The 71,723-nt window shown below is 43.5% G+C and overlaps 3 protein-coding genes and 1 pseudogene across 6 annotated transcripts; all 4 read right to left on the bottom strand.

Annotated features, from left to right (window-relative positions):
- Positions 1 to 27,624: 27,624 nt before the first annotated feature.
- Positions 27,625 to 33,256, bottom strand: LOC103642249 (ankyrin-2). Its single transcript, XM_008665563.3, has 11 exons — positions 33,172 to 33,256; positions 32,837 to 33,022; positions 32,197 to 32,331; positions 30,987 to 31,126; positions 30,659 to 30,745; positions 30,400 to 30,525; positions 29,750 to 29,899; positions 29,202 to 29,303; positions 28,557 to 28,730; positions 28,386 to 28,465; positions 27,625 to 28,082 (listed from the first exon to the last, which is right to left on the bottom strand). Exons 1-11 carry the CDS (start codon positions 33,254 to 33,256, stop codon positions 27,992 to 27,994), a joined length of 1,356 nt encoding a protein of 451 aa, XP_008663785.1. The 3' UTR covers positions 27,625 to 27,991.
- A 1,966-nt stretch (positions 33,257 to 35,222) lies between these two features.
- On the bottom strand, positions 35,223 to 36,698 carry LOC103640693 (protein LURP-one-related 5). 3 transcript variants are annotated; one of them, XM_008664174.2, is made up of 2 exons: positions 36,272 to 36,698; positions 35,223 to 35,919 (listed from the first exon to the last, which is right to left on the bottom strand). In XM_008664174.2, exons 1-2 carry the CDS (start codon positions 36,558 to 36,560, stop codon positions 35,441 to 35,443), a joined length of 768 nt encoding a protein of 255 aa, XP_008662396.1. In that variant the 5' UTR covers positions 36,561 to 36,698; the 3' UTR covers positions 35,223 to 35,440. The 3 variants fall into 3 exon arrangements, with proteins under 3 accessions (XP_008662396.1, XP_008662397.1, XP_008662395.1); XM_008664175.2 differs by having other exon boundaries at positions 36,308 to 36,697; XM_008664173.2 differs by having other exon boundaries at positions 35,223 to 35,956; positions 36,279 to 36,695.
- A 24,588-nt stretch (positions 36,699 to 61,286) lies between these two features.
- LOC103640692 (disease resistance protein RGA5) lies at positions 61,287 to 70,998 on the bottom strand. Of its 2 annotated transcripts, XR_004853092.1 has the most exons (7): positions 70,676 to 70,998; positions 69,512 to 70,552; positions 67,721 to 69,337; positions 67,333 to 67,601; positions 66,961 to 67,227; positions 66,807 to 66,855; positions 61,287 to 61,572 (listed from the first exon to the last, which is right to left on the bottom strand). XR_004853092.1 is itself a non-coding variant. In XM_008664171.4 (6 exons), the coding sequence occupies exons 2-5, from the start codon at positions 70,360 to 70,362 to the stop codon at positions 66,844 to 66,846; spliced, it is 3,135 nt and encodes a 1,044-aa protein (XP_008662393.1). In that variant the 5' UTR covers positions 70,363 to 70,552; positions 70,676 to 70,996; the 3' UTR covers positions 61,296 to 61,572; positions 66,807 to 66,843. The 2 variants fall into 2 exon arrangements, 1 of the variants encoding a protein (XP_008662393.1); XM_008664171.4 differs by having other exon boundaries at positions 61,296 to 61,572; positions 67,333 to 69,337; positions 70,676 to 70,996.
- On the bottom strand, positions 64,897 to 66,800 carry LOC103640691 (uncharacterized; annotated as a pseudogene).
- Positions 70,999 to 71,723: the final 725 nt, after the last annotated feature.

Genomic DNA, 71,723 nt, shown 5'->3' with positions numbered 1-71,723 from the left:
ATTAGATTTGAGCGGGTGAGATCTAAAGGGGGGATAGCTCGTTGTGCGGATTAAGGCATGTCCGTTGGATTGCGAATGTAGAGTGTAGATTAGATCCTAGGTTTTTAAATCCTGGCCATCGGTTTTTAATCCTGCGGCTCCTGGTGCATACCGTTTCGATCTTGGGCGGATCTGATCTCGGCCCTTGACTTGCGATCGGACGGCCAGGGTCGTCTGATACCCCTTCGCGGGTACTTTTGTTAAAGAGTCCCCGAGGAAAGCAGGATTTAACCCGCCGTCCGCCTCTGCAGTGTTATGAGTCTCGGTTACATTTACGCCTGGGCCCCCGACTTCTCTGGAAATCGAGGCCCTATCCAGAATTGTTTTAAATCAATTAAATGAATTAGAAATTGGATTTTTAATATGAAAATAAACCCTAGAACTTGTATAAATCATAGAAAATCCATTTTTAGTCCAAATTGAGCCATTCCAGTTTCTAAAATTTTGTAATAATATTCTCTATCATTTAGTATCTCTGGTTTGACATGAACACAGTAAGAAAATTAATTTATCATTTAATCCTATTTCAAGCACATTAAATCTTAGGAAATCCATAACTTGAATTCTATAACTCCAAATTTAATGATTTCAGTTCCTATGATTTCATTTTAATGTGTAGATTTTTACTGTATATTTTATTTACATGTTTGATGTGATGTTAATTTATGCTATGCTATGTATGTATTGTGTTGATGCGAGTAGACGAGCAAGCCGCTGTGGATTTTGAGGTTCAGCAAGTAGAGATAGCTGAGCAGGAGCTCATTGAAGGCAAGTTGTGCCCTTGATCACTTACTTTTTCCCAGCCATGTTCTTATTAATTATAATGATCTGCATAGGATAATTTTGATGGGACCCAATAGGTTACCCTAGTTTTGGCTATCTTTATACCTTGTTTACCACTGAAATATTTCTTTGGGTAGTACCTGCTATTGCTTTATGTGGATTTGGGTATGAAGATACTTTATTCATAATTACTCTTTTATTCTCTTTTATTATTATTGTTCATGTTAAGATCATTATGTTAATGGGAACATGGAGCGACCACCCGGGAAAACAGTGCTACCACAAGGGTATAATGGGACGCCCTTGGCTGATTAACTAGGAAAGCTAGTGGAGGTCTTCCTTACCCGAAAGGGGCAAGGGCAGTAGGGGAGTGGTCAGTGTAGGGAGGTCCTTGGTTGATTTTGCTGCGATGGCAGTCAGGCAAGAACCCTGCATTGGAGCTTCCTATAAACTGTAGCGGGATTTCTGAAGCTAGTGGAACTTTGTAAAGGCCTCGTAGTGTTACCCTGCCTCGCCTCCTCGATAGAGGTGTATGGGATTGGCCATCTCTTGGCAGATGGGTAACATGACTTGTGGGTAAAGATGCGCAACCTCTGCAGAGTGTAAAACTAGTATACTAGCCGTGCTCACGGTCATGAGCGGCTCGGACCCTCACATGATTAATTTATGGAACTTAAATTTAATTTGACATTTGCATCGCATTTGGGATTATTTTACTATTACTTTATTTATTATTATTAAGGTTTGGTATTTACTTACACTTAGTAATTGCTAATAAAATTTTGACCAACTTATAAAAGCAATGCTCAGCTTCAGCCTTTATTCCATTGATCAGCCTTACACTTCATGAACTCCCACCTTTGGTGAGTTCATGCCACATTATTCCCCACAACTTGTTGAGCGATGAACGTATGTGAGCTCACTCTTGCTGTTTCACACCCCCCACAGGAGAAGAACATGTGGTTCAGGAGGAGCCACAAGGCGAGGAGTATGATCTGATCTAGGTGGCGTTTCTCAGTCGACATTGGCGCCGACGATCCTTAGTTCGTTTTACATTTATTCCTTTATTTTGTAATAAGTCTTCCGCTATGTAATAATTACTCTGATGTTTTATGACATTTATCTCTATATACTCTGTTATTGTATATGTTGTCTTCTTGGCGCATGTATGAGATGCACCCGGCTTTGTTCCTTAAAACCGGGTGTGACAGAAGTGGTATCAGAGGAAATGTTGACTGTAGGACGAAACCTAGATAGAAATGGACAAAACCCTTACCTACTTATCTTATTCTGATTCATTCTATACTTACCTTACTCTGATTCTTTCTACACTCATCTTGAACCTGTCTCACCTTCCACTGTTCTACTCTGATCATTCTTATCTTTTCTATTCTAAGACAAGATGGATTTCAAACCTTGGAATCCCTACCTCTATGACATTTTAAGAGAATGGAAGCCTAAGACAAAATTAAAAAAACTATTTTCCCTATTAAAAATGTTGGATGATTGTTCTGATGATCAATGCCTGATTTGCTTCTTTGATTGATTGAAACATTATAGTGGGGCATCTTAGCATGTACCACCGTAAGGTAATGTATTAGCTTTAGTGGACAACACACTAATCTACTTAGCTAATAAATCCCCCGCAGTAACATTCCTCGTAATTACTCGACTTGTCTACAATTCTTCCTTTCTTACCCTATATTTCTAACCCAGATGGACTACCCCTATAGTGTTAGAAGAGAGCACTATAGACGTGACCCTTGGTATGTCATGGTTAAGAAAGGCAAAAGCAGTATATACATTGTGCTAAGGGAACCGTAGAACTCACCAGTTCCAAAGGACAAAGATTTGAAGTTGAAGTTGCAGTAACTACCACCATCAGATTAGTGGCATTCTAGTAGATGAGAAGTTTATTGGTGACAACATCCGTGCGGATTGGAGATTTTCCGGATGTCTTTACAGAGGAGTTACCAGGGATGTCACCAGATAGGGAAGTTGAGTTGGTCATTGATCTCTTACCTGGGACTGCTCCTATTTCTAAACGGCCATACATGATGTCCGTAGAAGTGCTGAAGGAACTTAAGAAGCAATTAACGGAATTACAAGAGGATGGATACATTCGTCCGAATTCTTCACCTTGTGGAGCACCGGTTCTATTTATATAGAAGAAAGATGGATCGCAAGGGATGTGCGTGGATTATAGGTCCCTTAATGGTGTCACTATGAAGAACAAGTATCCATTACCCCGTATTGAGGATTTGTTTGATCAGATGAGAGGAGCCAGGGTATTCTCGAAGATTGATCTCCGATCGGGATACCATCAGATGAAGATTAGACCATCAGATATTCTTAAGACGGCTTTCTCAACCCGATATGGATTATATGAGTTTACTGTTATGTCATTTGGATTAACCAATGCACCGGCTTATTTCATGAATTTGATGAACAAAGTGTTTATGGAATATTTGGACAGATTCGTCGTGGTGTTTATCGACGATATTCTGATCTACTCTAGGAATGAAAGTGATCATGAACAACATCTAAGGTTGGTGCTACAAAAGCTGCGAGATAATCAACTCTATGCTAAGTTTAGCAAGTGCGAGTTTTGGATTGACAAGGTGCCATTCCTTGGACATATTATTTCTAATGGAGGAATAGCACTGGATCCTGCTAAAGTGAAGGATATTATGGAGTGGAGAGTGCCCACTACAGTTACGGAGATTCGGAGCTTTTTGGGACTTGCAGGATACTATCAGAGATTTATTGAAGGATTTTCTAAGATCGCTAAGCCTATGACCTCACTTCTGGAGAAGGAAAGAGAGTTTAAGTGGGACGAGAAGAGCCAAGATAGCTTTGATCAATTAAAGAAGAGATTGATGTCACCACCAGTGTTGGTTATGCCAGATCTACAGAAAGGATTTGACATTTATTGTGCTGCATGTGGCCAAGGCTTAAGATGTGTGCTCATGCAAGAAGGACATGTGATCGCCTACGCGTCTTGTCAGTTACGGAAACATGAGTTGAACTACCCCACTCATGACTTAGAACTGGCATCCGTTGTGCACGCGCTTAAGATATGGAGACATTATATCATGGAACCAAGTGTCAAGTATACACGGATCATAAGAGTTTGAAGTATATATTCACTCAAAAGGATCTCAACCTTAGGCAACGTCGTTGGTTGGAGCTTATTAAGGATTATGATTTGGAGATTCACTATCACCCGGGCAAGGCAAATTTGGTTGCAGATGCCTTGAGTCGAAAGGAGCATGTTCATTCAGCTGTTGTTGTCCAGCTACCCGATGAGATTGTTGAGGATTTCAGGAGACTTAACCTGGGGATAGTTACTCACATTGAAAGAGTTACTATTGATGTGGAACCTACCTTGGAGCAAGAAATTCGCAAAGGTCAACTTGACGATGCTAAAATAAAAGAGATTAAGGATCTGATTACTGAAGGTCGAGTTCCGGAATTTACGGAAGATGAGCAAGGCACTGTATGGTTCAAGGACAGGATGTGTGTTCCTGATATTAAAAGCCTTCGAGAGACTATTTTAAAGGAGGACCATGATTCGGATTATTCTATTCATCCTGGTAGTACTAAGATGTATCAGGATTTGAAACGGAAGTATTGGTGGTATGGATTGAAAAGAGATGTGGCTGCACATGTGGCTATGTGCGATGTATGTCAAAGAGTTAAGGCTGAACATCAGAGGCCAGCTGGACTATTGCATCCACTGAAGATACCCGAGTGGAAGTGGGAAGAGATTGGTATGGATTTCATTACTGGATTGCCTCGCACCCAGAAAGGATATGATGCTATATGGGTGATTGTGGATAGATTGACTGAAGTGGCTCACTTTATTCCTGTGAAGACTACTTATAAAGGTTCTCAGCTAGCAGAGTTGTATATGGCTCGGATTGTGTGTTTACATGGAGTACCAAAGAAGATCGTGTCTGATCGAGGTTCGCAGTTTACCTCAAGATTTTGGAGAAGCTTTCATGAGAATATGGGTACGAAGTTGAATTTTAGTACAGCTTATCACCCTCAGACTGATGGACAGACTGAAAGAACTAATCAAGTATTGGAAGATATGTTGAGAGCATGTGCCCTTCAACATGGAGGAAGTTGGGATAAAAGTCTACCTTATGCTGAATTCTCATACAATAATAGCTATCAGGCCAGTCTGAAGATGTCACCTTTTGAAGCTTTATATGGGAGAAAGTGCAGAACTCCTCTATATTGGGATCAGACTGGAGAAAGACAATTCTTTGGGCCTGAATTGATTCAAGAAGCAGAAGAACAAGTTCGTATAATTCGAGAGAATTTGAGGGTAGCTCAAACCAGGCAGAAAAGTTATGCTGATACCCGGAGGAGACTGCTTGAGTTTAAGGAGGGTGATTATGTCTATTTGAAGGTGTCACCACTCCGGGGTATGAGAAGATTCAAAGTCAAAGGAAAGTTGTCCCCTTGCTTTATTGGACCCTTCTTAATCTTAAAGCGAGTGGGAGAGGTTGCATATCAATTGGAGTTACCGGATCATCTCGTGGATGTTCATGATGTCTTTCATGTATCTCAGCTGAAGAAATGTCTCAGGGTGCCTGAAGAACAATTACCAATGGAAGACCTTAATGTTCAAGATGACCTGACTTATGCTGAGTACCCCATCAAGATTTTGGATACTTTGACTCGAGTTACGAGGAATAAGGTTATAAAGATGTGCAAAGTGCAATGGAGCCACCACGGTGAAGATGAAGCAACTTGGGAAAGAGAAGAAGAGCTTCGTATAGATTTTCCCCACCTTTTCCCTAGATCTTCTTAAATCTCGAGGACGAGATTATTTTTAAGGGGGGTAGGATTTGTAATACTCAAAATTGTATAAAAGCATTATATGGAGATTTCCTTATTTTATGAGCCTCATTTTGCATCATAAAAAGAGCATACATGTTGAGAGTGATCAATTAAAACCAAAGACACTAAAATAAAAGAAAATGCATCATATTGGAGTTTTGTGTGTGCATTTAATAAAATAATAACATTGTTAAAAAAATATAAACAAAAAAAATGAGTTGGGGATTGGATTAAAACATAAATTTGAGTTGGGATTTAAAAGGGTAAGGGAGAAAGAAATATTATAACCTACAAAATAAATTCATAAATAAGTAAATCTTGTCTTGGTATGTTCAAATTGAATATGTGATCTTTGAATAAACTTGTCAACCAGTCAGGAAATTTAAACTTGGGAAGAATTTGAAATTTGAATAGAAAGAAAACAGAAAAATAAAAAGAAAAAGAATAAAGGGGGTTACTTGGGCCGGAAGAAACCAATTCGGCCCACCTTCAGGTGTACACCGCGCGGCCCAGCTTTTAACACACGCGCGCGCGGCTGATTTACAGGCGGGGCCCAACTGTCAACCGCCCGCGTTTCCCTTTGCTCACTGGTATTGCGGGCCCGCTCGTCAGCTGTCGTCTTCAACGCTCGTGTCTCACTGCAGTGTGGGCCCGGCACGTCGGATGCGTCCTCTTCCGTCGCCGCGCGACCCGGGCGTGCTCGGTTATGGCGCAGATCGCGGGAATCCGTTGGGGACGCCTCAAATCGACCTTCCTAGCGACCATAAAGCGCGGCACCAGACCCTATCTCTCCTCCTCTTCCCTCGTCGCACACAAACCTCTAGCCACCAGAACAAACCGAAGCGAGCAGGGCGCCGCCGCAGCTAATACTCGTCCTTGACACCGTTGAGGACTTGGAAAAGGGCCGTGGCGCTTCACCGTGCCTCCTGGAGATCGTCCTTGGTGGTGCCTGACGGGATTGTTCCTCGGGGCGACCGTAATTCTTCGCCGTACTTCATCACCGCCGCGGATCCGCTATTGGTTGTGGCCGTGGCGAACTGCTACACGAATCTCGGTAAGAAACTCCCCAGTCGACTCGCCTTCATACGTAGATTGTTTGGAACCCTTTGGAAAGGGGCTTGGGGCTCTGGCGCGCCGGTTGCAAATGCTCCGGCGAGGTCCGCCGCCGCGCAGAGGGCTCTGCTCGCCGTAGCTCATCGGCGGGTAGGAGACAGACTTATGGCCGTTTGATTAGATTTGAGCGGGTGAGATCTAAAGGGGGGATGGCTCGTTGTGCGGATTAAGGCATGTCCGTTGGATTGCGAATGTAGAGTGTAGATTAGATCCTAGGTTTTTAAATCCTGGCCATCGGTTTTTAATCCTGCGGCTCCTGGTGCATACCGTTTCGATCTTGGGCGGATCTGATCTCGGCCCTTGACTTGCGATCGGACGGCCAGGGTCGTCTAATACCCCTTCGCGGGTACTTTTGTTAAAGAGTCCCCGAGGAAAGCAGGATTTAACCCGCCGTCCGCCTCTGCAGTGTTATGAGTCTCGGTTACATTTACGCCTGGGCCCCCGACTTCTCTGGAAATCGAGGCCCGATCCAGAATTGTTTTAAATCAATTAAATGAATTAGAAATTGGATTTTTAATATGAAAATAAACCCTAGAACTTGTATAAATCATAGATAATCCATTTTTAGTCCAAATTGAGCCATTCCAGTTTTTAAAATTTTGTAATAATATTCTCTATCATTTAGTATCTCTGTTTTGACATGAACACAGTAAGAAAATTAATTTATCATTTAATCCTATTTCAAGCACATTAAATCTTAGGAAATCCATAACTTGAATTCTATAACTCCAAATTTAATGATTCCAGTTCCTATGATTTCATTTTAATGTGTAGATATTTACTGTATATTTTATTTACATGTTTGATGTGATGTTAATTTATACTATGCTATGTATGTATTGTGTTGATGCGAGTAGACGAGCAAGCCACTGTGGATTTTGAGGTTCATCAAGTAGAGATAGCTGAGCAGGAGCTCATTGAAGGCAAGTTGTGCCCTTGATCACTTACTTTTTCCCAGCCATGTTCTTATTAATTATAATGATCTGCATAGGATAATTTTGATGGGACCCAATAGGTTACCCTAGTTTTGGCTATCTTTATACCTTGTTTACCACTGAAATATTTCTTTGGGTAGTACCTGCTATTGCTTTATGTGGATTTGGGTATGAAGATACTTTATTCATAATTACTCTTTTATTCTCTTTTATTATTACTGTTCATGTTAAGATCATTATGTTAATGGGAACATGGAGCGACCACCCGGGAAAACAGTGCTACCACAAGGGTATAATGGGACGCCCTTGGCTGATTAACTAGGAAAGCTAGTGGAGGTCTTCCTTACCCGAAAGGGGCAAGGGCAGTAGGGGAGTGGTCAGTGTAGGGAGGTCCTTGGTTGATTTTGCTGCGATGGCGGTCAGGCAAGAACCCTGCATTGGAGCTTCCTATAAACTGTAGCGGGATTTCTGAAGCTAGTGGAACTTTGCAAAGGCCTCGTAGTGTTACCCTGCCTCGCCTCCTCAGTAGAGGTGTATGGGATTGGCCATCTCTTGGCAGATGGGTAACATGACTTGTGGGTAAAGATGCGCAACCTCTGCAGAGTGTAAAACTAGTATACTAGCCGTGCTCACGGTCATGAGCGGCTCGGACCCTCACATGATTAATTTATGGAACTTAAATTTAATTTGACATTTGCATCGCATTTGGGATTATTTTACTATTACTTTATTTATTATTATTAAGGTTTGGTATTTACTTACACTTAGTAATTGCTAATAAAATTTTGACCAACTTATAAAAGCAATGCTCAGCTTCAGCCTTTATTCCATTGATCAGCCTTACACTTCATGAACTCCCACCTTTGGTGAGTTCATGCCACATTATTCCCCACAACTTGTTGAGCGATGAACGTATGTGAGCTCACTCTTGCTGTTTCACACCCCCCCCACAGGAGAAGAACAGGTGGTTCAGGAGGAGCCACAAGGCGAGGAGTATGATCTGATCTAGGTGGCGTTTCTCAGTCGACATTGGCGCCGACGATCCTTAGTTCGTTTTACATTTATTCCTTTATTTTGTAATAAGTCTTCCGCTATGTAATAATTACTCTGATGTTTTATGACATTTATCTCTATATACTCTGTTATTGTATATGTTGTCTTCTTGGCGCATGTATGAGATGCACCCGGCTTTGTTCCTTAAAACCGGGTGTGACAGAAGTGGTATCAGAGGAAATGTTGACTGTAGGACGAAACCTAGATAGAAATGGACAAAACCCTTACCTACTTATCTTATTCTGATTCATTCTATACTTACCTTACTCTGATTCTTTCTACACTCATCTTGAACCTGTCTCACCTTCCACTGTTCTACTCTGATCATTCTTATCTTTTCTATTCTAAGACAAGATGGATTTCAAACCTTGGAATCCCTACCTCTATGACATTTTAAGAGAATGGAAGCCTAAGACAAAATTAAAAAAACTATTTTCCCTATTAAAAATGTTGGATGATTGTTCTGATGATCAATGCCTGATTTGCTTCTTTGATTGATTGAAACATTATAGTGGGGCATCTTAGCATGTACCACCGTAAGGTAATGTATTAGCTTTAGTGGACAACACACTAATCTACTTAGCTAATAAATCCCCCGCAGTAACATTCCTCGTAATTACTCGACTTGTCTACAATTCTTCCTTTCTTACCCTATATTTCTAACCCAGATGCACCCGGCTTTGTTCCTTAAAACCGGGTGTGACAAGCACCAACGTCCCTGCACGGGGCCCCCCATTCGTGCCTCATAGGGGAGATGAAGAATCAAATGCTGCATTGGATTGAAGAAGCCGGGTGGAAATATCTTCTCAAGCTTACACAGTAACACGGGGGCCAATCTTTCCAAGTCTGCAACCACGGTCCGAGATAACTCTTTTGCACAAAGCTGGCGGAAGAAATAGCTCAACTCTGAAAGCGCTAGCCAGACATGCTTAGGGACATAGCCTCGAACCATCGCAGGAAGAATCCATTCAATCCATATGTGGAAGTCATGACTCTTCATCCCTAAGACTCGCATAGTAGATAAGTTCACCCCCTACTCAGGTTAGTTGCATACCCATCAGGGAACATCAACATCTTGATCCACTGAAGTACTTCCTTCCTCTTGGCCCTGCTTAGGACGAAATCGGCCTTAGGCCTTCTCCACGTCTTTCCGCCACTTGGCGGCTTCATCTCTAGTTTTGGTCTATCACATAACGCTGCCAGATCCACTCTTGCCTTCACATTATCCTTTGACTTATCAGGAATGTCCATAATTGTTACCCACAGTGCCTCGGTAACATTCTTTTCAGTGTGCAGCACGTCAATGTTGTGTGGAAGGAGCAGGTCGTCATAATAGGGGAGCCGAGTCAAGCCAGACTTATGTGTCCACATATGCTGCTCACCATATCCCACAAAACCACCTTCTGTATTGTCCACGAGCCCATCTATCTGTTGACGAATTTCGGCACCAGTCATCGTTGCAAGTGGGCGGTGTGTCACTACGACATCTTTCGTAAAGTTCTTAATGTCTAGGCAGAATGGATGGTCAGCAGGAAGAAATTGTCGATGTTTATCGAAGGACGAATATTTGCCACCCTTTTTCAACCAAATGAACCTGAGAGCTTCCTTGCAAACTGGGCATGGGAACTTACCGTGAACACACCAGGCACAGAATAGCCCATACGCTGGTAAGTCATGCATGGAGTACTGGTTCCAAACATGCATTCTGAAGTTTGTCTTCGTAGCTCGGTCATACGTCCATACCCCTTCCTCCCAGGCACGTACCAATTCATCGATCAAAGGCTCCATGTACACGCCCATTTTGTTCCCCGGGTGTCCGGGAATTATCAACGACACGAATATATTCTGCCTTTGAAAGCACACACCAGGGGGGAGATTGATTGGGATAACAAACACGGGCCAACATGTGTACGGGGCAGCGCTCATTCCATAGGGATTGAACCCATCTGTGGCCAACGCAACACGTACATTACGAGCCTCTTCGGCTTTCTCACGGTGAATGTCATCAAAGTGTTTCCATGCTTCACCATCGGATGCGTGCACCATCTTGTCAGGATTGTATCGTTTTCCATTTTTGTGTCATGTCGTCTGTTTCGCGGATTCCTCTGTCATGTAAAGACGCTGGATCCTCGGTATGAATGGAAGGTGCCGTAGGATTGTCAAGGGGATGTTGAGCTGCCTCTTCTGTCCATCACCAGAGTCTACCTCCATAAACCTAGACGAATTACACTTGGGATAGTACTTTGCCTCCACGTATTCTTTCCTAAATAGCACGCAGCCCTTCGGACAAGCATGAATCTGCTCATGCGTCATCTTGAGTGCACGAAGGAGTTTCTGTGCCTCGTACATGCTCTTTGGCAGAACGTGATCATCCGGAAGCAGACTCCCAATAACCGTCAACAAGCCATCGAATGCGTCTCTACTCATGCTGTACTGCGACTTGAACGCCATTACACGCCCAATGGCGTCCAGTTGAGAAACCTTTGTCTGGCCGTGAAGGGGCTTCTGTGCCGCGTCGAACATGTCGTAGAACGCCTTTGCAGTCGGCTCTGGCTCGTCATCCATACATCCTCTCGTGTACTGTGCCTCCTGATAGTCATTCAACATATCCGCTACCCCCGTATCCGCGTCATAATCCTCGACACGTTGTCTCAACACCTCCTCTCTCGTACGATGCGCTTCACCATGAAATATCCACCGAGTATAGCCCGGCGTAAATCCATTCTTCCAAATATGTTCTACCATGGCCTTCTTTGGTTTTCTTTTCCGGTTGTCACATTTGTTGCACGGGCATGGGACTAGACTCGCTCCTTTAGCAGCTTCGTCATATGCCCGTTCCACGAAATCATCGGTCTTTCTAATCCATTCAGTGGTGACATCGTTCCTTTCTCTATGGCCCGTGTACATCCACTCACGGTCCTCCATCCTCTAACAGAAGCCTAGCAACAGAAAATTTCGGCAGCACCTCCCCTGCACGGGGAGGTTTCAAAATCCTGCAAATAAAACTATCAGCACGATGGCTGACATCCACGCATAATTCAACGGCATGATGGCCAACAATCAACAATACTACATATTAACCTAATCATACACGTATATAAATAACTCAATATTAAAACTAATCATTTCATATAAATCATACACGTAGAACATAAATCAAGCAATCACCTTGGAGGTTTCGTCGCGGGCGAGGCGACGGGGCGCGGGCGAGACGACGGGTCGCGGGCTAGACGACGGGTCGCAGGCGAGGCGCCGGGCGGGCGAGGGCATGGCGGGGAAACGACGGGGGCACGACGAGGAGCGCGGTGGGGGCGGTGGGCGGGGGCACGGCGGGGGCGGTGGGCAGGGGCATGGCGAGGAGCGCGGCGGGGGCACGAGCGAGGGCGAGGGGTTAGGCGAGGGGCACGGCGGGCGCGGGCGAGGGCACGGAAAGCGTGGGCACAACGGCGGGCTGCGGCCACGGGCACGGCGAGCGCGGGCACGGCGGCGCGGGCGCGGTGGGCGAGGGGCATGGCGGGCGCGGGTACAATGGCGGGCGATAGGCACGGCGAGCGAGGGGCACGGTGGGCGCGGGCACGGCGGGCGAGGGGTTTGGCGGACGCGGCTGTGAGAGCACCTAGAGGGGGGGTGAATAGGTGATCCTGTAAAACTTAAACTTATAGCCACAAAAACTTGTTAAGAGTTAGCGTAATAATGCCAAGTGGCTAGAGAAAGTCTTGCACAATACGATAACCACAAAAGATCAAACACAGAGAAGACACAGTGGTTTATCCCGTGGTTCGGCCAAGCACAAATACTCGCCTACTCCACGTTGTGGCGTCCCAACGGACGAGAGTTGCACTCAACTCCTCTCAAGTGATCCAATGATCAACTTGAATACCACAGTGTTATGCTTTTCTTTTCTTATCCCGTTTGCGAGGAATCTCCACAACTTGGAGCCTCTCGCCCTTACACTTTTGATGTTCACAAAGAATTACAGAGTAAGGAAGGGGATGAGCAACACACACAAGACTTCAAAAGATCAGAGCAACAGCACGCACACAAGTCGCAACAAGAGCTCGCAACACAACCCAAAGAGTTCACAACTCCACAAGAGCTCTATATGCTATCACAATGAAACAAATGCGCGAGATCGATGTCTTGGTGCTTAGGAGTGTTGTAGGAATGCTTGGTGTTCTCCTCCATGCGCCTAGGGGTCCCTTTTATAGCCCCAAGGCAGCTAGGAGCCGTTGAGAACACATCTGGAAGGCTATCCTTGCCTTCTGTCGTTGGGCGCACTGGACAGTCCGGTGCACACCGGACACTGTCCGGTGCCCGATTTATTTCCATAAACAGCGCATCCGACCGTTGCTGTCTGTTGCAGATCCGGGCGCCGTTAGCGCACCGGACATGTCCGGTGCACACCGGACAGTCCGGTGCCCCATTCCGACCGTTGGCTCGGCCACGTGTCGCGCGCCGATCGTGCGGCCGACCGTTGGCCCGGCCGACCGTTGGCTCACCGGACAGTCCGGTGCACACCGGACAGTCCGGTGAATTTTAGCCGAAGTCGCCGGAGAAAAACCCGAGAGCGGCTGGTTTGCTCCGCGCTGGTCTGGCGCACCGGACACTGTCCGGTGCACACCGGACAGTCCGGTGCCCCAGCCCGAAGCAGCCCTCCACTCCTCTTCTTCTTCCTGTTTCTAACACTTAGACAAGAATATTAGTACACAAACCAATGTACTAAGGCTTAGAAACATACCTTAACTTGTGATTTGCACTTTGTTCATCCTTGGGCATATTTTCACATTTAAGCACTTGTGTTTGCACTCAATCACCAAAATACTTAGAAATGGCCCAAAGGCACATTTCCCTTTCAATCTCCCCCTTTTTGGTGATTTATGCCAACACAACATAAAGCAAGTGGAACAAGTGCAAAACTACTTCAAATAAAAACTTAACTTTGAGTTTTATTCAATTTTGGCATATATGGATCATTCTTTGCCACCACTTGGTTTGTTTTTGCAAATCAAACTCAAATCTCTATCTCTAAGTCAAACACACATGTTGAAGCATAAAGAGAGTCATTCCAAAGAAATTTGACCACGGATTTCAAAAACTCCCCCTTTTTCCCATAATCAACATTTCTCCCCACAAGAAGCCAACTTTTGACAAAAGAGACAATACAAGAGTTTTGACAAACCAAAAGCTCTATTATACTTTTTCAAAATTTCTCAAGTGGTAGCTGATCCATTTATTGCTTTGGCCTTTATTTTCTCCCCCTTTGGCATCAAGCACCAAAACGGGATCAATCTTGGCCCTGGAACCCCATTGCCTCACCAAAATTTTCAATTAAGAGCAAATGGCAATAAGAGTTCATGAGATGAACTTGGAAGTAATTACCCTCTCATCGGAGTGCAGTGGAAGTCTTTCATGGTCCAAGTCCACCTTTTCCCTTTCAATTCTCCTTCGAGACTAGATCAAGCAAACTCAAGCATATGGTTAGTCTCAAAGGGTCAAGTTGTAACACATCTCCCCCTAAACATGTGCATCACTTTGCAATGGACTTGTGAGGTCCAGGGAGTGTTTGTACAACTTGAGCACCACAATAAGCAACAAAATGCAGAATGAACATGATCAAGGGCATAAACACATGTATGCTACAATTCAATCCAAGTTCCGCGAATCTAAGACATTTAGCTCACTACGCAGCCTGCAAAAGGTCTTCTCATCTAGAGGCTTGGTAAAGATATCGGCTAGCTGGTTCTCGGTGCTAACATGAAACACTTCGATATCTCCCTTTTGCTGGTGGTCTCTCAAAAAGTGATGCCGGATGTCTATGTGCTTTGTGCGGCTGTGTTCAACAGGATTTTCCGCCATGCGGATAGCACTCTCATTATCACATAGGAGTGGGACTTTGCTCAGATTGTAGCCAAAGTCCCTGAGGGTTTGCCTCATCCAAAGTAGTTGCGCGCAACACTGTCCTGCGGCAACATACTCGGCCTCAGCGGTGGATAGGGCAACGGAGGTTTGTTTCTTAGAGTTCCATGACACCAGGGACCTTCCTAAGAATTGGCACGTCCCCGATGTGCTCTTCCTATCGACCTTACATCCAGCATAGTCGGAATCTGAGTATCCAACTAAGTCAAAGGTAGACCCCTTTGGATACCAGAGCCCGAAGCAAGGCGTAGCAACCAAATATCTAAGAATTCGCTTCACCGCCACTAAGTGACACTCCTTAGGATCGGATTGAAATCTAGCACACATGCATACGCTAAGCATAATGTCCGGTCTACTAGCACATAAATAAAGCAAAGAACCTATCATTGACCGGTATGCTTTTTGATCAACGGACTTACCTCCTTTGTTGAGGTCGGTGTGTCCGTCGGTTCCCATCGGCGTCTTTGCGGGCTTGGCGTCCTTCATCCCAAACCGCTTTAGTAGATCTTGCGTGTACTTCGTTTGGGAGATGAAGGTGCCGTCCTTGAGTTGCTTCACTTGGAACCCAAGGAAGTAGTTCAACTCGCCCATCATCGACATCTCGAATTTCTGCGTCATCACCCTACTAAACTCTTCACAAGACTTTTGGTTAGTTGAACCAAATATTATGTCGTCGACATAAATTTGGCACACAAACAAATCACCATCACATGTCTTTGTAAAAAGAGTTGGATCGGCTTTCCCAACCTTGAAAGCATTAACAATTAAGAAATCTCGAAGGCATTCATACCATGCTCTTGGGGCTTGCTTAAGTCCATAGAGCGCCTTAGAGAGCTTACACACATGGTCGGGGTACCGTTCATCCTCAAAGCCAGGGGGTTGCTCCACGTACACCTCCTCCTTGATTGGTCCGTTGAGGAACGCGCTCTTCACATCCATTTGGAACAACCTGAAAGAATGGTGAGCGGCATATGCTAGCAAGATACGAATTGATTCTAGCCTAGCCACAGGAGCAAAAGTCTCCTCGAAATCCAAACCTGCGACTTGGGCATAACCTTTTGCCACAAGTCGAGCCTTGTTTCTCGTCACCACCCCGTGCTCGTCCTGTTTGTTGCGGAACACCCACTTGGTTCCCACAACATTTTGCTTGGGACGAGGCACCAGTGACCAAACTTCATTGCGCTTGAAGTTGTTTAGCTCCTCTTGCATGGCCAACACCCAGTCCGGATCTAGCAAGGCCTCTTCTACCCTGAAAGGCTCAATAGAAGAGACAAAAGAGTAATGTTCACAAAAATTAACTAATCGAGACCGAGTAGTTACTCCCTTGCTAATGTCACCCAGAATTTGGTCGACGGGATGATCCCTTTGGATCGTCGCTCGAACTTGGGTTGGAGGTGCCGGTTGCGCTTCTTCCTCCATCACGTGATCATCTTGTGCTCCCCCTTGATCACACGCCTCCTTTTGATGAACCTGTTCATTGTCTTGAGTTGGGGGATGCACCATAATTGAGGAAGAGGGTTGATCTTGCTCATCTTGTTCCTGTGGCCGCACTTCTCCAATCGCCATGGTGCGTATGGCGGCCGTTGGAACGTCTTCTTCATCTGCATCATCACAATCAACAACTTGCTCTCTTGGAGAGCCATTAGTCTCATCAAATACAACGTCGCTAGAGACTTCAACCAAACCCGATGATTTGTTGAAGACTCTATACGCCTTTGTATTTGAGTCATAACCTAATAAAAACCCTTCTACAGCTTTGGGAGCAAACTTAGAATTTCTACCCTTCTTCACTAGAATGTAGCATTTACTCCCAAATACACGAAAGTACGATACATTGGGTTTGTTACCGGTTAGTAGCTCATACGACGTCTTCTTGAGGAGGCGATGAAGGTAGACCCTGTTGATGGCGTGGCAAGCAGTGTTAATGGCTTCCGTCCAAAAGCACTCGGGGGTCTTGAACTCTCCTAGCATCGTCCTCGCCATATCGATGAGCGTCCTGTTATTCCTCTCTACCACACCATTTTGCTGTGGTGTGTAGGGAGCGGAGAACTCGTGCTTGATCCCTTCCTCTTCAAGGAACTCCTCCACTTGAAGGTTCTTGAACTCGGATCCGTTGTCGCTCCTTATCTTCTTCACTTTGAGCTCAAACTCATTTTGAGCTCTCCTGAGGAAGCGTTTGAGGGTCCCTTGGGTTTCGGACTTTTCCTGCAAAAAGAACACCCAAGTGAAGCGGGAAAAGTCATCAACAATAACTAAACCATACTTACTTCCTCCTATGCTCAGATAGGCGACGGGTCCAAAAAGGTCCATATGCAGCATCTCCAAGGGTCTTGATGTCGTCATCACATTTTTGGTGTGATGAGAGCCTCCCACCTGTTTCTCTGCTTGACAAGCTGCACAAGGTCTATCTTTTTCGAATTGAACATTAGTTAGACCTATCACGTGTTCTCCCTTTAGAAGCTTGTGAAGGTTCTTCATCCCCACATGTGCTAAGCGGCGATGCCACAGCCAGCCCATGCTAGTCTTAGCTATTAAGCATGCATCTAGACCGACCTCTTCTTTTGCAAAATCAACTAAATAAAGTTTGCCGTCTAATACACCCTTAAAAGCTAGTGAACCATCACTTCTTCTAAAGACAGACACATCTACATTTGTAAATAGACAGTTATATCCCATATTGCATAATTGACTCACAGATAGCAGATTATATCCAAGAGACTCAACTAAAAACACATTAGATATGGAGTGCTCATTAGAAATTGCAATTTTACCTAAACCTTTTACCTTGCCTTGATTCCCATCACCGAATATAATTGAATCTTGGGAATCTTTATTCTTGACGTAGGAGGTGAACATCTTCTTCTCCCCCGGCATATGGTTTGTGCATCCGCTGTCGATAATCCAGCTTGAACCCCCGGATGCATAAACCTGCAAGGCAAATTTAGGCTTGGGACTTAGGTACCCAACTCTTGTTGGGTCCTACAAGGTTAGTCACAATTTCCTTAGGGACCCAAATGCAAGTTTTATCACTTTTGCATTTTGCCCCTAACTTCCTAGCAATTACTTTTCTATCCTTTCTACAAATTGCAAAGGAAGCATTCAAAGCACAATAAATTGTAGAGGGTTCATTCACTACTTTTCTATGAACATTTGCAACATTTCTTTTAGGAACAACATTTCTCCTAGTAACATTTCTATCATACACATAAGAAGAACTAGGAGCAAACATGGCATGAGAATCATAAACATATGAATCAAAAGCATCATAACTTCTATTTACATTTCTAGTTTGTCTTCTATCATGATACAAAAAGGCATGGTTCCTTTTAGCACTAGTAGCCATAGGGGCCTTCCCTTTCTCCTTGGCGGGAATGGGAGCCTTATGGCTTGTTAAGTTCTTGGCTTCCCTCTTGAAGCCAAGTCCATCCTTAATTGAGGGGTGTCTACCAACCGTGTAGGCATCCCTAGCAAATTTTAGTTTTTCAAAATCGCTTTTGCTAGTCTTAAGTTGAGCATTGAGACTAGCCACTTCATCATTTAGTTTTGAAATTGAAACTAAGTGTTCACTACAAGCATTAACATCAAAATCCTTACACCTAGTGCAAATTGTAATATTTTCAACACAAGAGTTACTTGCTACTTCTAGTTTAGCAGTTAAAACATTAATTTCACCTTTTAAAGAAGAAATGGTTTCATTACAAGTAGAAAGTTCACAAGAGAGTATTCCATTTCTTTTAACTTCTAGAGCAAGTGAATTTTGAGCACTAACAAATTTATCATGCTCTTCATATAAAAGGTCTTCTTGTTTCTCTAAGATTCTATCCTTTTCATTTAAGGCATCAATCAGCTCATTAATCTTAGCTATCTTAGTTCTATCCAATCCCTTGAATAAACTAGAGTAATCAATTTCATCCTCACTAGATTCATCATCACTAGAAGAATCATAAGTATTAGCATTACGAGTGATTACCTTCTTTTCCCTTGCCATGAGGCAAGTGTGATGCTCGTTGGGGAAGAGAGCCGATTTGTTGAAGGCAGTGGCGGCGAGTCCCTCATTGTCGGAGTCGGAGGAGGAGCAATCCGAATCCCACTCCTTGCCGAGATGCGCCTCGCCCTTGGCCTTCTTGTAATTCTTCTTCTTTTCCCTCTTGTTTCCCTGTTCCTGGTCACTGTCGTTATCGGGGCAGTTAGCGATAAAATGACCAATCTTACCGCACTTGAAGCATGAGCGCTTCCCCTTTGTCTTGTTCTTGCTTGGCTGCCCCTTGTGACCCTTCAGCACCGTCTTGAATCTTTTGATGATAAGAGCCATCTCTTCATCATTGAGCCCGGCCGCCTCAACTTGCGCCACCTTGCTAGGTAGCGACTCCTTGCTCCTTGTTGCCTTTAGAGCAATGGGTTGAGACTCGTGGAGTGGACCGTTCAACGCGTCGTCGACGTATCTTGCCTCCTTGATCATCATCCGCCCGCTCACGAATTTTCCAAGTACTTCTTCGGGCGTCATCATCGTGTACCTGGGATTCTCACGAATATTGTTCACGAGATGAGGATCAAGAACGGTAAATGACCTGAGCATTAGGCGGACGACGTCGTGATCCGTCCAACGCGTGCTTCCGTAGCTCCTTATCTTGTTGATAAGGGTCTTGAGCCGGTTGTAAGTTTGAGTTGGCTCTTCTCCCCTTATCATGGCGAATCGTCCAAGCTCGCCCTCCACCAACTCCATCTTGGTGAGCATGGTGATGTCGTTCCCCTCGTGAGAGATCTTGAGGGTGTCCCATATCTGCTTGGCATTGTCCTGCACAAAGATGCTAAGAGAACAGTAGTAGCTTGTGCATTTTTATGAATTTGTTCATTGATAAACATAGGGCTATCCGAGCTATCAAATTTCATTCCATTCTCTACAATCTCCCATATGCTTGGATGGAGAGAGAATAAATGACTACGCATTTTGTGACTCCAAAATCCGTAGTCCTCCCCATCAAAGTGTGGAGGTTTACCAAGAGGAATGGAAAGCAAATGTGAATTCGAACTATGTGGAATACGAGAATAATCAAATGAAAAGTTCGAATTGACCGTCTTCCTGTAGTCGTTGTCGTCGTCCTTTTGGGAAGAAGAGGACTCATCGCTGTCGTAGTAGACGATCTCCTTGATGCGTCTTGTCTTCTTCTTCTTCCCATCTTTTCGCTTGTGGCCCGAGCCCGAGTTGTTGGACTTGTCATCCCTTGGCTCGTTGACGAAAGACTCCTTCTCCTTGTCGTTGATCACAATTCCCTTCCCCTTAGGATCCATCTCTTCGGGCGGTTAGTCCCTTTCTTGAAGAGAACGGCTCCGATACCAATTGAGAGCACCTAGAGGGGGGGTGAATAGGTGATCCTGTAAAACTTAAACTTATAGCCACAAAAACTTGTTAAGAGTTAGCGTAATAATGCCAAGTGGCTAGAGAAAGTCTTGCACAATACGATAACCACAAAAGATCAAACACAGAGAAGACACAGTGGTTTATCCCGTGGTTCGGCCAAGCACAAATACTCGCCTACTCCACGTTGTGGCGTCCCAACGGACGAGAGTTGCACTCAACTCCTCTCAAGTGATCCAATGATCAACTTGAATACCACAGTGTTATGCTTTTCTTTTCTTATCCCGTTTGCGAGGAATCTCCACAACTTGGAGCCTCTCGCCCTTACACTTTTGATGTTCACAAAGAATTACAGAGTAAGGAAGGGGATGAGCAACACACACAAGACTTCAAAAGATCAGAGCAACAGCACGCACACAAGTCGCAACAAGAGCTCGCAACACAACCCAAAGAGTTCACAACTCCACAAGAGCTCTATATGCTATCACAATGAAACAAATGCGCGAGATCGATGTCTTGGTGCTTAGGAGTGTTGTAGGAATGCTTGGTGTTCTCCTCCATGCGCCTAGGGGTCCCTTTTATAGCCCCAAGGCAGCTAGGAGCCGTTGAGAACACATCTGGAAGGCTATCCTTGCCTTCTGTCGTTGGGCGCACCGGACAGTCCGGTGCACACCGGACACTGTCCGGTGCCCGATTTATTTCCATAAACAGCGCATCCGACCGTTGCTGTCTGTTGCAGATCCGGGCGCCGTTAGCGCACCGGACATGTCCGGTGCACACCGGACAGTCCGGTGCCCCATTCCGACCGTTGGCTCGGCCACGTGTCGCGCGCCGATCGTGCGGCCGACCGTTGGCCCGGCCGACCGTTGGCTCACCGGACAGTCCGGTGCACACCGGACAGTCCGGTGAATTTTAGCCGAAGTCGCCGGAGAAAAACCCGAGAGCGGCTGGTTTGCTCCGCGCTGGTCTGGCGCACCGGACACTGTCCGGTGCACACCGGACAGTCCGGTGCCCCAGCCCGAAGCAGCCCTCCACTCCTCTTCTTCTTCCTGTTTCTAACACTTAGACAAGAATATTAGTACACAAACCAATGTACTAAGGCTTAGAAACATACCTTAACTTGTGATTTGCACTTTGTTCATCCTTGGGCATATTTTCACATTTAAGCACTTGTGTTTGCACTCAATCACCAAAATACTTATAAATGGCCCAAAGGCACATTTCCCTTTCAGGCTGCGGGCACGGTGGCGACGGCTCGGCGCGAGCGCGAGGGCATGGCGGCGGCGCGGCGCGAGCGCGAGGGAGGGCACGGCAGCGGCGGCGAGGGCACGGCGACAGTGAGGGCGCGGCGGCGGCAGTTGAGAGTGAGTGAGTGAGAGAGAGAGAGTGAGGAAGAAAGTGCTGCTGTTGGTATATACGCTTGCTTTGCCGAGTGCCCGTGATCTGGCACTCGGCAAAGTTTTTTTAATTTTAAAATACACTTTGCCGAGTGCTAGATCGCTGGCACTCGGCAAAGCTGTCTTTGCCGAGTGTCCCCTGGGCGACACTCGGCAAAGACTCTTTCCCTATTCTTTGCCGAGTGCCACCCAGTTGGCACTCGGCAAAGCTGTCTTTGCCGAGTTTCTTCATTAGACACTCGGCAAAGTATTTTTTTATTTTTTTTATTTTGTCTCCCAAACTTTTTGTGGTATGTTCCTACACTATGTAGACCTACATGTATCATTTGTGGACAATTATAACAGAGTTTTCAATCGTTAGTAGATTTAGTTCGTTTATTTGAAATTCTTCGGAAAATTCAGATTTGAACTGCAGGTCACTCCAAACTTGGAAAATCGTGCATGAAAAAATGATATTCATGTTACTTAGCATAAGTTACGACCGATTCCAGAAGCGTACCGGAAACTTCGAGCAACATGCTCACTAAACATGGTCGTGAACTTGTCATCCATATGTTTAAAAATAGTATAAAACACAAACAAAGTCGGAAAATCATGAAACTTGTCCACGTGTCATGAAATCATATGTTCAGGTTGTGATAAAAATTTTAGAATGTTTGGAGAAAGTTGTGAGACACTATGTGTAGAAACCTAAGAGGACTACACATAAAATCATAGAGTTTCAATGTGAATCTTCTAGGTTTCTACACATAGTGTCTCACAACTTTCTCCAAACATTCTAAAATTTTTATCACATCCTGTACATATGATATCATGACACGTGGACAAGTTTCATGATTTTCTGACTTTGTTTGTGTTTTATACAATTTTTAAACATGTGGATGGCAAGTTCACGGCCATGTTTAGTGAGCATGTTGCTCGAAGTTTCCGGTACGCTTCTGGAATCGGTCGTAACTTATGCTAAGTAACATGAATATCATTTTTTTCATGCACGGTTTTCCAAGTTTCGAGTGACCTGCAGTTCAAATTTGAATTTTCCGAAGAAATTCAAATAAACGAACTAAATCTACTAACGATTGAAAACTCTGTTATAATTGTCCACAAATGATACATGTAGGTCTACATAGTGTAGGAACATACCACAAAAAGTTTGGGAGACAAAATAAAAAAAATAAAAATATACTTTGCCGAGTGTCTAAAGAAGACACTCGGCAAAGACAGCTTTGCCGAGTGCCAAATAGTGGGCACTCGGCAAAGAAGACTCTTTGTCGAGCGCCAACCATTGGCTCTCGGCAAAGACTGACGGCCGTAAGCTTTGGGACAGCCGCTGACGACCCTTTGCCGAGCGCCCTCTTTGCCGAGGGTTTGACGCTCGGCAAACTTGTCTTTGCCGAGTGGGGTCCTGTGCCGAGTGTCGAGCACTCGGTAAAGAGGCTCTTTGCCGAGAGCCTAACTTTACCGAGTGCGGCTCTCGGCAAAGCCGTCTTTGCCGAGTGCCCGACAAAAGGCACTTGGCAAAGAGGCCAACACTCGGCAAAGCCTCGGATTCCGGTAGTGAATGAGGATGGGAGTCCTTTACTCATTGATAATCATTGGGCAATTGCTGAAAAAGTGTTATCTTTCTTAGAATTGTTTTATGAATCAATTGTTGCATTATCTGGAGTCTACTATCCTACTAGTACTTTAATGTTGCATCACATTCTTAGGATAGCTAGACATCTAAATGCATTTGAGAATGATATATTGCTAAGATGTGTTGTTGTTCCTATGAAAGATAAATTCTTGAAGTACTAGAGAGACATTCCAATTTTGTATGCAGTTGCATTTATTTTGGATCCTAGAGCTAAAATGAGGGGTTTTAACAAAGTCCTTATCAAGTTATCTAGTTTAACTGGTACTGATTACTCTAGGCTTCCATTTGATGTTCGTACTAAGATAACCAAGGTATTTCAGTTGTATGAGACCAAATTTGGTGACACGCATGTGTGGCGCCCACCAACCATCATCTCACCTATCTGGTAAGAAAAAAATGGCATGGGATGACATTTATGGTGATGATGACCTTGATGGTGAGTTCTCTACTCCTCTGGGAAGGAGATCAGGTTCTTCTTCAACCCCTCAAGCTATCTGTACTGTTGCATCTACCTCTGAGTTAGCTTCCTACTTAGACAGTGATACTATCACTGAGTTTGATGAGGACTTCAATGTCCTTTCTTGGTGGCATCAGCATAAGTTAACTTATCATGTTCTTTCACTACTAGCTAAAAATGTCTTGACAGTGCCAGCATCTACTATTTCCTCTGAGTCTACCTTTAGTCTTGCTGGCAGGGTGATTGAAGAGCGTCGACATCGTCTAGCTCCTGATATGGTAGAGATATTATCATGCATCAAGGATTGGGAACTTGCTGATGGTCACCTGCAACAAAGTGTGGAGGAAGACACACAAGAACTTGAAGCTGAGCACGACAGTCTATGGCTTGATGATCCAGCAACACAATCAGCTAGGGATGATGAAAATACTTAGTCTTGCAACCTACTAGTCTTATGTTTTATGAGTTGTGTTGAACTAATGATCTGTACACTGTAATGGACTGTAATGAACCTATAAACTTTGGAGCTGGGCTGCACTCTTTTTTCCTTCTTAGGGTTTTCTCACGAGGTGTGAGTTTTTACTAAGAAGGTTTTTAATGAGGCGGCCATTGCACTAACAGCTCCTAATTATAATTTCATATCTGTGTTTGTGTACTATCCTGTGAACCAACTGTTATTTTCATGTGATCATTTCATATTTGTATTAATATGATATTATCTTGTGAATTGATAAATGAATTTTGTTGTCTTAATATATGTAAATAATATGTTATTATATATGATTAATTCTGTTAAATGTATGTATTTATATACTGCTCTACTGTTGGTTCGGGCGAGTGGTCGGTCCGGTACGTTGGGGCCCACCGGGCAAACGGGCCGGCTCGACACGATTTTTCCCTGTGCGTGCCAGGTTTGGGCATGTCCCTAGGTACGTGGGCCAGCACGACCTGGCCCGAAGCATCAACGGGTCGTGCCTGGCCCGACCCTATTCGTACCGGGCCGAAACGGGTTCGGACCAGGTCCGTGCCGGGTGGGCCGTTTGGACATCTATAGCTTCGCGTAGTAAGCAGACCGAGGTCTGGTGAAGTATCAATTCCGTTGCATCTGGTCAATGTAATGTACAGTACTTATCGTGCATTCGATTTTCATCGCTAAAGGTAAACATGCGTGCACTCAAAGGAGTTTCAAAGATTTTTTTCCATTGCGTTTAAGAAATCAGAGTAGCAAGATTAGATAAATATAGTATTCGGCAACAATTTCTTTCTAGTTTTTCTTCGATGCTAGTTACAGTTTCTTATTTTATAATGGTCTATTTATTCCCTAGGTGCGTACCTCGCTTATTACTTGTGTAATGATTTTTAATTGATGATCTTGCATCCTAGGCGATGGAGAGGGTTTCATCAGCTCTAGAAATGGATGAGGCTGTCTCAACTGATCAATCAAGCAGATTAACAAAAAGAAGGGCTAAAGTTTGGGATTACGTTGATACAGAGGTAGTAGATGGGAAAGAGAAGGCAGTCTGCAAATATTGTAAGGTCCACTTATCTTCTGCTGCGGGTAAAGGTACAACTCATCTGAATAGGCACATTTCTGTGTATTGCCATGCAATTCCCCAAGAAGAGAGACAAAGGTTCTTAGCGACCCAAAAAACAAAGCCTGGCGATGATCATGTTTTCGACCCAGTAGTCTTTCGTGGTCTAATAGCCAAGTACTTCCTTAGCGCAGAGATTTCATGCTGTGCAATCTTATGTTGTGCAAGATGGTATTACCTCTTGTTTGCTAGAGTGGGGATTGGTTGGTGATTTGTTTACCCTGACTTTGGATAATGCTAGTGTAAACAATAGAGCAATGAAAGATATGCGAGATGCTTTGGGCAGCCAGATGTTTTTCAGTGGTGAACACCTCCATGTGAGGTGTTCTTCTCATGTGCTCAACATCATGGTTCAAGCTGGACTAAAGGTCATTCCAAAAGCAGTCAGGAAGGTGAGGGACATTATCAAGGTCGTGATATCTACACCATCTCGTTTACAGATCTTCAATTCTATTGTTCAAACATTGGGTCTTAGAAGTAAATCGGGGCTGAACTCTTGTAGAAAACTATGAAGAGCTTCTGCCTTATGAAGCCCTAAAATATAAGGCTGCTCTGAACAGATATGCAGTAGAGCAACACCATGAATGTCCCACTGAAGAAGATTGGTCGAAGGCAGAAGCTCTTCATAGTTTTCTACAAGAGTTCAGTGATGCAACCAAAGCATTCTCAGTGGATAGGCATCCCACAGCTCATCTTTTTCTCAAGATGTTGCTCGTTATCCGAGGTGTGCTGCTTGATGAGAATTATAACTCAAATGAACTCCTTAATGAGATGGCAAATGTTATGTATACCAAGTTCCAAAAATATTGGATAAATCCTAATATTGTGTTGCTCATAGCTGCTGTTCTAGATCCATCAATGAAAACTGAATTTGTCAAGTTCTATTTCTACACAGTTGGTGACAATGTTGATATGAAGATGAGGGAGCTCAAAAGGTACTTGAAGAAATATTGCCTAGAGTACGAGAAAATCATGAGGAGTCATAGTTTGCATGTCTTTATTACTCCCGATGATCAGATGAGAAGTGAGCCTTCTACCTCTTCACCTCTTTGTGGTAAAAGAAGGGTGGAACATGCATTTGCTCAATTTGCATCTCAAAATGCGAATGCCCGTCCAGAGCGAACCGAAGGATACACATACTTGGAGGACCCTAGGATCCTTATCAAGCCAGATGAATGCTTCAATGTTTTAGGATGGTGGAAGAAAAATTCAGATGCTTATCCAATATTGTCTTTAATGGCTAGGGATTTCTTGGCTGTTCCTATGAGTACGGTGTCCTCAGAATCTGCCTTTAGTGCAGCTGGTAGAGTCCTTGGAAAAAATAGGACATCACTATCTCCTGAAACACTTGAAGCTTTAGTCTGTGCTAAAGACTGGTTGATTGGATTCAATGACGAAGAAGGTAAATTATCATATAAAAGTAGAGTTTACTCTTATCTTGTCTTTGCACAACAAACAATCAACTACATAATAATGAGTTAAATTGTCTACGTCATCTCACTAGGTGAACCAATGACTGGAAAGTGAATGTTTGATTCAGATGATGAGGAATATGATTGGGAAATTTGAAGCAAGTAAAACAAAAAAATTTCATTTTCTTAATCACCAAAGTTTTATCTTTTGTAAAGACTAATTGAATGTAAATTTAACTAGCTAGTTGTTTGTACATAGTATATTAGTACAATGACTAGTTAGTAAAATGTTGTGTTGAATTTCTGTTAACATGTTTCCTTTTATTCAGATTAGGCTAAAACAGAAGAGTGGTACCAGCCGTCACAGAAAGGGTCAACTAATCTCAGAGGTTGGTTAAGTATGCACAATACTGCGTTTGTGAATTCAGGCAAAACACTAACTCTAAATCAATTAACTCTGCATTTGTCCAGGCTAAGGAGTTCCTTGGTGCTTCCAGTGACAAGCGAAAGGAAGTTCTCTCCAGTATGGAGGAGGAGGCAGATAAGCTCAGTGGTTCTGCTGCAAGGTAAACTGCCTACATATAAAGAAGTTTAATTATTGGGCGTTGCAATCTTATACTACTAAATGTTCTTGTCTTCTCTTTCTGTTATAAAGCAGCTATCCTGCGAGTGCCTCTACTCATCCATGCCTATCGATCATGGCTGTCGAGGACAAAAAATAATAATAATAAAGCTATCCTGCGAGCAGTTTCGATCATGGAGCGCCTTTGCTAGATTGTGAGTTGATAAACATTTCAGTATAATGGAGGATACTAATTTCATGGTTGCACTTTGTGGTTGTTTTCTATCATTTGTTTGTGAGCCCATAAATTATACTAATTTATTATGAAAGGCCTAGGATTGGCCCGTGGATTTTAAAAGGATCGAGGCGGATTAGGATGCCAGGGCATTAAAAAACGGATTGGATTGAACTGTACCAAATCAATTTGGATTTAAGTAGGCTGGGTTGACTTTTTAAACTTATAGGATTGGAGTGGGGTTGGGCCGGATTGTGTCCCATTACGGAATTAAGCTAGACAGAATCTGCAGCCCGACGATTCATATATCCAGGTTAATTAGATGAACACAAGTTATACACTTTTGCACTTCTCCGCCGGAATTTTTGTGCCACATCCAAATTTCAACAAAAGTTATATCGTCTAACAGATACTAGCATCATCAAAACCAACCGCCACAAAAACAGCGTTAAAGTCTGCCGCTACGCACCACAGAAGAAGTATTCTCGTTCCCAATTCAAAACCTCCCTGCTACTCAAAACCAAATTGGGCAACGACCATACAAACAAAAAAGAAACTTGGTAGTAATAATGTTCGGAGAGCCCAGCTGATAGGAAATGCAAATAAATATCAGGTTTTTGTACTGCACTCTGGGCGGGACACAACATGCAGACCCTAGTCTTGTTGCATAATATTCTTCTGGGCAAGGGACAATTCTGAGAGCTTTGCCATGGCACGGGATAGCTTCAAGCAGTTCATTGCCTCTCTGCACAATTAGATTAGGTCAATTAAAATAATTCAAATCGTCATGGTAACACAAAAAATAACACAGTATGAAGCTATATATAGTTGACAGTAATTGTTATATGCATGCTTCGGTATATATATATATATATATATATATATATATATATATATATATGAAGCTACTGTTGACAGTAAATATATTTCGACTTGCATAGGGGAGTAGTGCTAAAGACAAATGAGGTTTTAATTAGTAAATACCATCAATATAATTATCAGAACAAAAAAGTGCAGACAGAGGAGTGGAGATCAGAATAGGCAGTACTTAAGTGCTTCCTCCATTTCTGCGTCAGCCGGGTCCAACTTCAGTCCATCAAGAAAGGCATCACATGCGTCTTCGTAATTCTGAACAGTATTTACCGTACTATATATCAGAGAAATAGATCTACAGGAGAGCCAATAAGCACGGCGAGTTACAAACTCTACAGATCATCACCTGCAAGAGCATATGAGCAGACCCTTGTCTGAAGCAGCCTTCAGGCCAATAAGGCAGCAGTAGCCTACAAGCTTCAGCATCCAATAAAGCACTCAAACCTTTACCCATCTTAATAAAGCAAAGGCTCCTATTCGAAAACAACGTTGCATCAAAAGAATCGACATTCTTTATAGCCTGCACCAAATCAAATAACAGTTATATATATATATATATATATATATATATATATATATATATATATATATATATATATATATATATATATATATATATATATATATATATATATATATATATATATATATATATATATATATGCTAGTTCTACACTTCTACCTGCAGTTAACTTGCATAGATATATAGAGATAACAAAATGGTTAATATATAGATCTTGTTCCCAATAGATGCAAAATATAGTAGACTTATATATGATTGGTTGCCTATTTGATTCATCAATGCAATCCACAAGCAATAATAAGGCCTAACATAATATTAGGTGCGATGGTGATGTGGCAGCAAATTATTTAGTCATATGATACCATTTTGTTATTGTTACTACATTAATTGCTATATACACCCTCCCTTTCACCATGACAGAGTGGTGATAATACCTCGGAGTGCATCATTTTACTGCTATATACATACCACGGAGTAGAATTTTACTGCAGTAGGATAATCTTTTTCGTTGTATGCCTTGCTTGCTTCAGACTTCAAATCAGCCAGATTCATTTTATACACAGGATCATCCTGAAACAAAATTTAAGGACATAAATAGTATACCGAAAGCTCAGGCTTGCAACGCGAGCCGGTGACCAGATCATATCTTGTCAAATTTGAAGAAAAAAATAAGAATAAAACATGAATAGACAATTCAAGCATGTGATAATTGACCATCCCATTAAACTGTACACAACTATTGCTGAATATAATTAGACATTTCATAAAAAAATCAGTATATTTCAAAAATAGGCCTAACAAGAATGTGTTAAACTCGAAAAAATATTCTTCAAAGAATCTGCAGAATAGGAAACCCTCATGTAAAGATTTTTTTTATAATGGCAAAACCGTTAAAGCAACAATGTTAAATTCGAGAAAATATTATTCAAAGAAACTGCAGAATAGGAAACCCTCATGTGAAGAATTTTTCTATCATGGCATAACCGTTAAAGCAACAATTTAGGTTTAGCCAGTACCTCATCTGTTGACAACGACTTGACATAGGCAATTAGCCAATCAACACTCCAGTCATGCACAGACGGAATACGAGATGTTACGGGCAAAAGTATCTCAACATCTTTTCTTCTATTTTTAAAGGCTGCAATTTCTATTGGCAGGAGTCCAGACTGTTGCAAATGACACAAATGTATATTACTTGAAAAGCAGTGCAAATAGGAATACCGTATAAACCATTAGCAAAGGATGATATGAAAATTAAATATAAAACACAACATATATACGGTTCAAGCATGTGGACAAACTGCTAAATAATATGTCAAATTTACTAAAAAAACTAAACAATAACAAAGCATGTTAACCAAACTAGCATTAGCTACTGATGATGAATCCAACATTAAACACATGCTTATAATCCAAGATACCAATGAGACAAGAGCATAACATTATTTTCCTGTAATAAAGTAAGTGTAAACCGGAGCAGTCATTGTATTGATTTAATGTAACAGCTAGCTAATATTCAATCATTTACACAATTAGTAGGTCTTGAGCCAATAACAATATAAAAACAGAAATTACTTCTTGAGCTAACTTGCTACTATGTATATCTAGAACAGACATAAAATCAATGCACATGTCTTCATGTAATCTAATAAGAACTAAAACTTACATCATCAGGAACATTAGGATCAGCTCCAGCCTCCAGTAAACATTCATAAAAATCTGTTAAGCCCTCATTTGCAGCAAGTATTAACGGGGTACACTTATGAACCCCCTTCATCACATCAGCACCAGCCTGATACAAAAAATGTCACATATGCCAATGCAAGTGTTTATTTGCACAAACACAATAGTCTTGATAGACATTAGTGTTTCATTCCCAAGAAGCATTCCATCTAGTCCGAATCAACAAAGGAAATGTTTGTTACCTTAATCAGATGCTTGACACAGCTCAGTGAGCGAGCTTTGAGAGCAGTGAACAAAGGAGTAAACATGGGGGGAACTTCTTTGTTGCACTGTTAATAGATTTATAAATATTAGTCGGAAGGTTTACAGAAAAGTTGCAAGCAACAAATTAAAAAAATATTTTACTGCTGAAAATCTATTATAAGAGCATCGTGATGAAAGATTTGCATTTTACTTCTAAAAAACTATTATAAAAGTATCATTTTATTAGTATGGGTTGATACAAGCATATAAAGTTTAATTCTACAAAACCTACAGAACCCCAAAAACATCAAATGAAAAGAAACTTACATCTGCATTGTTATCTAATAAAATCTTCATAACAGCACCTTGATTTTCCATTGCAGCAACGTGCAATGGTGTCCCGCAGCAAGACAAAATATTAACATCAGCTCCTTTTGAGAGCAAAAGTTCTACCATTACACATATTCCTGTATTCAATATTTATATAAACAAATGTTAAGGATTAATCTTTCGAAAATCTTAACTATCAAACCACCTACATATATAATCAACATAATTGTGCAAATGTTTCAAATGCTACTGGATCCAATATTTATTAGTTTCATTACACAGATTATTAGAAAAAATCATTAATATTTATTAGTCACATGAATAATTATATAACCACATACTACCTCCGGTTTCCTATTAGTTGTCGTTTTGGATAAGGTTCGAGTCAAACTTATAAAATTTTGACTACAAATAACTATTTTGTTATTTAGTTTTGGAGCCTAATGTTTATATGCACCAATTTGTCATAAAAAGTACTTTTATAAAAGTATAAATGTATTAAGAGTTCATTTGTATTTTAACAAAACATATTAGTCAAAGTTATATTTTGGAGACCGTGTCGTTGTCCTAAACGACAACTAATAGGAAACCGGAGGGAGTAAGGTATAGCTGAAAAGGTGTTTTATTCTTTTGCCATGTCGATATTTAGAGTGTCAACCAAACTATTGAACATTGGCTATAACCAATATTTTTTGTACCACAAAGTGACACATTATATTTCTTCTATAACAATCTGTGAAAAAATGTAAGTAACTTGTATTGATATAATATCATACAAATTTTATCATATTTTTAGTAACATTAAACAATTCAACTTTGAGCAAAAATGAAGAAAATGTTTGCTATTTATTTGTGGAAATCTCTCTCCATTAAAAAAAATTGGTACCAAAATTAAACTACTCCTGAGTTAATAACATAAACATTAGGCATTCTCTGCTTTAATATCTTCAGCATCTTACTCATCAACATCTATTAGACTATCTCCAGCAACGTACTTACTCATCCACATCTCCTATTTTAAACTTATGCATAAATCTGTTGGCCGTAGCTTATAGATATCCAGCAGTTGTTGCAGCACACTTGGTGAGCCTTCTAAAAGCAGTTAATTAATATTGAATATATACAACAGTTTATATATGTAATGACATAATCACATGTAATACATAAAAACAATGAGATGTGATGCATGCAAGGTATATGGTCGTACCTTTTCCAACTGCGATAGTTAGTGGGGTACACCCATGATGCACACGTTTATTTGGATCAGCATCATGATCAAGAAGATACCTCACAGCATCCACATTTTTTTTGGAACGAACTGCAACAGAGAGAGGTGTATCACCTACTCAAAATAATCAAAAGTAAAGTAAAAAAATCAATCTTCTTATAAAAGAATAAACATCCGCAGCGATTGATTTCTCTATGACGACATGCTTCGTAGATAAATAAAATATAAATCTAAAGACTCCAAATAACAATAGATTGTTGAGGGATCAATTCAATGACAACAATTGAGTATAAACGTTTAATTAATGCTAAAAAGTATCACCCACGGAAAAAATATCACGTTGCATTGCATATACATTCTTCATTTTAGATGATGGAAAAAAAACATTGTTCCAGCCTTTTCCCCTCACATGTAGGGTACGGCGAAAAATTTACATCACCTCTCTAAAAAAGAACCACTTCACTAAAGAAGACAGAACAAAACGACTAAGAGAGACAAAATAGACCAGATAGCGTCTAAATGATCCTATTCGGGAATCTCGAGAGCTAAAGTGAGCATAAATCTGAAATAGCAAGGCAGCATTTGTAGAGTCCAGACGCAAGATCGAGTAGTGTGACACCTGACCCGACGGCAGTAGCGTTCACGTCCATCTCAAGCTCCTCGACTAGGTAAGCACAGACCCGTGTGCTCCCGTTTGCGGCGGCGACGTGCAGGGCTCCGAGAGCGGCGGCGGCGCTGATCATGGCGGCGGTCTCCACCGCCTCCCTGATGCGGCCCTTCCCGCCGTCAAGCGCTCTCGCAGACCCTGAAAGGCACGATCGAGCAAATTGGATCGGACAATAAATAAAAGAAACAGACTAATAATTCACCTAGCGCTAGCGCCCTTTTAGTTCCTTCATCCGTTCGCTGAGCACAAAACTGAAAGAACACGGCCGACAGGGCACGAATTCGTACTCTTGAAGCCGCGGAGGTCGTCATTGGCCGCCGCCAGCAGGAGCCGCCGGTCCAGCCTACCGCCGCAGAAGTGGGGCGGCGCCATGGCTGGCTGCTATGTTTGTTGGAGAGCGAGGCAGGTTGGTGTGGTAGAGATTTGGAGAAGCTAGCGCCTAGCGGTATGTATACTGTATACTATTCACTCAGTTGGTGGAAGTGGTAGAGGCGCGCAGGAAGGCAAGCGGATCGGATTGGCTGTCGTTTCGGTTCAATTTCATTTGCATTATATTCTATTCATTCAATTTCAATTGCATCGTTTCCCTCCCCGACGCCGGCCTGTCTGTTCAACTCCTCCCCGGTCCGCATGCATGCAATAAATACGTCCCAAGTTCCAAATTGAGAGGAGTATCGCTCTTTTTGCCTAGCTCCATTTAGAGCAACTCCAAAAAAAAAACCTAAAATGTTTCAAAGAAAAGATGTTATCGGAATAGGGCTAGGGCCTCCTTTAGAACAAATGAAAAGTAGTGGGATTTTAGAGGATTGGAATCATATAGGAAATTTTCCTATATAGCCTTTTAGAATAAAGGATTAAGTTCCTACAAATTCTATAAAATCCCTATAAAATTATTCATTGTAGTAAAATTTTGGAGGATTTATAACAAGAGGTCCAACCTCGAAAAACGTTCCTTTGTGTGTATCTCTCTCCTCTAACTCATTTGTTCTTTATACGCTGCATCTAAACACTCTATTTGATGTTTTCAAGTATTTTTAATTCTTGTATGATTGTAGTTGTAGTACAACTCCATTCCTACGTTTTTTTTTTTCTATTCCTGCATTTTATCAATCATGCATTTCAAAGGGGCCTAAAATTTTTTAGGGGTGAAATATTGTGTCTACTCCAACAGTCAAAACTGAAAAACCAAAAAACTGGACTCAAATTTAAAATAAAACGCCCTCCTGGCAGCCCACTTTGCACATGTATATGGGCCCTTCGCAATATTTGGAAATGTAGGCCTTCGTAACCTCCAAACAGCTTCCTGGTTGATGTCTCCATCGAAACAAGTCTATGTGCGAGAAACAAAAACGCCAGCGCGTGTGGAGCCATCAATCATGCAAAAATATACGGGAGCGAAGGAGGTAGATGAGGGATACGAAATTTTGGAGAGGAGAATAGGGGAGCTGTTTGGAGCAAAGAAGATCACTATTCTCTACTAATATTTGTTTTGAGATTGGTTTACGGATTCTTTTGGACCTCCTCTTAACAGATATCCGTAAGCGCAAAATGGGCCTCCAAAACTCGGCTGCTCCCGGGTGGGTAACACGCGTACCCATGTTCCCTCCCTTCCATGATTCTTGCTCGCTTCGTTACTGTAGTCGCAATTCACTGCACCATAGCATTTAGCTTGGCAGTTGCTTGAACTGGAAGATTCCAGCTTTCTCTCGGAAATATGGTTGACGGAAATTAGATTCATCTAAAATTGAGTCCCAGAATGCTAAGTAAAACTTGTGTATTCAGAATCATGCCCTTTTCTTAGAATTACATGATCTAGTATAGTAGTTAGTTTCTTAGCGCTGAGCTGACTGTTTGCTAGAAATAAGGCTTGCTACCTGTTCTTCATTGTCGCAGTTCATTTATGATTGCGCACTGACATTTCTGTCTTTAATTGTTGTTGTATTATCCTGTGGAGAAGAGGTTATGGCCCATTGGTCACAACTGATGTGTGATGTAAGAATGTACAGAGGGCACTGGCCTTGCTTTGTCTTGAATGTTAGCACTTGGGCTTGCTTTACGCATACGTGAGCACTGTAACTGGATAGATCTTCAACACCCCCTACTTTTACCGATGTGTGTCTCGGATTAGGAACTTGAACGTTGTTTTATTGGGTTGGATGCCCCTCGCTGGAGGCCACTGTCTCTGTTGGCATGTCCTGAGCTGAATTACTCATGACACATGAATTGTGGTCTGGCACCATCTCCTGCAGTCGCCATCAGAAGACATTTCCGCTGGATTAGGTCACCTGCAACAAACAATCTGCTTGCCCTGGCCTACTTGACATGCGCAAACAAGTGGTTGCTTTTGTGGTCCGGTGGGACTCCAGATTAGTATTGCTAATTCTGTCTGTCCTTTTCTTATTAGATGCTGCTGATCAGGAGATGCAGCACTGACAAAAGTAGTAGTTGTCTTCAGGTATCCCGTATCCTCATTCCCCCACACCACTAGCTAGGAGAGGTGCTAGCAATTAGCAAATGCAATGTCAAAATCAGAACACTTATACACGTTTCTCATTACTACTCGCACTGCGAAGGGCACACCATGGGCGTGTACGGCCTGCGACAGATCCTGTCCATGACGACGACGATGGCCATGACGGTGGCCACGTCGACGCCCGGCCGGACCACGAGGCTGAACACGTCGTCGTCCCCGAGCGTGGCCACCGGCCTGGACGCCACGCCGGCGCTCTTCCTCGTTATCCGCGCCGCCTCCCTGCCATCGCTGCCGCGCCGGATCTTGCAGCTTCGCCTCGAGAAGGAGCCCTCCACCCGGTAGCCGGGAGCGGCGGCCTGCGGGTTGTGCTTGTTGCAGCTGAGACTGAGAGAGGAGGACGAGGACGACGCAGCAGCAGCGGATCCCGGTCTTGAGGCTGACATGTGCACCTCCGCGTTGTCGCTGCTGCTACGCAGAGCTGAGCACCTGCTCATCGTGAACACCTGCTGCTGCGCCGAAGACGCGGGAGGCGCCTTCTTGTCGACCACGGCGTCTTCCGTTGCTGTGTAGCAGTTCCAACGGTCGTGCAGACTGAGAAGCTGTTATTACACAATACACACCATTTTTTTTCACCCTCGTTATTAGCTAGCTGCAAAAGGTTGTGTTAATTTGTTTTTTTTTAGTCAATCTCTTCTCTCATTCTCTCTCTCTTTATTTCAGCACTTGGTGCAAGTTAAATCTTCTCACGCACGACTCAGGAAATTAAAACTAGTTCATTCGTTCGACAAATAATATAGCTGTCATTTTAGGGGGCTTAAAGTGACAGGCATTCATTTTCTGAGAAAGTGAAAAGTTGGGGTAGCGTGATCTCGTCGTCTCAGTAATGGAACGTAGTAAATGAGCGTAGTATTTACGTATAACCTGTGGCCTGAGGGAGAGGAGAGGCGTGCCTTGGCCGTCCATGAGCAGCAGGTCGCCGGCGCAGAGCTTGCGGCGGCGGGAGTAGTTGTCGACGCGGAACGCGAGCCTGCCGGCGTCGTCGTAGACGCAGAAGCCGTCGGTGCCCTGGAAGCCCATGCTGGACCTCTTCCACACCGTGTACACCGCCGGCGGCCGGCGTTCCCGTTCAGCAGCAGCAGCCCGACGACGACGATGGGCACGGCCGGCAGCGTCCGAAGACGAAGGGTGTATCCGTGTACTCATGGTAGGAGCTGAGGATGATGGATGCAGAGGAAAAGGAAGAGGAAGAGAAGGTGTGGTGGTGGTGGTGCGAGAGTATATAGGATTGACGTGAGGGAGCAGGCAGGCAGTTAGGCAAGGCTACCAGTGTGTGTGTCTGCGAACGAAGCGAGTCGCCATCCGTACGTGGCTTTCAGGATTTATTTCCATGGCGTTGGCGTACGTATACGGATGCTTGTTGAAATGAATGAACCCTGGATATGGCGATCCTTCCTCCCCACCCCGCCTGATGGCTGACGCCGCCGGTGCAACACATCAAGACAGTCGTCGGAGTACTCATTCTACACATAGATTTTTAATTTTTAGTGTACTCATTCTACACATAGAAAAGAGATTTAATTTTAAGTGTACTCATTCTACATATAGATTTTTAAGAAAACCGTGACGGTTTTCTTAAAAAACTGTCACTAGAAATCATTTTTATCCTAAATTTTTTAAGTTCTTCAAATAATCGCGTATAGAAAAACCACCAATATAAAAGTTATAGGTCTCTAAAAGTTATGAAACCGTATAGTTGACAACTTTTTTGTTTGAAATTATTTTGGCTCTTAAAATTTGCATCTAAATTTATCAAATTTAAAATGCAAATTTTGCAAACGAACTTGGATGGAAAAAGTACCAAAATAAAAGTTATATAACTTCAAAAGTTATAAAATTTTGTAGTTGACAACTTTTTCGTTTAAATTCGTTTACAACCTTAAATAGTTAATTCATACTTGGATTGTTCTAATATGTGAGCAACAAAACTATAAAGACTTGAACTAAGTAATAGACAGAGTGGTAGAGCTATCTACATGCGAGGGTGAGGTTGCGGGTGGGTTTGATTCCCACCAACCGCAAAATTTTGCGTGAAAATATCGTGACTTGCGACTTCGACGAAGACGACCGAACAGGATGGTGAGCCCCTAATTAATTTTTTGCTATTTTAAAAACGCATTTTATGTTTCCTATAAAATATTTTCACTGTTGGTTTTATTACCTCGACCGTGAGTGAAAATCAATTTTCACTCGGTGGTTCTCAGTTATCAGTCTGTAAAAATAAATTTTTCTAATAACACTAGTACACAGAGCCTCTATAGTGGCGGTTCTAGAGACGTTTGCACTGGCGTTTTTCAGTGCCGCCAGTGCTAGGGGCCAGTGGAAATCGCCATTTCCACTGGCGGTTATTCTAGAACCGCCAGTGAAAATAGCATTTTCACTGGCGGTTTTATTAAGAAAACCGCCAGTGGAAATGCCACTGGCGGTTTTTTATTTAGCCGCCAGTGGAAGTTTTCCCGCCTTTTTAAAATTTTCGTACTGAAATTTATATATATTTACACACGCAAACATATATATATATATATATATATTGATATTAATAAACATGTAGTATTGATATTAAAAGCAACATGAAATTAAATTCTATCATACATTTATATACATCAAAGTCTTGTTTACAACCATGTAAGCATCACACATTATATACATCAAAGTTTTCACTTAAGCTCTAATAACTATCTCGGCTAAGAGATAGTCTACTAATTTCTGTTAGTATTCTAAACTCTGGCAAAGCTAATGTTCCGGAAGCATCGTGATATTTCCCTTCTGCGGGAATGACCTCTTTCAATATGAATGTGCATACAATGCACCTTCAGTCAAGTTCTTCGGGCTTCCTTGTTGAAATTGTTGTAAAGGAAGTTTATAAACATTATCTATTTATACTCAATAATAACACATTTGCATCTTTAATGACATAAATACATACGTGACTATTACTAATAATACCTTGCCAGGGTTCGTGATGTATCGTCCGTTCATTCTCATGAACTCGCACACGTAGAACCCACATAGGACCGATCCGGGTGGTTGCTTGTGGCACTACATAACGGGAGATTGGTTATTTAGTTGCAACATTGTCCTATGTACATACATGTATGATATGTATTCATAAATTCACATACTTACCGGCCAGTTATAATGGATGTCTAGTGGCACGCCTTTTTTGGACATGTCGTACTTTCCACCTCGTAGCTTATAAAACCTAAATGCCCTATGATCTCAAATAGAATCACCATGTTATTCTACAATTCTCATCGATATAAGTATGCATGCATAGAAAAGGCTTACAGCTCTAAGATGCCGAGGAATTTTGAATAGGTCGAAGGCTCGGTGTGCAAGGAGTTGAGCACCAGCACCTTTCCAACCTTAGGATAAATGAAGAAGCATATCCAGTGGTCCCTGTACGAATCAAACTTGTGATACATGTGTATTGAAATTATTAATTTTATTTATGCAAAATCACACTTACTTAAAGTTGTACGGGGCCACTATGGATTCCCTATCTTGAAATTGAAGCATTGCGTGTCCTATGTAGGTGGCGTATCTTGCTTCAAAATCCTTCTTCAGATCCTGGATACGCACCTCAATTTCTTCGTCCGTTAGTCCATGTAATGCTTCGTTGCCTTTTCCGATTCTAAAAGTGTGGTTATCCTCGCATATCTTTATTGGGTTGAGATACCCAACCCTTTTACTGGCACTAGCATTGGGATTGGTACCATAAAGGATCTCCTGCTGATCATTTTGCATTCTGCAACGCATACGTGCATGTCAGATATTGAAAATTTATACAACTCACTAATAATAACACATATATGTGGAGTATGAGTGACACTTACAATGCAAATATGGTTACAAGTTGCACGTCGAGTCTCTGAAGGTTCATCATTAACCACATGTCCTCGAATGCAACAATAGCTTTTTGATTTGAACCAATAAAAGCATGGGCTGGTATATTAACACTGATGGTGTCGATGCCAACTGAAGATGCCCGCATGTACCAATCATGCAACCTTTTAATATTAGCCAGGACCTTCCTTAGTTTCTCAAAAGTGAGTAGTGGTCTCCCTGGCACATATTTTTTAGGCACGTTTTTATAATCTGCTTTAGTTGGCTTCTTTATCTTTGTGGTCATTGCCTCAGCCTTTTTTGCGGACTCCTCGAGATCGGCCAAATCAACAGTGTCTGACGTGAGGCTCCGTCCAATCCCTTTCAAAAAACGAGCTGTGCCAGCAGTGGATTTACTCTTCTTTTTCTTCTCGAACGGGGACACTAATTTTGGTATAGAAACTTTAGATTTCTTTGATGGTCGTGGAGATGGCTGTGGAGAAGGTGGATCCCTGAAGGGCGATGTATGTGGCGGAGACGGTGGGCCACCATGAGGATGAGGAGAAGGAGGGTCAGAAAGAGGATGAGGAGCACCATGTGAAGTTTGAGGAGGTGATGATGGATGTACAATAGGAACAACAATTTGAGAAGGCGGAGACGGTTGGGCCTGCGACGACGGCTGTCGTGGTGAATCAACCAATTCGACATCCCTTCGAGGCCAAAGGATAAAATTCTTGATAGCTTATCCAAGTGTCTCGATACCTTTGGGCCCAGGGATGTCTAGCATGTCGTCCTCGTATCCTTGGACGACTGTCGTCACTTCTACCCTGCAATATTCTTCTGGAATGTCGTTTCCATGGAACTTGCGTCCTGGGATCGCAAGGCCTGTGGCTACTTTCTTTGTACGCTGATTGTTAATACCATATCTTATAACTAGTGTGCATGCCACAGGCCTTGTGATGTCATCAACTGAAAAGCGGACCTTATTTCCCGTTGACGCGACAGAGCTTGGGATGGTCGTACCCTCGGTGGAATCCGGCGTTTGAGCTGCTGGAATTATTTGCATCTGTGGAGTGGTCATCTGTTGAACAGACATCGCACTCGCCATCGCCAATTGCTGCATCAATTCTACAGGAGGATTCGATAGCATTTCAGACATCAGGCCTTTGAACTCTTTCTTGGCCTCCTCCTTAAAATAATTCGCCATCTCTTCCTTGTATCGATCACGTTTCTTGTACAGACCTTCCCATTTTGGTCTGAATCCTTCCTTCCATCCTTCCTTAGATGAGATTCCTTGTACACGACCAGGATGCTCAGGGTTATCGAGACCAGCCGTTAGAATGTCTCTCTCCCTTTGCGGCTTAAATGTTCCTTGGCTCTGCTATTGGCTTAAATGCGCCAACGTTGGCAAAGCTGGATTTTATCTTCTTAACGCACTCTATGGATTTAACATAGCATTTTCTTTGAGAAGCACGAAGCTCTTTAACATTAACTTCCAAATGATCTGCCCATTGTTCACTTAACTCTCGTTTTGTTTCTTCAAGAATACGTTCTTCTTTGGCTCGGACTAGTTGTTTACGAAGATCTTCAATCTCACGCCTCTGTGCTTCGGCTTGAGTTTTAGAGTTAGCTTCGTCCTCCTTCATTTTTTCCACTAATGTAAGCAGAATTCTGTCTTTCTCCAAGGCTTCGTTTCGTAGCCTAATAACCTCTGTTCGAAGGTTGTTGAGAGCAATGGTGCAGCTCTCGTCTTCAGCATTCTTTTGTGCCCTTAAGGCATTGCTGAGAATTAAGCCCTATTCAAAAAAGAATGAATGGATTAAAACAACAGTAAAGGATTCATTCAAAATCCACAAAATTCAAAGTTTACAATCTTCGTACCTTTAGACTGTTATATGCAAGACTATCTGCAAGATCCTCCTTCGTCATGGCGCAAAGGCCAGCTTCAAGCTTCGGGAATCCCATGCTTCTAGCCATTTCCCGGCACACGGATAATTCTTTATTGTCTGGGAGGCAATATAAGAAGTCATCTTTGTTTGTCCCGTTGAATACTACGGCCCCCTTCGGATATTTCAGTTCTCGGGCATAGTGATTGGCTTCAAAAATTTCTTCTTCAGACAGTTTCTTCCCCGACGCATGTCGCACAATATAATCATGAATTTTGGAGGATGCTTCGGGGGTGGCAGTACCAATTTCCCCAACCAGAATCGGTTCTGTTATTGTTGCTTTTTCAGTTCCTAAACTTGCTTTTGACATTTTTTCGACCTCCAAAGGCTGTATCTTGGTGGATTCCGAAGGCCCAGCTTCAGTTTCAGACTGCTGCTTCGAAGTTTCAGCAGCAAAGGCTTCAATAGGCGCCTCAATAATTTTCTTTGGAGTTGTGCTTGAAGATTTAATCGTCTCCAGGACATCCAGCACATTAACCATTTTTTTCTTTTCGGGGTTGCTGCTGGCCCCTTCTGGCTTTTAGCTGTCTCAACTTTTGTTGGACTTATAACATCTGGTGTTTCTCTTTCTTCAGATTTCTCCTTTCTTATTGCTGGTGTCTCGGCCATTTCTTCGGATTTTAGCGCTGCAGTTGGTTCTCTGGCTTCGGTGGCCGAAGAGGCCTCGCCAATAAATTCGGGCACTGTGGCCGGCTCAATACAACATGGAGGGTGTGTGGACACTTTTACTTTCTTCCTCTTCGGTGTTGGCTCCCCGGGAGCAGCTGAAGTAGTGTCCTTTGCAGGAGCAGTATTTTTTCTCTTTTGACCTCGCATTGGATAACAGTAGTCGGGATAGATAAACCCAATAGCATCAAATACTCGGTTGAGCCTCTTCTTCTTTCGGCCTCCGAAAGCCGCTGATAATGCAGTGTTTTCAGCCTTTGAATAGGTCCCAAGCAATTCATCACTTACATTCTCAATACTTTTCAGCCAATCATCATCCGGTTCAACAAATTTATCTCCGTACTTGAATGTATATTTCAGTCTAATTAGTCCACCCTCGTCAGCTTCTTTGATGGTCTCCTTCGGCATTTCCCAGTCATCTACAAGTGGCCACACTCTGAAGGCAATGTGCTCTTGCATTAAATCTCTGGTCCCGATAAAGGAACAGACTACGCCGAAGGCCCTCTGACATTCTTCAGTTGCTTCGTCCATTTCTACCTTTGGTTTCCGAAGTCCGAAGCGCTGCCAGATAGGGCGCATGATGATATCCTTGATATCTTCCCGAACCGTCAAATCGTTTCTCACATAGAACCATTCCTTCATCCATTCCCCGGGCCATCTCTTCCGAAAGGTTGGCACGGGACAGCTCGACCCAGAGCGGGCACCGAAGCTATAACAACCAAAATTATTATGATATTGTTCCTTGCCCCATGGTTTCGTCTCATATACTAGCTCGTGTATATTGCAAAAGCTTTTAGCACTTGGCTCCAAACCCTGGCTCCTCACGGCCCAGACGAAGATTCCCAATCTTATCACTGCTTCAGGGGTAAGTTGATGAAGGTAAATTTGATATATTTTCAGAACTTCTACTACAAACTTGCTTAGGGGGAATCGTAGCCCAGCCTTTAAAAAGCTTCGGAAGATCACAACCTCATTATCTTCGGGGGTCGGCGTAGTTTTTTCTCCGTCATCCGCCCTCACGAGGGATATATCTCGGAAGTATCTCCCCCTCATGTTTTCAAGGTGACTCTGCTTTATAGTTGATTTTCCGAAGATTGAGTGACTAGGCCGCCACGGGCGATCTTCGGAATCCTCTCCGCCACTATCCACATCATAGCTATCACTGTCGCCAGTATCTTCAGATAAACCCTCCAAAGTTTCCTTGACAATCTTTTCAGTATTGGTCTTCGACATTGACTCAAGAAAACCTAGGTGCATCTCCTCCGAAAGGCTTAGCTTCGAAGCACCAGCAGCTGTCTTATCTTCAGACATTTTCGCGAATGCTGGCAAACTAGACTTGAAGTCGAAGCTTAAAAATTTAAGACCGAGCAAATGTTGTCGCGCGCAGGTTAAGGGCAGGGTGCGCTGGTTGAAAGCTGGTGAGTATAAAGCAGGTGGCAAAAGGGCGTGTCAAATAAACTCGCGGAGAGCTTGTATTTATACACCCAGTATGTCGAAAACTGGAGGGCCCCGCTTGTCAATGACTGTTGCTATTCTAGCAAAAGGAAGGTGTTTTTTCGGACCTTCGGCTTAAAGCCTTCGTCCATGTCGCAATATAAATTTATCTTTACAATAAATTGATATTGCGAGGGGCTACTGTTGGGGGCGTTCGGCTCCCGAAGGTCCTCAAAAACACAGTTTGACAATGTTTTCCAAGTGTAAAATGTGAACAGGCACCTTCAGAACAGGCACCTTCGGAGTCAGGTCGCGAATATATAAGGGCATGTTTAAGACGAAGCTGGAATGAAAAGCGGTCATGACGAAGGATAAGACGATCATGAAGCCATATGCAGAAAAGCTTCGGCATAACGGCAGAAAAGAGGAACCGACTTAAAGATGAAAAGCCAAATTGGACCTCGAAGAATTACTATAGAGTTATTGATAAATGTAAAGGGCTTCAATGTAATTTTACACGGGCTGCGTCCCGTGCCTATAAATAAGTGAACAGTATTCCCGTACTGTTCACGCTGACTGGGCATACGTCTTTTTGCATCACGACTTGTACCTTTGCCTTACATCAGTCTGAAGGTACATTTGTAATTCGTTTTCATAAATTTAATAATGGAAATGTATTGATGATAATGCTGGTATTATTATTTTCGCACTTTATATATATATATATATATATATATATATATGTTTATTCTGTTTACTCATTTACCAACTTAACGAAGGTCGTTTCCTTCGTAACCTTTGTTATATTATGTTTATATCCTTCGTCCGAAGTTCATTAAACCCTCGAGGAGATAATGCTTCAGCGGACGAAGGGTATTTAATACTTAACATCTTCGTGTTGTCTTGTTCTTGATTTATAGCATTTGAGAACAAGTCCCCAACATCTGCTTAGCTGCAATTGCATATATGTTTTTTGCCGCTTCTTCGACAGTGGGATCATCAAAAGATACACCAAACTCAGTTTTCCTTGGTTTTCTAGCACGGATCCAATTAGCTGTCCTTTCACCAAGTTGCTCGGACAGCGTCGGCAACCCTGCAGCCTTCTTCTCGGCGTCTTCTTGTCTCCATTTAGGAACCTGACGCTTGTAACCACCTGTGCCAAGGTGGTGGTGGTATTTGTTCTTCTTAGATAGTTCCGAATTTGCCTCACTTAGCAATATGAAATCAGGGCTGCTCCTTTCTCTAGAAATACTGCCCACTGACCTGCTGAGATTTTATATTTTTTTGTTGGGTCTAGGTCTTTCTTTGCAAACTTTGTATTCATCTCAGACCTCCAGTTTCAGAAATTGATTGCAAACTGCTTCATCGTGTATTTTTCACGAGTTCTTCTGAACCCCGAGGCAAAACGAACCTCGTTATTAGCTTATTCCACATTTGATTCTTGACATCATCTGATACATCTCTCCACTGTCGGATTGTGATGTCAAGATTATCTCTAACTAAGAACCCAAGTGCATTCCGGAACTTAGGCAGTGCCTCTTCTGGAGCTAGGGGCTGACCATTCGGGCTCACGTCTGCGATTTTATATGTCTTGTCAGGAAACTTGTTTAGCCCCCTGTCACCTCTGTTCTGATCGCTCTGCTTCCTTTTCCTTGACCTCTCAGTGGTTGTCTCGGTCGATTCCGGTGCGCCTTGGGTCAGTTCCAGTGCGCCTTGGGTCGGTTCCGGTGCGTCTTGGATCGGTTCCGGTGCGTCTTGGTATCGTGCCGCAGCTTTTTCGAGCATCGCACGAAATTGAGACAAGACCTCCTATTCATGTAATAAAATGCACAAGAAATCATGCATGTGTAATAGACATTATGAAATCAGCTAATTAATTAGGTACACAGACGAAATTAAGGATGTGTAATTTACCTCATGTTCTTGTGGATCATAAGTAGGGTCACGTTGCAACTCACGCGCAGCGGCCCTATCTATGCTAGTGGTAGGAAAAGGGTCGCTAGGCGTTTCATATCCTTCACTGCTGGATTGTTCTTGAGCAACACTCTTGTCCATGTGGTCGGGTCCTAATCCTTGATCCTTGATTGGAGAACTCATTGAGCTATATATATACAAATACATATTAACACATATTAACATAAGCAATAATTAAATTCATATAGAGAGGGAGAGAGGGAGAGTAGTATAGAACGTAGAGAGAGATGGAGAGTCGTATAGAACGTATAGAGAGGGAGAGAGGGAGAGTCGTATAGAACGTAGAGAGAGAGATGGATAGTCGTATAGAACGTATAGGAGGAGTCATATAGGACGTAGAGAGAGAGAGATGGAGAGTCGTAGGCAGCCGCTTGATGTGCGGCCCACATGCTGTGTGAAGGGAAGGGGTGCCAACTAGGCTCGCCCGCTACTCTCCGTGTGTCCTCCTTCTCACCCGTCCGCATCTCTTTACTTAGTCTTTTTTCCGCGTCTCATTAAAAACCATATCAGAGATCATGTGCTAATTCTAATCACAATTCAAGTAATAAATGCTAAACGTATCAACAGACAACAATCAAGCATCTAGTTCTACGAAATGTGCATCGGCAACAGTCAACACACCATCGTAATTTTATGGAATGTGTGTGGCGCGCTATTGACGATGACTCGTATTTGCCACTGAACTATTTGGGCCATCATCTTCTTCTTTATGGGTATCGTCCAAACTTTCTATGCCATTCATGTCTCTCTTGCGTACACCGTGAAGGCGATTATGACCACGGTAACACGGTAACTATGGTAGAGGAAATGGCATTGTATGCATGCTTCTCATTTGTGCGAGTGGCAACTAAGTAAACAAATTAAGGAAATGGCGTTGTATGCATGCTTCCCTCCCTCCCTCTCCCTCTCTTTCCTCTCTCTTCCCTTTCCCTCTCTCTCCTCTCTCTCTCTCCCTCCACTCTCTTTCCTATACACTCCCTCTCCCTCCTCTCTCTTCTCTTTCTCTCTCCCTCCCTCCACTCTCTTTCCTCTCTCTTCCCTTTCCCTCTCTCCTCTCCTCTCTCTTCCCTCTCCCTCCTCTCTCTTCCCTTTCCCTTTCCCTCTCTCCTCTCCTCTCCCTCTCTCTCACTCTCTGCAGAGACGCGCGCCCTAGGGTTTACATGCGCGCGGCGGCGGCGGCGTGCCCGAGCGATCGAAGTCGAAGAAGGGAGAGAGAGAGGGGAACGTACCTACGGTGCGGGGACAACGGCGTGGACGATGGCGGCGCACGGCGTAGAAGATCGCCGGGGCGAAATTTCGGCAGCCTGACGACGGGAAGTGTAAAAGACTGGGCGCCAAAGACTTAGCGAAATTTTCGGCCCCGCGCGCGCTCCTTTATATAGGAGATATTTCTATTGACGGTTGACATCATTTCTACTGGCGGTTGTCATCGAGAACTGCCAGTAGAAATGCCTTCCACAGACTGTGGAGGCCATTTCTACTGGCGGTTTTCGTTGTGAACCGCCAGTAGTAATATTTTTAGTATATTATTTTTTATGATATATTCATATATTAAGTATATAAATTTGTATACATATTAAATATATAAATATATATATTTAGTATACATAATATATATATATATTTATATATTACTTCTCTCTCTCCCTCCTCTCTCTCCCCTCTCTCTCCTCTCCTCTCTCTCTCCTCTCTCTCCTCTCCCTAGCTCCTCTCTCTCCCCTCTCCTTCCTCTCTCTCCCTCCTCTCTCTCCTCTCTCCCTCCTCTCTCTTCCCTCTCTCTCTCCTCTATCTCTCCCTCTCTCCTCTTTCTCTCTCCTCTCTCTCTCCTCTCTCTCTCTCTCCTCTCTCTCTCCTCTCTCCTTTCTCTCTTCTCTCTTTCTCCTATATCTTTCTCCTCTCTCTCTCCCTCTCTCTCTCTCTCCTCTCTAGAAAGTCACTAGAATGCCCGTTCTTGCAGTGTTTAAATACTACGTTGTCTCCTGGCTTCGCGTCTCTCGTCACCATTGGTGTGAAGTTCTTTCACAAGTATCAGATCTGGTAAACATCTTTCCAAGTTCTTTCACAACATGTTCTTTGAAGATGCTTGTTTCTTACTGCCTGATATATACATATATATTAGTCGAATAGTCCTCCCTGCTTTTATTTTACCTCGCGTTCTAGGTGATAAACCATGACCGGGAAAAAGACCACGACTTCCTCTGACGGTGGCACTCCAAAGAAAGCCAAGGTGGCGGTGGAGGATGAGGAAGAGGCGGGGTTGGAGGATGAGGAAGAGGCGACTGTGACACTATCCGTGGAGAAGGGCGCGCTGAAGAACGGGCATTCTGGATGTGCAAAGTGCTGCATCCGCACGGACGGTAAGTGCTAGACCTGCTCCGAGCGCATTGGCAACAATAGCTCTCTCTCCCTCTCCCTCTCCTCTCTAGAAAGTCACTAGAAAGTCGTGTAAAATTACATGCTTCGGTTTGTCGCTAACAATAATCAATTACATGACATGTCCTAACAATAATCAATTACATGACAACTATATAATCTAGGGAGCTATTGTTCTGCCTTGTCCATCGTGGCGTACCCAGGGCATCGAATTGCGTGGGATGCTTCGCTCAACGTTCCTTATCTTGGTTGGATGGTCTATGAAAAGAGACATGTCGTTGAACTGGTTAAAATCCTCTAAATCAGATACACCATCAACTCCTATAGCTTGTTGTTTTCCAGGAAAAACTACATGCTTCAGTTTGTCGGTGCTTTTCTTCTCATTGTTAGAAATGATCTGTTCAGCATAGAAGACCTGTGCAGCACGATTAGCAAGGATCCATGGGTCATCTTTGTAACCTACCTTACTTAGATCAAGAACTCTGACCCCATAGTTGTCTACCGTGACATGTTTGTCTTCAACCCATTGACATCGGAAAATCGAGATCTGAAATGTACCATAGTCTAGTTCCCATATGTCCTCAATAAAGCCAAAATATGTAATAATCTCACCAGTTTCATCATCTATGGCCTCGCATCGAACACCACTGTTTTGTGACATGCTCTTTTTGTCCTTGGACTCGGTACAAAATGTGAATCCACTAATGTCATAGGTTTGCCATGTTGTGACCTGGCGTGATGGTCCAGATGCCAACCCCTTGATGGTTTGTTCTTCTATTGTTTCTCCACGTGGAATGTCCTTCACCATTAGCCATGTGTTGAACCGCTGCTTATGTTGCTTCATTACCCAATCAGCCGTATGCCCAGGATTTTGCTCGTGAAGCTCATTGATGTGTTGTTAGATAAATGGCTCTATTATCGCTAGCTGATGTAGGATGTTGTGATGTGCCTCAAGTACTGTATTGTAATCTGGTGGGATGAAAGATTTCTGTCCCATCCTCCCGCTTCCATACAATCTACCCTCGTGTCGTGACGGAGGCAAACCTATTGCAACCTGGTCTTTTAGGATACTATTGCAGAATGGACCTCCGGACTCAATGGCCTCTTCGGTACAGTACCCCTCTATCATGGATGCCTCGGGACGAGCACGGGTTGATACATAGCCATTCAGTATTGACATGAAACGCTCGTACGTCCACATTTCATGCAAGTACATAGGACCCAATGCCTCTATTTGTGGCACCAAGTGCACCACAAGGTGCACCATAATATCAAAGAACAATGGAGGGAAACACATCTCAAACTGTGATATTGTCTCCACTGCGAATTTCTGAAGAGATGCTAACTCATCGCGGTCAATTACCTTTTGTGAAATTCTGTTGAAAAAGTAGCACAACCGTGTGATTGCCATCTTTAAAAACAAAGGATTTATAGCCCTGATGGCAATAGGTAGGAATGTAGTCAGCATGACATGACAATCATGTGAGTTGTAGTTGGTGACTATCAAGTCTTTCATTGACACAATACTCCGTATGCTAGAGCAGAATCCAGATGGGACTTTCAAATTCTTAAGCCAAACACACATCGCATGTTTCTCATCTACATTGAGATTGTAGCTTGCTGCTGGGAGATGGTACTTCCCATTTTCTTGAAGAACAGGATGTAGTTCCTTTTTTATGCCTAAATTTACCAAGTCCATGCGTGAATTGAGCCCTTCTTTTGTTTTGCCCTTTATGTCTAGCAAGGTGCCAATTATGCTTTCAAACACGTTCTTCTGAACGTGCATACCATCGATCGCATGCCGCACATCTAACTCTTTCCAGTAAGGCAAGTACTCGAAGAAAATAGACTTTTTCTTGAATATAGCCCCCGGAGCTGGTTTGGCATCCTTCCTTGTTTTTCCGTCTTTTGTCTTCTTCCCGAAAACAAACTTGATATTCCTGACTATTTCAAAAACTCTATGACCTCTATTGTTACCCGATGGAGCAGTAGAATGTAGTTCACCATTATTGTCAAAGTACTTATCCATCTTTCGCATGCTGTACCGGTGTCCTTCCAATAAAAAGTGTTTGTGCCTCATGTACACTATCTTCTTAGATGCAGTAAGGGACACGTAAGTAGTTCCATCAATGCATACTGTGCAGCCAACCTTTCCCTTAAACTGGCCTGATAATGTGAAGAGTGCAGGGTAATCGTTGATCGTAACAAAAATAATTGCTCTCAGCGTGAATGAATCTTTACGATACTCATCCAACATTTGAACACCACTTACCCACAATATTTTCATATCCTCCATTAAGGGCTCTAAAAATACATCCATATCAACTCCAGGTTGTGTAGGTCCAGAAATAAGGATGGTTAGCAAAATGTACTTCCGTTTCTGCATCAACCATGGAGGAAGGTTGTATATGGTGAGGATCACTGGCCATGTGCTATGCTTGCTGCTCCTTGCAGCAAATGGATTCATTCCATCAGTACTCAGTGCGAACCTAACATTTCTTGGTTCATCAGCAAAGTCTCGGTGGTTCTCATTGAAATCTTGCCACTGCTTCCCATCAGCTGGATGTCGAAGCTTCCCATCGTTTTTGTGCTCATCAGAAGCATGCCAGCTCATAAGTTTGGCATCCTCAGGGTTAGCGAACAAACACCTCAATCGATCGACGATGGGGAGGTACCACATCACCAAAGCAGGAATCTTTTTGAGCGCATAATAGTCTACTTCTTCTTTTTCTTTGCTCGTGGATTTTGAAGTCTTCTTTTTGGCTTTCTTTCGCTTCTTCCCTTTAGACACAGATGCAACACACTCTTCCTCTCGATAGTCTTTATTCGTCTTGTACCTACTTGCACCACACTTTGGGCAGCTCTCCAAGTCTTTATAATCATCACCTCGATAAAGGATACAGTGATTTCTACACGCGTGGATCTTCTCCACGCCCATAGTGAGTGGACTGATTAGTTTCTTTGCATAGTACGTGTTAGCAGGCACTTTGTTCTCCTTTGGAAGCATGTCTGCGACAATACTCAAGAACGCATCGAAGCCAGCATGAGACAGACCATATCTAGCTTTTAACATCAACAGCTTTAACACAGACCGGAGCGTCGTGAACTCTTTGGTATAGCCCTTAGACTCGTAGTACAAAGGCTCTTCTGCTGCCTTCTTCAGGGACTCCATACCTTTCATGAAGAACATCGATGGATCTGTATGACGACGCAACATTGCCTCTAACAACTCTGCATCTTCCTCGTCCATAACATTTGGCAGAACATGGGTTCTTTCACGTTCATTTTCTCCAGCGTAACCATGATCAGTAACATTTGGCACTACATGTTCGCTCTGTGGAAGAGGTTGTTGTGTCTCGTGAACGAACTGAAAGCTGTCGTCGATGTTCGCAGGGTTTCCAGCTGTATAAGGCGAAGAGCTACCCTCTCCATGCTTTGTCCAAATAATGTAATCCTTCACAAATCCTCGGCATACCAGATGAGATATGATTTGTTCTGTGTCATCAAATACAACAGCATTTTTGCAGTCCATGCATGGACAATATATGTGCTTTGTCTTTGTTCTACAAGCATGGTTCGTAGCGACAACAATAAACCTATGGACCTCAGATATGTATGATGGATCTAGCCTTGATAAGTTATACATCCAGGATATCCTCTCCATCATCACCTGTAAAAAAAGTAACATAAAACACACAAGAACACAAATTGGCAAGAGAAACATATACCAATATTTCCTAACAACTAAATATATCATGGATAAAGAAAATTGGCAAAAGAAACATGAACAACCTTTCTTAGCGACCTTCTTCCAAAAAATAAAGATCAAAACCTCCCCCTTGTATTTTGTGAAATCTGGCCTTCCAATGAAAGTTGGGCTACACGCGAGCTACACAGTTTTTGTCGGGAAGGATGAAGGGGTATTTATACAACAAAGGTCATAGGCGGTTGGATTAGGCAACCTAACTACTTTATCTCTAACACATGGTGAAACCCTAGATCCAAAATGTGGCTAAAATGGAGGAAAAATGAACAAAATTTGGCAAAAGAAACATAAGCCAAACTTTTCTAGCAACTAATAAACAAAAAAATCTTGATACCCAAACCTATCTCTAACACATGGTGAAAGCCTAGTTTTAAAATGTAGTTAAAATTGAGCAAAAATGAACAATAATTGGCAATTGAAACATAATTAAACCAACCTTTCATAACAATTAATAAAAACAATCTTAATTACCAAACCTATCATCCTCCCTCTCCATACAACACATTCACCATTCATTAAGCAACTAAATATGTGTCATGGATAAACTAATTTGAGAACTAAACATGAAAAAGGAGAGAGAATAGACAAAATCTAACCATCTTAAGCAACCTCATTTGAGGAAATAGAGAAAATAACCTAGCTATACTCTTCTCTCTCACATGTAAAACCCTAGATCCAAAATGTGGCTAAAATTGAGCAAGAATGAACAAAAATTGACAAAGAAACATAAACCAACCTTTCTTATCCACCTTCTTCCAAAAAATGAAGACCAAAACCTCCCCCTTGTATTTGTGAAATCTGGACCTCTAAAATCGCCTCCAATGGAAGTTGGCTGCGAGCGTACAATTCCTGTCGGGGAGAGGAAGAGGGGTATTTATAACACATAGTTCACTGGCGGTTGGCTTGAAAAACCGCCAGTGGAAACCTATTTCCACTGGTGGTTATCTTAACACAACCGCCAGTGGAAATAGGATAGGATATTTCCACTGGCGGTTGGTGTAACAGAACCGCCAGTGGAAATAGGTTTCCACTGGCGGTTCCCAAGCCGGGCCCACCTGTTTTTTTTTACTGGCGCGCGGTAACTGAAACCGCCAGTGATAATTTATGGGTGTCGCAGGCTTTGAGCTCTTTTCTATTAGTGTAACCATTAGCAATGACGGTTCTAAAGAAAATATATAAGGCCCCGTTTGTTTCCTTTCATTTAGAGGAATTGGAATCTTACTAATGAAATAGGCTATTTTTTTAGAATATGACATTCCACCACTTTCCAAAGTTATAATATAAGCCTACCTCAAATTTATGGGGTGAGAGATGGAAATTGATTCTATATATTTACATGCTATTTTTCCGATGTACAACTTATAACACATTCTTCTACTTGCGCCTCTATAACATAAATGTAGTATATAACTATCTCTCTCATATGATTTAGGATAATATACAAATATATTACATATATAAATATATAAACTTAATTAGTTTTGTCTAAATTATAATTATTAAAATGGAATTCAATTCCAACGAAACAAACGGGCCCTAAGTGTAAATAGATTCACAGTCGTCTATACGAGCTTCTCTGTATGTACCGGTGCGACCACCGGTGTCTACGTTTATATGTGGTTTAAACTTTAAACACGCCCCAGTGCTTTGAACTTTGAAGATCAAAGGCCATTTGTGCCGTACGCCCGTTCGTGATCTCGTGTGGTGTTACGTGTGTATATATATACCTTTTGATTTGGTTGGAGAGATACCAATGGTACTAGTAAAGTTACGTATATGTGCCCCTAGAAATCCTACTCTAATTTATAATAATTACATTTGCAAAAGGAGATTTTTAAAAAAAAACATAATGAGCATTTATTTGTGCAAAAAAAATTGATTCAAAATTTAAAGTCTGAAAGTCATTTATTTTGGAACGGAGTAACTCCCGTTGTGTAGCCTCAGAGACGACAAGATGGTCAAGATTATTACATGCATATCACCTTGTTATCTCGAGTAAATCAAAGGGCGATTTGACTTGAACGGGTTAAAGTCGTTGCAGTATTTTAGATGGCATTAAAGATAGAACCGGTCAACTTAATTTGTTTTCCTAGAAGAAATAAGATGATAAATTAAACCTAATTTAACCATCTCGAGTATATTAGATGTGCTAGTCAATGGAGAATCAGTATTCAGTGTTCCTCTCCCCAGTCACCACCCATCGCTGCAAACTGCAAGCTCACCCGGGCTGTTTGGTTGCACGGTATCAGAGAGGTCAGAGCCCCAAGAAACGATGTGTTAGAATTATAGGCATTTTCCGTATTATTTTAATTCCATAAATTAACATTATGATGATGACATATAATAAATAATTAACCATAGAAATCGTGATCTCAAAAATATCCATAACAATATGGATCATGAGAACACCAAGCATATGAAGTATGTAAATCATATAAATAAAATAAGTATATAAGCATGGTTCATGGTTTATTGCGGAACAACTGGAAATAAACAGATAACAATATAAACAGGATGACTGTAAAATTAAGACAAACAGATATAACATATTATAATACGATAGAGCAAAGCTACATACGACATATATAATATGCAGAATATAAAACTGTAATGAACTGAATTGATCATACCCTCCCATGCGCTCCGAGGATCCTGATCCTTGTCCAACTTCTCTTGTCATCCGATCGAGTTGAAGACGCCAAGAACCAGCGATGAAGACAGATGTTGGGCAGTCGCGAAGACGCTCCCCAAAAACCTAATTGCCGATCCCCCGTGCAAGGTCTCAAACGGCACCGGCTTCGGAGGCACCTGCCCTCTCGCTTCTCTGTGCGCGCAGAGTCACGAGATGGAAATACCCTCACTCGGCGGCTGGATTGTGAGACTGAAAGTTTTTCTCGCGTGTACCGAGTGACACGGGTGCTCCTCTATTTAACCTCTCGCAGAGGGAAGCTGAAGGAGAAAGGTCGCCGAGTCACGCCAAGAGTCGGCCAGCTCTAGCCGAGTTATGCCATGAGTCGGCCAACTCCCGCCGAGTCACGCCATGAGTCGGCAGCTGAAGGAGAAGGGTCACTCGGCTGGCTGACGAAGAGACAGGGTCACTCGGCAGACGAAGAGACAGAGTCACTCGGCTGACGTACGCGGTTAGTGAGTGCTAAAAATTAACACAACCACACCACGCCTGCCTGCCTGCCTCGCCTCGCCACGCCACGCCACGCCACGCCCGGCCCGGCCCGGCCGGCGGCGGCGGCGGCGCGCGCGCGCGCGTGTGGCACGCCCTTGTCCTATTCTTGACTTCTCAAGATAAGTGGAATAAATCCCACCATATAAGTCAAGGCAAAAGACCCTTGGACTTCCAATGTGGTACTATTGGTATTCTCCACCATTACACACCATAGAGTTTATTCAATAAATGGGCCAAGCCCATAAAAGATCCAACAATCCCCACCAAACTCTAGGGTTTGTAATGATGAAGTATCAGAGTCACAATCCTTTGATATACCAGTGTTTCGATGGAGACTGTTAAGTTGAACATCCATCTAGAATAAGAGTTTCACTTATTCACAACTGAACAATGGACTATGCCTTGAATTGACAGTTTTGTGCGAAATAAGATTCACTCAAATCCTTTGCTGATACTAGGCTGCAGAAGGGTATTCCCGCTGTTTAGAAGCATATAAGTCACACTTCAGTGCCTTTCATGAGTATTTAGGGATTACCCAAATCCCATAGACTGTGACTAGCAGTCTGACTCATATAGGTGTATTCCTCAGAAGATGTTCTGTAGGACAACATCTCACCTTTATAAGACTCTTGGAATACATTAAGGTAAAAACCATCCTGCCTTACAGATAGGAAAGATGTGCATCAGAAATGTGTTAAAGAAGGGATCTTTCCTCACAATCTACTCCTAGCTTGTTTCTCCACTCTACTTCACGGGATCTCCGATCACATAGAGCAGGTTACCACTAGAGTAGATCTCACATGGGTCTCATACCCATTTCCCTCGATGCACTTTCTATCACATTGCGTGATAGACCCTTAGTGAATTGATCTGCCAGATTATTCGATGTGTGGACATAATCCACAGTAATAACTCCGGAGTTTTTCAACTTTCTGACAGATTTCAATCTCCTCTTAACATGCCTTGTAGACTTCATGTTATTCCTAGAACTGTTAACCTTTGTAATCACCGTTTGGTTGTCACAGTTCATGGAAATAGCCGGTATCGGTTTTTCAACTACCGGTAAGTCCAATAGGAAATCACGAAGCCACTCAGCCTCAGCCGCAGCAGTGTCTAATGCTGCGAGTTCTGCTTCCATTGTAGACTTCGTTAAGATAGTCTGCTTGCAAGACTTCCAGGAAACAGCGCCACCTCCAAACAGAAACACATATCCGCTTGTGGCATAAAGCTCATCAGCATCAGAAATCCAGTTGGCATCACAATAGCCTTCCAGCACTTTTGGGTTTCCGGTATAATTAATACCGTATGTCATAGTACCTTTCAAATACCGCAACACTCTCTCAAGAGCACGCCAGTGATCATCTCCTGGTTTCGACACAAACCGACTTAGCTTACTCACAGCATAAGAGATGTCTGGCCTTGTTGCACTTGCAAGGTACATGAGCGAGCCAATGATCTGGGAGTATGTCAATTGATCCCTTGCTATTCTCTGATTCTTTCTCAATAGCACACTGGGGTCATAAGGTGTTGGAGCAGGATCACAGTCACTAAAACCAAAGCGACTCAATACCTTTTCCACATAATGGGATTGTAACAAAGTTACCCCACCATCAGCTTCTCTAACAAGCTTGATGTTTAGAATGACATCAGCTTCTCCCAAATCTTTCATCTCGAAATTGCTCGATAGAAGATTTTTAACTTCCTCAATCACATTGAGATTTGATCCAAAGATCAAAATGTCATCAACATAAAGGTACAGCATAACAGACTCACCCCCACCATACCGATAGTATACACACGTGTCAGATTCATTTACAACAAAACCAGCTGCTGTAAGAGTATTATCAAACTTTTCATGCCATTGCTTAGGTGCTTGTTTTAGGCCATACAATGATTTTATCAACCTGCACACCTTGTTCTCTTGACCATCCGCAATGAACCCTTCTGGCTGATCCATATAGATCTCCTCATCCAACTCTCCATTTAGGAAAGCTGTCTTAACATCCATCTGATGAATGATAAGACCATAAGAGGCTGCCACGGCTATTAATGTGCGAATTGTAGTCAGTCGAGCCACTGGTGAGTAGGTATCAAAGAAATCTTCACCCTCCTTTTGGGTATATCCTTTGGCCACAAGCCTTGCCTTGTACCTCTCAATTGTACCATCAGGCCTAAGCTTTTTCTTGAAGATCCATTTGCAACCTATAGGTTGACAACCATAAGGACGGTCCACGACCTCCCAAGTTCCATTAGACATAATAGATTCCATCTCACTCCTTACTGCTTCCTTCCATAAGTCAGCATCAGGAGAGGAATATGCCTCACTAATGGTAGTTGGTGTGTCTTCCACAAGGTACACCATAAAGTCATTACCAAAGGATTTTGCAACCCTCTGTCTCTTGCTCTTTCGAGTGACTATAGTGTCATCCTCCTCAGGGATGTGCACGTGAGAATCCTCAGCATGATCTATAGGAATCGACAGTTCGTGCTCATGGGGAATTATAGTCTCATGACTTATATCACTAGGTGTATTCTTCATGGGAAACTCATTCTCAAAAAATGTTGCGTCTCTTGATTCCATGATAGTATCAACATACATATCAGGCACATCAGATTTTATAATTAAGAACCTATACCCAGTGCTGTGAAAAGAGTACCCAAGGAATACACAATCAACAGTTTTAGGCCCAAGTTTACGCTTTTTGTTGATTGGCACATTCACTTTAGCCAAACAACCCCAAGTGCGTAAATACGAGAGATTTACTCTTCTCTTTTCCCATTCCTCAAATGGAGTGATCTCTTTGTTCTTTGTTGGAACTCTATTCAGGACATGACATGCTGTCAAAATCGCCTCACCCCACCATGCCTTGGATAATCCCGCTGTACTCAACATGGCATTCACCAAATCTGTTAGAGTGCGGTTTTTCCTTTCAGCAATCCCATTGGATTGTGGTGAGAATGGCGGTGTCCTCTCATGAATAATACCATGTTCCACGCAGAACTCATCGAACACATTAGAGAAATATTCTCCACCTCGATCAGACCTTAACCGTTTTATTTTCCTCTCAAGTTGGTTCTCTACTTCAGCTTTATAGGCCTTAAAATAATTGAACGCTTCATCTTTTGTTTTTAAGAGATACACATAACAAAATCTAGTGGAGTCATCTATAAAAGTGAGAAAGTATCTTTTACCACCTTTGGTCAAAATTCCATTCATCTCGCACAGATCAGAATGAACAAGTTCTAGAGGTGCCAAACTCCTCGCCTCAGCAGCCTTGTGAGGCTTACGGGGTTGTTTTGATTCAACACACACATGGCACTTAGACTTTTTGACCAAGTTAAATTTAGGAATTAAATTTATATTTGCTAACCGCATAAGACAGTCAAAGCTTGCATGACAAAAACGTGAATGCCATAAATCTGACTCATCAGAAAAATGAACAGAATTCACCAGTTTATTACACACATCATGCAGTGATAAGCGGAACAAGCCTCCGCAGTCATATCCTTTACCAACAAAAGTACCATGTTTCGACACAACACATTTATTAGACTCAAGAACAACTTTGTATCCATCTCGACATAGCATAGACGCGCTAACGAGATTCTTCTTGATAGAGGGCACATGCTGCACGCTCTTCAATGGCACCGTCTTTCCCGAAGTAAACTTCAGAATGACCGTACCAACACCAAGAACATGAGCACGCGACCCATTTCCCATTAACAAGGCGCCAGACCTCCCGACCTGGTAGGAGGAGAACATAGAGGCATCAGCACACACATGAATATTTGCACCACTGTCCATCCACCACTCAGGTGAATTACAAACTGAGAGAACAAATGGTAAAGAATTACCATACCCAGATGTTCCTCCTTCAGTTTCAGTGGTTACAACATGAGCTGATTTCTTGTCTTGAGTGAACTTGCGATCAGGGCACTCTCTTGCCCAATGTTGATCACTGCCACAGAAAAAGCATCCTCCCTTTCCCTTGTTATTGTTGTTCTTCTTTTTAAACTGTGCTGTTTGAACAGGTTTATTCGCGTTCTCTGGTTTGTTCTGGTTTTTCTTCTTATTAAACTTGCGGAAGTTTCTCTTCTGCACCACATTAGCAGTAGAGGTCTCCACACCTTTTCCATTGTCTTTTGTTCTAGCCCTTTCCTCAACATCAAGAGTACCAATGAGCTCTTCCACATTGAACTCTTGTCTCTTATGTTTAAGAGAGGTAGCAAAGTCCTTCCAAGAAGGTGGCAACTTGGCGATTATACCGCCAGCCACAAACTTGTCAGGCAAAGGACAAGGAAAAAGTTCGAGTTCCTTAGCTAGTGCCTGAAACTCATGAGCCTGTTCCACTACAGATCGGTTCTCAACCATTTTGTAGTCATACAGCTGCTCCATGAGATACAGCTCGCTACCAGCGTCAGTTACTCCAAACTTTCCGACAAGTGCATCCCACAGCTCTTTCCCTGTGGGAAGGATGATATAGCTTTTCTGGAATTTAGTATCCAGTGCGCTAATTACTGCTCCTCGAAAGAGGTTGTCTTCAGCCTTAAACTTAGCCTCATCCTCAGGAGGTAAGTTGGCAGGCTTGCCCTCAGCGGCATGAAAACAAGACATTGCAGTTAGCCACAATTCCATTTTAGCTTTCCATATCAAGAAGTTTTTACCATCAAAAGGATCAGGCTTTAGCACAGCAGCAAAACCTCTGACAGAAAAATGCCTAACATTAGGTTTTTGGATTGTTAGAATTATAGGCATTTTCCGTATTATTTTAATTCCATAAATTAACATTATGATGATGACATATAATAAATAATTAACCATAGAAATCGTGATCTCAAAAATATCCATAACAATATGGATCATGAGAACACCAAGCATATGAAGTATGTAAATCATATAAATAAAATAAGTATATAAGCATGGTTCATGGTTTATTGCGGAACAACTGGAAATAAACAGATAACAATATAAACAGGATGACTGTAAAATTAAGACAAACAGATATAACATATTATAATACGATAGAGCAAAGCTACATACGACATATATAATATGCAGAATATAAAACTGTAATGAACTGAATTGATCATACCCTCCCATGCGCTCCGAGGATCCTGATCCTTGTCCAACTTCTCTTGTCATCCGATCGAGTTGAAGACGCCAAGAACCAGCGATGAAGACAGATGTTGGGCAGTCGCGAAGACGCTCCCCAAAAACCTAATTGCCGATCCCCCGTGCAAGGTCTCAAACGGCACCAGCTTCGGAGGCACCTGCCCTCTCGCTTCTCTGTGCGCGCAGAGTCACGAGATGGAAATACCCTCACTCGGCGGCTGGATTGTGAGACTGAAAGTTTTTCTCGCGTGTACCGAGTGACACGGGTGCTCCTCTATTTAACCTCTCGCAGAGGGAAGCTGAAGGAGAAAGGTCGCCGAGTCACGCCAAGAGTCGGCCAGCTCTAGCCGAGTTATGCCATGAGTCGGCCAGCTCCCGCCGAGTCACGCCATGAGTCGGCAGCTGAAGGAGAAGGGTCACTCGGCTGGCTGACGAAGAGACAGGGTCACTCGGCTGACGTACGCGGTTAGTGAGTGCTAAAAATTAACACAACCACGCCACGCCACGCCCGCTCGCCTGCCTGCCACGCCACGCCACGCCACGCCACGCCACGCCCGGCCCGGCCGGCGGCGGCGGCGCGCGCGCGCGCGTGTGGCACGCCCTTGTCCTATTCTTGACTTCTCAAGATAAGTGGAATAAATCCCACCATATAAGTCAAGGCAAAAGACCCTTGGACTTCCAATGTGGTACTATTGGTATTCTCCACCATTACACACCATAGAGTTTATTCAATAAATGGGCCAAGCCCATAAAAGATCCAACACGATGAAGGAGAAGCAAGTTAAAGAGATGCACGCCATCGTCTCTCTTTTTTTCCATTTAGATATAGTCTGCTACCCAGAACCAGAAGACAGAAGGTTAAGAACCAACCAACCTACCGACCATTTGAGAGACTGACTTGCTTTCTCCCTTAGGTCCCGTTTGGTTTCATTAGTTCTAGGACCAAAGTTTAGTCCAGAGACTAAAATTTAGTCTCTACCCTGTTTGTTTGTAGGGACTAAACAATTTCTAAATACATTAAATTCAATACACAAAAACTAAAATACTCATTTTCTTATTTCACGCTAGTTTTTTAGGCAAAGGTAATTGGAGTAAATTTTGCCAATTAGTCCCTTTTAGCACCCATATGAGGGACTAGAAACTAAAGCCAATTAGTCTCTACTTTAGTCTTTTCGTTTGGTAAAATAGAAACTAAATGAGACTAAAAACTAGAGACTAAACGAGTATTTTAATCAGAGACTAAACTGTTTGGTTTCTAGGGACTAATTTTTAGGTCCCGTTTGGTTTGAGAGACTAAATATTAGTCCATCTATTTTGGTCATATTTAATTCCTAAATTACTAAACGATGATATTGAAACAGAGACTAAACTGTTTTAGTCTTCTTCACTGCTGAGGATGGATTCCCAGTTCTCTGCTTCATCCATGCTGAGGCCGAAATCACAGATCCATGCTCCTTTGCGGCTGTGGGTTCATTACCAGCAGAGTCAGCTGCCATGGTTTCAGAAAAGCTCATAATAAATAATTCCTAACTATACGTGATTGTTCATTCACGCCCACGCACAAATACACAATACATAGTATTGACCACACACAAACACACAATTGATCGTATATGTTCACTCATAAATTTTAACCACACAATACATAAATCTTAAACACACAATTATTCATTTACATCCACATACAAATCTCAATTACACACAATGCAATCTTGACCACACATAATGAATCATACATGTCCTCTCATAAATTTTAACCTCACAATACATAAGTCATAAACACACGATATATAGACCCTCAATCATGTCGTCTAGATCACTCGATAAATATAGCATCTAAAATCTCCAAGCCCGTAGGAAGGGATGAGACAACGTGAAAGCTGAAATGTAAGGACACAAGACAATGTCAGAAAAAAAAATATTCCATTGTTACAAACGAGAATTGTTTAAATTACATGATTTTTACAAATGAAAAATGCACAAATGGAAACTATTTACAAATGCAAACTGTTTAAATTACATGACGTTTACAAAATGCAAGTTGTTTAAATGCAGTACTCACCAGTCTCATTGATGTATTTCTTTAGTACGTCCAGAGGCGTTCTGAAAAAGCTGGATTTCTTTCGTTCCCGCTTTATTTGTCAAGGGGACGAGTACAAGAAAAAATATCGTCTTGCTAGGTGGAACATACTCAGTCTACCTAAAAACCAGGGGGTTAGGTATTCACGATCCGGGCACTAAGAATACTACTACCCGTAGACCAACTCCAGCAGCACTCCGCATGCGGCTCCGTATCCCTATTTTGCGGAGTCTAGCACACTATTCATCAGTCCAGCAGGCTCCGCATCCGGCTCCGTAAAACGCACGGCCTGTACCCTGACTCCCCATTTCCACGCTTTCTCTCTCCTCTCCGCAGCTCTCTGCGTGCGCGCGCGAGTGTTGCTGGAAACGGAGACGGATACGGAGAGGAGAGAGAATCTGTTGGCCGCGCGTTTTAGGGATACGGAGAGAGAGTCTGCTGGAGTTGGTCTAAGTAAGTGGCTTTTGAAGCTGCTGACTTCGGATGGGATCTGGCGACAACTTCTATGAAACAAATACCTTGGTTCGACCCTGTTTTCACAAGTAGAATGGAGGCAGGGGGACTCACATTTTTTGTACGGTCTTATGAAGGTGAAGCGAAACTTTCTCCTATTCGGCTCCTTCAAGGTAAAGGATGGCTCACAGGTGCGTTTTTGGGAAGATGTTTGGCTAGGCTCCCCAGCACTGAGGACCCAGTACCCAATTTTGTACAACATAGCCAGACCAAAAAACATATCCATCGCTGAGGTACTTTGCTCGTCTCGGCCAAACTTATCATGGCACAGGGATCTTGTAGGCCCCAAGTTAGCAGCCTAATCTTACCCTATAGAACAAACCAGACGTGTTTTACTAGAATCTAACACGGAACGGGGTATTCTCGTTGAAATCACATTACCATGCCTTAATTCGGATAGAAACCCCTAGTTTAAACTCGAAACTTTGGAAGATCAGGGCACCCCTCAAAGTTAAAATCTTCCTTTGGTATCTTCGCAAAGGCGTTCTACTTACTAAAGATAATTTAGCTCAACAGAATTGGATAGGTGATATGAAGTACTGCTTCTGTCATCACAAAGAGACTATCGATCATCTTTTCTTCGATTGCCGGTTTGCTAGATTTGTTTGGTCTTTCTTCCATTGCGTTTCGAGTATACCTAAGCCCTCTAACGCTGCACACATGCTTGGACAGTGGCTCCAGGGGCTACCTGGAGCTATGCAGTCCATTGCTTTGCTCGGGGTAGCAGCCTTATGTTGATCTATTTGGCTCTGTAGAAATAACATTGTGTTTAAAAACAAAATTTGTGCTTCTTCTATGCAGGTTATCTTTGCAACTAGCCATTGGGTTCGGTCATGGGCTATCCTTCAACCGGCGGATTCACAGGAGCTTGCTATGGAGGCCTCGCTTCACTTGACGTGAGTAGTCGTGGATTTCTTTTCCTGGGAACATGGGACATGGGTGGCGATCTAGTCTAAGAATTGATAGCCACTAGTTTGTACCCAGTTATATGTTTGGGTCTATAGTGTTGGATGTGTGTTCCTACGGAACAGAGGCCCCGGAAGATGTATTTTCAAGAACTTGCAACTCATATGAACTTGAAATTAATATATCTCCCATTTGCAAAAAAAAAGTTGTTTAAATGCAAACTGTTCACTGCCCATCAGCGCGCAAACTAGCACATCACAAACATATACATCCATCCCATATAGTGTATGCACTACAGATCAAATTAAGTGACACTCTCATCGAAATAAGGATCAAATTAAGTGAGCCATGTAAAAAAATCTTTGACAATTATAATTTAGAATGAAGGGACTACATAATTGTAGTATCCAAACGCTCGATCAATCATGGAAAAAATCTGTTATGAGATGTTTGGTTTAAGAAATGACTATTATCGATGACGAATAAAATGACCATACTAATATTAATTATTTACTTGTGAGATAGCTACCAACCCAGATATAGAGGTAGCATAGGTGTAGGTGGACGGACAGTGGGTGATTCAGCTTAGAAGGGGACTTGGTGACATTTTGCAGGCAGGATACCTTGAGTTACATGATCTTTTAAGAGGTGTACAACTTAGGGGAGAGAGAGAGTTTCTTGAATGCTTGAAAGCTCAAAGAAATATTCAACTAAATCTCTGTATAAACTTATGACTTCAGGGGGTGTGGTTGAGTTATCTCTGATGAAACTTTGGGAATTTTGTATCTCACTCAAAGTGAAGACCTTTATCTGGATGGCGATACATGACAGTATCCAATCTGGAGTGCAGTGGATGGGCCCAGAAAAGTGCAAAATGTGACCACATTCTGTTCCAATGTTTTTTTTTGAACATAATGGCAGGAGCTCTGCCTCTCAATTAAGAAGAAAGGAATTGACCCAGTTTTAAGGAAAACCGGGCCCAAAACCTATACAGGACGTACAAATAAACCAGACAACAGCAACCCCACACACAATGCCCATCGTGAGTCATCGTTGGCTCGTTGCCGAGCTCAACACAAGTGACGAATAGCTCCGACTCCCCAAGACAGGCAGCACAAGGCCGAAGGAAACACGACGATGACTACAAACACCGGCAGAAGAGAAGGAAGACTGTGGCGCGCCGTCGTTGCCAAGCCACGAGATACCCCACTCGAGACAGCTCTGATTCTTCACCAGCGACACTTCCAAAACCTTGATCCACCGCCTCGCCTCCGCCAAATGCCTCATCTTCGAAGCAAACAAGCCCACGAAGAAGCGGGGTTCGCCCCATGTCATCATTGCCAAGCCACATCCCCTGACGTAGCAGCTTCGACTTCACGGTGCAAGCCTCCACCTCCACACGCAAACCGGGACCCGAAAGACGAAAGCAACCACCGAAGGCAACGACGTGGCCGAGACGAACTTCAGTAGCAACGCCTTCAGAAAGGGAGTGACGTCGGGGACGCCATCGTCGCCGGTCCGAGGTGGACCGGGCTTTCGCCCACGGAAGACAAAGCTAGGGAACACGACGCCCTCAACAAGGGAAGCGGCGCCCAGGGGCGTCGTCGTCGCTAAGGCTTTCGCCCAAGAAAACCCCCACCACAACGTCCGGCCAGGACCCCGGGACAAAGCACACCTCCACAGCCGCCGCCGCCCAAACAACCCACACAGACCCATCCAGAAGGCCAACAACGCGTCGGTTGCCACAACAGTCGCAAAGCAGCGCGGACCGCCACCACCTCCGGCTGGGCCCATGGTCCCGGTCGAGCAGCGGCAGCACCACGCGTCGCACCGCCGCACCTCCCGTCGGTCAACCCTGGCAGCAGTCGCTGCAACGCACCAGATCCGTTGGCACACACACCACCGCAAACGCCGTTGGGGCCACTGCAGCCCACATGTCGACGCCACACACCGCCACTGAGGAGCCAGATCCTCCGCTCCTCACCGTCGCACGGCTGACGCCCCGCCCACAGCAGTAGACAAGGCCGTGAGGGGAGGGGTGGCAAAGAAGAGAGCGCCGCGCCACAGCGCCTGCACAAGCCCCAAACCGCCATCGACGCAACCGTCACTAGCCGCCAGCGCCAGTTGCTGAGGGCAGATCCGGCCCACACGCCACAAACCCAACACCACGAGGAGCATGCCCGTCGGCCGGCTCCAGACCCACCACGCCGTGCGTCCGCCGCTGAAACGGCGCAGCCCCGCCACCACCAGCAGATGCTGCCAATCCATCACCTGGCTGCACCTGCAGGACCAGATGTTGAACCGCCAAGCACAGCCCCCCGACGACGCCGGGGACAAGGAAGACGACGGCGCGGGGGACGGTGCCCGCCCCGGCAACCCCGCGACTGGAACTTGAACCGCCCGATCTGAGCACCGGGAGAGCAAACGAAGGAGAAATGCGGGAGAAACGCCCTGCCGCCGCCATCCTTGGAGATCGCGCCGGCCTTCGGCAGTCTCCTCCGGCGACAACGAGGGGGGAATAGAGGAGAGAGTGGCGGCGCTAGGGCTGGGGGGCCTCCCGTGTCGCCCGAGCGGAGGACGACGCGGGGGCCGTCAGAAATGATAAGGGTACTCAATTCTGTTCCAATGCTTAATTGCTGCTTTTCTCTGGTCTTATCCGAGGGATTCACTGGTCTGGACTCTGGACAAAATCTCCAACTAGCTGCTCAAAATGGTTTGATGACATATTCTAAGATAGTCGAGGGAAAAACTAATGCTTTTCTTTTGTGCAGGAGCCTTATGGACTAATTAGAAATCACGGAATGAGGCTGTCTACAACAGATTTTTTTTTTCAATCACCCATGACTATTGTTTACATGTGCTGTTGAAGACCGGGACCTGCTCCTCAAGGCCAAGCTGGTGGATGATGCGGAGTCAAAGATGACCAAGACTGCAAGGGTCCCTATCGATCACTAGCCTGGGGCCTGCATAGGACTAGAATTTCTACGGTGTTGATTGGGACCCTATGTGATCATTGAACCAGTTGGCTATTCTCTTTTGTCGCGGTGTTGCTTAGCTGTACTGTCGAGTGGTTGGTCGAGGTATAGTTTGTTTGCCTCGTCGTTGTAAAATAATTAGTTCTGAATATGCTTCTTTGTAAGCTGGTATCCCAGCCTCGGATCATTGGCATTCAGTAATGTTTCTAATAAATCTGGGTGAAAGCCTTTGATCTAAAAAAACTATAGGCGATTATGTTCTGGAATGGCAGTACCTGAAATTTGTATTTAGAGACAGTGGGGAAGCTACTTAGGAAATAGTGGATGCACATGCACCCACGGAAATTTGTAAAACCAGTGAGTTAGACTAAATTTTCACCATATAGGTACCACCTATAACTTATTATTATGCACCCTTAAGACATGTGCACCCTCCTCTGATTTACTCTAGCTTCGCCACTGTTTAGAGAACTTGATGAGCAAATGTTTTCATGAAGGAGAAGCAAGATTTTAAGATGCAACAAATGCAAGCGAAAAAGAGAACACAGCAAGAAACTGAAACTTACTCATGACGCTGAAACATGATAACTGGACAGAGTAATAAAATTAATTTGAAGTTTAGATGGACATTCACACGTACCTGCGGCTGGTTTGGAAGGATTGGACATACCGAGTTATCAATTCCTGAGCTGGAGTTTGGGAACGAAAAATAAGTGTTAGTGGTAAGTTATACCATCAAAGCTAAGGATTACATTAACTACTGAAAAAATTCAGTCCACGCAGCTAGGACGAACCTCTGTGTTGGGATGGTCAGATGAGGAGGCAATTTCGTCGTTGTTTTTTCTGATCAGTTCAATACTTGGATGGTTAGGATGAACCTCGGCTGCATGTCTCCAAGCTGGTTCCACTTTCTGCACCTCGCACATGCTGGCACCCGCACAGTCGTGGGAAATAACGGATTTTAGAGGATGTCGAAGCAACCGCAGGAATGTGATGAAGAAAGCATCAGATTTATCCTTGAACTCGAGCAAGCGGCCTTCCTTTTCAATGCGTCGCTGAAGCTGAGAAGTACACAAACATACAGGTAAGTAGTACCCATGAACATATAGTCATATATAATTAAGACAACGTATTTTCTTTAGCAGACTCGACAAGAACAGCCTCACCAGATCCTCCTGCTCTTTGTCAGATAAGATGAAGTTTTCACATACTCGTTCCATTTTTATGGTTGGACGGTTGGCATGATTTTCCATGGCACGCATGACCACGGCCTCCACCTCCTGCACTTTTGCAGCAGTAGCGCCTGAACAGTCGACTACGACCGTGACTTGCTCAAGTGAAAGGAGGTTATCCAGGCCCAAGTCAAGATCTTCAATCACATCCATTGTTGGGCACTGCTCCAACAGCACACCATTGTGTTCCCAACTCCAGTATCCTGCACAAACTCCAAACACCAGCTCTTCAAGCCTTGGCATGGCGCCCATATGAAACACGAGCATTGTACCCACATCGCAGAACCTCAGATTCCTGAAGTCGTCCGGGCCAGTATCATACCTTGGAGGCCAGCTGACACCATCTAGCTTGAGGTACCGGAGCTCTGGCAACCTCGCTAGGTTATCTAGGTCCTGTGCTTCAACAGCGTGCACCGCCAGAGATAAGAAGCAGAGGTGTGCCATGCAAGAGCGGTTGATCCATCGAGGCTGTCGTGAGAAGATGATACCTTTAATAATCAGGCGCCTGAGCTGCCTTGGTGGCTCCCAGTCTCCCCACATAGCGCTTCCCTGCTGCGACCATTTAGAAGAAAGTGCTAGCTCCTGAAGTCCCCACAGATTGAACAGAGATTGCACCAATGCTTCTTGCAAGCTCTCCTCAAGCTCCTCTGAAAAGGTGATGTTGACCACCCTCAACCTCGTCAGCTTGCCAAGCTCTGCCACTAGGGCTTGGGTGGCACTCTGACCAACTATGCTCTCTAGCCGTAGCTCCTCCAGGGACGTTAGGTTCCCCATCTTGTCAGCTGGCAACCTTTTGAACCCCTCAGCCATCAGGCACATCAGCCGTGTAAGCGAGCAAACAGCCGGTGGCAGCTCGTCTAGTCCAGTATTGACTAATAACAGTGTCTGAAGAGACCTCAGATGCCCAATTTCCTTAGGGAGCTCATCAACAGGCGTGCCATATAGCTCTAGGTACTTGAGATGCAACAACTTCCCTAGATGCTTTAGGCTGATCGGTACATAGCTGTATTCTATACATAGCACACGACAGACTCTGAAACTATGAAGTGGGGTCATAATCGCAATATTACAATATATAATGTTAAGTGACCTCAACGCCTCTGGTATGTCCATGATGTCTTCAGGGAAGCGCTGCACATGGTGATTTCGGACAGCCAGCCGACGTAGCTTGCAGTCAGAGCGAGGCACACATGTTTTCTTCTCTCTTCTTAAACTAGCTTGAGGTGAATGTTGCCCACCGCTGTCCAAAAGGGTAATGAAGTCTTCATCTTTCAACAACTTACGGATAAGATCAAATACAATGTCGTGAATACGGAATACTTCTACCAACCGATCATATTTGTCCTCTATCGGCTGGATCATGCTTCTATTCACAAGCTCCTTGAAATATCTTTCTCCAACCACAAATAGGCTACCCTCCTCTTTCTCAAGATGGACTAGACCCTCACCTATCCACATCCATATTGCAGCATTTGTATCAAACTGATAGTCTTCAGGAAATATGCTTAGTTGCAGTAGACATGGCTTGAGATAAGAAGGAAGATCATAGTAGCTGTAGGACAATATCTTTGTTGTATTGTCTCCATTCCCAAGACTGATTGAGTGATACACTTTTGACCACTCCTCACATGGTCTTTCAACCAACAAACTAGCTATTGCAATGATAGCCAATGGTATGCCGCCACATTTATCTATGATTTCAGTGGACAGTTCATCATCAAGACTTTCTCCTTCCTGACTTTGTATTCTTTTGTAAAATAGTTTCTTAGAGTTTTCATTAGAAAGAGGTTTTAATCTATAAACCTCTTCTACTTTCGTGACAAGCTCAAAATTCCGAGTAGTCATGATTATTCTACTTCCACAATTATTGTTCTTCAAGCCATATCTGATCGCTTCCCATGATCCAACATCCCATATGTCATCAACAACGATCAAGTACCTATATATAATTGGCACAACAGTGTAGAGCTATGAATAACTTGGCAAATCGTTACCCGTATAAACGTATAAACTTGGTGAATCAGTATATAGGAATGTATAAACTAACCACGCTCTGGTAGTGAATGCAAAACATTGAACTAAAACTAGAAGAGAATGAATGACATAGGCATACCTCTTGTTCTGTAAGAATTCATGCAGTTCTTTTCCAAATTGTTCTAGATCCCATCTGGTCATGTCAACTTGCTTATACTTGGCATCAAGTTCCACTAGAATCTTCTCGAATGTTCTATTCAGATTAGGAGTTCTACCAACAGAAATAAAAGCAGAAGGGCTGAATTGCTTCTTAAGCATATCGTGCACTGTTTTGGCTAGAGTAGTCTTACCTAATCCTCCAACCCCGACTATAGAGACTATCTTTAGATCCTGATGAGACGCATGCGCATCATCATATTTGGTCCCTAAAGACAGCATCCTGATGACTTTGTCCCTTGACTCCTGGATGCCAACGAGATCCGACTCTTTCTTGTACAGATTGATGACACGGGGGTCAATGCCGATGCTCGCAGCAAGATCAGCACCTGCACCCCTTACTGTGTACTTGGCACGAAGCTCAGCCAACTCACTGGAGAGTTTCTTGATGTCTTTGACCTTGTCGGAGATCTGGCGTCGATCCTTGAGCTTCTTTATTGACATCACGTCCTTGACCTTCACAAGGATCTTCTTTAAGAGTTTGGAGTCGGTGGCTGAGTTGTCACCACCAGCCACACGCAGGATGAAATCGTCAATGGCGTCCTCCATGTCATACGACAGGTCCCGGACCTTGCGTGCCCAGAGCTTTTCCACCGCAGTGAGCTGGTCAGGTGGAATCCGGGACGCGTCAAGGAGGGCGGCGTTCATCATCACAAGCTCATCGGAGAGGGACTCGATGTCGGGCTTGAGGCCCTTGTGCACGACATACTCCTCCATGAGCAGGTCGCCCAGCTTGGGGGCCAAGCTGGCCATGGCCCCCAAGGCGAGCTCCATGCTCAGTGCTCACACCCACTCTTTCTTTCTCTCGTTTGCTTGGTGCTGGACGCTCGTTGGTTGCATGGCAACAAATGGCAAGCCTATTGTGGGGGGAGAGCGATTAGAGGCGCTTTGCCCATTTTTGCTTGGAAATCTACATTTTCGAGATCTGGTTCATGAATTCAAATGTCTTCAGGCACATGCCTACCTGCAAAGCACATCTCGATTTTCTAAAAAAAATAATGGAAATCTGTCCCCAACGAGAGCCGGTAGAAGACCCGCCGCTAGCGACGAAACACTCGCTAGATTTATCTGCGTGCCCCGAGAGTACCTTGGTCGGCCATGTGAGCGCGGCAGTGCGCTTCCCCGTCGCTTCTCTTCCCCGCCACTCTTCCGCGGAAGGCCTTCACTGATCTCCGTTCCCCGTGTCCGCGCCATGCTGCTACCGCAGGTCTCCGCTCTCCTCCGACCATGGGTCGGACCATGGTGACCGACATCGACCCAGAATCAGACCGGTCAGGTGAGGGAGTGGGAGGAAGAAAAGATGGCGCTGGCAAGCCGAGGCGAGCTGTACTTGGAAGTAGAACGGCGGCGCGGGCGCGTGCGAGCGAGCATGCGGCCGTGGCTAGAAGAGAGGATTGGGGGAGAGAGGGAGGAGAAAATTGTATTTTTGACGATCTAAACAAGTGACTTTGCATAATTGACACTCCAAATATTGACACAGTAAATTTAACCCCATAACATTGCCACATTGATTTACTTGACATTTTATTCTTTTAATAGTTTTATTTATCTTTTTTCCATTTCCTGGATTTTTAAGGACTAATTTACCCTTCTATCCACATTCTTAGGAACGTTTAGGAACGTATGGTACAATACAATACAATCGCACGTACATGCAGCCACACCCAATCTCGCTAAAAAAGGTCTCGTTGCCTTGCGCCGCCAAAGAACAATTGCGCACGAGGGAAGAGGGGCCTGGCTGGCGGCGCTCGTCAAAGCCCCGCGGTGACTAGTTTATCCTCGATTGTTGTTTCGTGTCATTGTTGCTGAGCTGGATCGACGACTATTCATACCCGTCATCGAATTGTCAGTTGCAGGAGATCTCTCCTTCGCTGTCCCAATTCCACTACACATACGTCATTCTTCGTGACCACCACGATCTAGGCTGATTTAATTGAGTCATCTAGACGGTATTAGTAATCATATTTTCAGTATTAGCCTTCAGCAGTATTATTTTACAGTGATGAATCGTGGTTAACCACCAACAAGATCATGTTTTCAATATTGACATGGACAACTTTGCTCATAAATTATGATTGGAGCATTTATGATTCAATCAATTATGTCTTCACGTTTTCCTAATTGTTGCAAGCAGG

The sequence above is a fragment of the Zea mays genome, chromosome 10 (assembly GCF_902167145.1).
Source record: "Zea mays cultivar B73 chromosome 10, Zm-B73-REFERENCE-NAM-5.0, whole genome shotgun sequence".
Classification (NCBI taxonomy): Eukaryota; Viridiplantae; Streptophyta; class Magnoliopsida; order Poales; family Poaceae; genus Zea; species Zea mays.
Note: the sequence above shows the minus strand (reverse complement) of the source record. Positions and strands in the feature narration are given on the sequence as shown.

What these genes read in the sequence shown, in the direction of transcription:
- LOC103640693 (XM_008664173.2), bottom strand. Translation starts at nt 36,560, where the DNA reads ATGAGTACACGGATACACCCTTCGTCTTCGGACGCTGCCGGCCGTGCC. An exon ending in TCCTCTCCCTCAGGCCACAG is followed by an intron (nt 35,957 to 36,278) that starts GTTATACGTAAA and finishes GTGTAATAACAG; the next exon opens with CTTCTCAGTCTGCACGACCG.
- LOC103640692 (XM_008664171.4), bottom strand. Translation starts at nt 70,362, where the DNA reads ATGGAGCTCGCCTTGGGGGCCATGGCCAGCTTGGCCCCCAAGCTGGGC. An exon ending in GAATTCTTACAGAACAAGAG is followed by an intron (nt 69,338 to 69,511) that starts GTATGCCTATGT and finishes AATTATATATAG; the next exon opens with GTACTTGATCGTTGTTGATG. An exon ending in ACAAAGAGCAGGAGGATCTG is followed by an intron (nt 67,228 to 67,332) that starts GTGAGGCTGTTC and finishes TGTACTTCTCAG; the next exon opens with CTTCAGCGACGCATTGAAAA.
- LOC103642249 (XM_008665563.3), bottom strand. Translation starts at nt 33,256, where the DNA reads ATGGCGCCGCCCCACTTCTGCGGCGGTAGGCTGGACCGGCGGCTCCTG. An exon ending in CGACCTCCGCGGCTTCAAGA is followed by an intron (nt 33,023 to 33,171) that starts GTACGAATTCGT and finishes CGTGCCTTTCAG; the next exon opens with GGTCTGCGAGAGCGCTTGAC. An exon ending in CTGCTCATATGCTCTTGCAG is followed by an intron (nt 28,466 to 28,556) that starts GTGATGATCTGT and finishes AATACTGTTCAG; the next exon opens with AATTACGAAGACGCATGTGA.